Source organism: Python bivittatus, unplaced genomic scaffold (assembly GCF_059951505.1).
Source record: "Python bivittatus isolate LINGU-HERP-01145 unplaced genomic scaffold, Pbiv_v1 ctg000020_np1212, whole genome shotgun sequence".
NCBI lineage: Eukaryota > Metazoa > Chordata > Lepidosauria > Squamata > Pythonidae > Python > Python bivittatus.
In genome coordinates this window covers 87608768-87680856 of record NW_028277030.1, presented here as the reverse complement: position 1 = coordinate 87680856, position 72089 = coordinate 87608768, and the positions used below count along the sequence as shown (strand labels likewise).

The 72089-nt window shown below is 38.4% G+C and overlaps 2 protein-coding genes across 5 annotated transcripts; one reads left to right on the top strand and one right to left on the bottom strand.

Annotated features, from left to right (window-relative positions):
- The first annotated feature begins 38362 nt into the window (after window positions 1-38362).
- RAB4A (RAB4A, member RAS oncogene family) lies at window positions 38363-53298 on the top strand. Of its 2 annotated transcripts, none has more exons than XM_007424825.3 (8): window positions 38363-38547; window positions 42693-42773; window positions 44382-44496; window positions 44986-45048; window positions 45828-45982; window positions 47561-47656; window positions 48502-48660; window positions 51513-53298. In XM_007424825.3, exons 1-7 carry the CDS (start codon window positions 38517-38519, stop codon window positions 48615-48617), a joined length of 657 nt encoding a protein of 218 aa, XP_007424887.1. In that variant the 5' UTR covers window positions 38363-38516; the 3' UTR covers window positions 48618-48660; window positions 51513-53298. The 2 variants fall into 2 exon arrangements, with proteins under 2 accessions (XP_007424887.1, XP_025020296.1); XM_025164528.2 differs by lacking the exon at window positions 38363-38547 and adding an exon at window positions 38784-38895.
- Window positions 53299-59123: 5825 nt separating this feature from the next.
- Window positions 59124-68866, bottom strand: CCSAP (centriole, cilia and spindle associated protein). Of its 3 annotated transcripts, XR_455970.4 has the most exons (4): window positions 68398-68866; window positions 64897-65183; window positions 63542-63726; window positions 60762-60900 (listed from the first exon to the last, which is right to left on the bottom strand). XR_455970.4 is itself a non-coding variant. In XM_007424826.4 (3 exons), exons 1-3 carry the CDS (start codon window positions 68762-68764, stop codon window positions 60727-60729), a joined length of 828 nt encoding a protein of 275 aa, XP_007424888.1. In that variant the 5' UTR covers window positions 68765-68856; the 3' UTR covers window positions 59124-60726. The 3 variants fall into 3 exon arrangements, 2 of the variants coding, with proteins under 2 accessions (XP_007424888.1, XP_087999588.1); XM_007424826.4 differs by lacking the exon at window positions 63542-63726 and having other exon boundaries at window positions 59124-60900; window positions 68398-68856; XM_088143462.1 differs by having other exon boundaries at window positions 60766-63726.
- Between the last annotated feature and the right edge of the window lie 3223 nt (window positions 68867-72089).

The window sequence follows — 72089 nt, the reverse complement described above, 5'->3', positions numbered from 1 at the left end:
CTCCCTTTTGCCATTTTACTGTTGCAATTGTATAATATTTGGTACTGTACTTCATTATACTGTATATGAAACAGGATTATAAGCCTTTTTTGAACAACAAAGAAAGTCAGTTGTCTACCCAATTAGCAAATGCTCCGGTATAATGTTTAAGTCATTTTAGCACTCTGAATGCTACAGATCATTACTGTTGTTGCTGCTGCTAAGAGGAGTTGGGGGAGATCAATTGGCAAGAAAGTGGTAGTTAACCATGTTATTCTCACACACTTGGATTTTCTGCCCCAGCAATTCATTATTTATCCCAGTAAGTGAAATTACAGCATATTCTTGCATACTTCTGGAGTCACCTTACTTTTCTACATTCTGTCACATTCCTACCCAAAGCCTTAGCATGAGAGAGAAAACCATCAAAGAAAAAAAGAGAGACGTATCCATCCTCTTGTTTCCTTTTAGTTTTCTCATTCCCTGAGTTCCTTTTTGCTAACCTGCTCTGAACAACACTAACACTGTCTTATTACCCTGTAAGCCTCTGTTTAAATTACCAGGATGCTCTGGGGGGAAAAAATCCAGAAATCTCTGTATCCTCCTGCCAGTCTCTAATACACAATAGAAGAAACTCCCTCTCCCCACCCATATAACCCCAAAGCATGGAAGGACTTGAATAACTTTTAACATTTATCATTGCCCTTATAAGAATATTTGTACTAAGCCACCCATTTCTCCCCTAAAACGTTCCTGTCCATACAAACTGAGGTCCAACTGACAAAATGAGTGTCTTAACCCTCGTCTCTCGACCTCCCAGAAAACAGGCAGAATTTTTGTGCCCTGCCCATTCCCCTGAGGACCTTGGTCACCTGCTGTAAGAAACTTGTACATGTCTATACTAAGCTATGGTTTGCTTAAACAAAGTTTAGGGCATAACCCTAATTGTCTGGGTTCACATAACACATAATCAAGAAATCCAGGGTTACATTTCCAAAGCTTAGTAACACACTGAGCTGGAGCGAAACAAATCTGTGCTACAAAGACTGTGGCTGAGCAACAGAAGTCAACCCAACCAGAATTTATGGGGGTGGACCAAGATAGTTATAAATTGAGTACTATACTGTAATGTGATGATGCTCATCAGAAAAGAAAAACAACAATTTACTTTTTAAATGGTAAACTTGTCCTGTTTTTCCTTTGTTGTGTTGGTATGAACTCTGTTATTTGTTCTGAATCTGCAGTGTGTGTATAGCTTCAGCCTGACCTTTCAGAATTATTTGGTGTAAACTGAACAGCAGGGACAGTAAAGGCTGCAGGAAATATCATGCTGGGATGTCAAACCTCTTGGATTCCAATCAGTCTCCCACCTAGGAGAAAGGCCTAAGGCAAAAGACCGCTCCTAATTATAACAACAGATCTGAAGTCCTTCTCAATCACATCAATTCTTTAGCAAAGAGGAAAACTCACTGAACCAGATTACCCAATCTCACTCTTTAGTATAATGTTGCGACTGTGAATGTTTCAGTTTATATTATGTCAAAGTAATATTAAGATTAAACATTTGGCTCTAAAAAAACAAATTAAAAAATTGACAAGTTATCTCACATAGGTCCTCATTTAACTTTCACTTCAGATAACATCCAAATGTTTTTCTTTTTTGGTTTTGTGCTAGTGTGACTGACTATAAAATTGGATAGATCTAAAATTTACTCCAAATTATCACTGTTAGCCTACTGCAGAAAAATAAACAAGGCCTCCTGTTGTGTCTTCAAAAATTAGTTGCTACAGGTTTCATAGGCAAATCTACTTCATGAAAAGCTTGATGCTGATGAGGAAAATAAGGCTATGTAGTATACAAAACTATGCTGAGAAACAGTAAATTCAAAAATATCTTTCACTCCACTTTTTCAAACTTCAGACAAGATGTATCAGTACAAAAGTGTAATGAAGATACAGGACATATTCTTAATCACTTTAGGAAGCTGAAATATTGCTGAAGACATCTAGGAACAACCATGAACAATAGTATTCATATTTAAATGAAAGAGTTATATGTATGAATATGCTTGGATTGCTACTTATTTTGCTTCTTAAACTTTTAATTACTCAAACTAGTTTAATTTCTTCATCTTAAAGGATTTGTAAATATACAAATCAAAAGCTGCTGAACATTATTGTATGGAGGATGAGGACACTTTCATAAATAAATGATTTGCTGCAGCAACAGCACTACAATTCCCCAATTATCCTGGTACTGAAAGAAAAATTAAATCTGATAGTAGTGAAGATATAGATGGGCTGGAAAGGAGCGTTTGAGACAAATGGATCAATCTGAGACATTTTGCTATTCCTTGTTCAGTCATGTGTTTTATTTCCTACAGGATGATTCTCTATTTTTTTTGTTTGAAAGGCTCTCCAGATTGATTAAAGATACAGAACCATCAGAAGGAAGAGTAGGTTCTTTAAGATGCCGGTCAACAAGAAGGTGAGACAGCAATCTAAGCCTGCACACAGCACATCTTCATGCAAACTTTTCTGCTTTGGTGAAAAGTATTATGTTTTATTTAAATTACACTTCTCACTTCTAAATGTGTCTCCTGTCATATAAATTTGCATATGCAAATTTGTCCTCTTTCTCAGTGATACGTTTTCTCTGTGTTGGTGATACACAAACAGCCATCCTATTTTCCTATTTCCCGCTGTGTCATACAAGAACAAGAACTTGCTTGAGTGTTGAGGTCAGAGTTCAACTCAGAAAGGAAGTTGAGCATGGCAGTGATTTTCCAAACTTTCTAGTGAAAAACCTCTTCACTAGGAATTCTTGAAAAAAGAGTTTTCCATTCATCGAACTATTTGCTACCAAAATTGCTGAAGATGATGCAAAAATGGATGGGTCAAATGCTATGACCTGTGAGATGTAACAACTCAGACTAGATAATTATAAATTGCTCCTTACAGCACTACATCTTTTGGATCTAGCTAGCAAAGAAAGGACCTCAACCCTAATAACATATCTGAAGGCCCTTTACAAACCTTGTTGACAGCGCCTAGTTCTGTCCGCATCTGTATGGACCCCAGCAATTAAATCACATGCTAATTACACTGGCATGTGAAATTATTTTTGTCATTAAACTAAACACAAAAATAATATCTGCAGCATAATGCTTTATAGATATAAAAATGCAGAGAGGCCTGCCTGGTGGCTTACAAAGCAATTCATAATCATACACAATGGCTGGCAATTTACATGGATATTTTCTTTGTGCATAGATAAATGGGCAGGTATAAAATACATTGTAGTACTGGACTGCATTGCAAAGGGTGACCTGCTCTAAACTACCATATACTATATGACAGCTGTCATTAGGGTAATAATGCAAAATCTAAGACAACTGACATTCTAAAAGGTGTGGCTGTAAGAAAAACCCTTATATAACCCAAAGAAAAAGCACTTACATTTTTTTCTGCTATTCTGAAAAACCAGCTCTTTAAAAAAATAGAAAACCACCTAGAGACAAAGATCCAAATTGTTGGAAGGGAGCTTGGGCATTTGTTAACCAAATAAAACAAATGGAAAGTGATTATAAAGGAAATCTTTATGTGAACTGAGGGACTGGGAATAAAAGTTGCATCATGACTTCAAAGGAATAGACAAAAAATGAACTCTGAATTATCAGTAAAATTATTTTGTCTTTTTAATTCCAATACTGATTTCTAGATGAAAAGATTAAGTGTGCCTGTTCGTGTTTTTTTTTCTTTGCATTTTTCATTCTGACCTTTTGACAGCATTTCACAAAATAATAGAGAGGACCAGTTAGGGAGTATCTCAAAGAACATTTTACCTGATATCAATTCTTTTAATTAGTTTAAATTAAAGATAAGGACATACCATTTTATTTGTATGGGCTATTTTAGTTTTGGTGTATTACTGTAATGGGGAAAGCTAGAGGAAAAGAATACTAAAGAATGACCCTCCTTTTCAGTTGTGGTGGTTTGGACCTTATTTACTTTTACATTTCTTTCAGTATTTTTGAAATTAGGGCTAAGCAAATCAGCCTTGACTATATTTGTATGTGGAGTGTATGATGAAGCCCTCCAACAGAGGCTCTGGTCGGAACCAAAATTGACATTTGCCATAGATCAAGAAAAGGCATTTGCCAGTGAAATCATATCACTACATATCACAGAAATCAAGTAGACAGTAACTAATGTAAATGCTATTCACACCCAAACAGAATGAAAAACTCAAGGCAACAAGATCAACTGAATATTTATGTATGTATGTATGTATGTACGTACGTATGTATGTAATTTGATTTTGGCACTGCCTGATTCTAAAATGGTGTATAGAAAATACAGTATAGGAAATGCACTTTCTACAATAACTGTACATAGGGCCAAGAATGCCAGTACCTGTTTAGGCTGCCAAGGTTTGTATCAGCATTCCATTTGAAGATTCAAGGATGGGGAATGCAGGTTTTGGAAGAAAAAGGACCACATTGAATGAGTATGCTGCTTAAAGTCCATTAGTACAAAGACTGATTCAAAGAAGATCAAAGAAAGATGGAAGAACTATACTGAAATATTGTACAGTTGAGATGTCAACATCCAAGATACCTTAGAAGATATTTCCTACTTACTAGAACCTCTACTACTAGAAAGTGTGAAGGGTACAGGAACTGGTGGAATACCCAGGGAAATATGGCTAGCAACAGAAATTGAATCAGTCAAGGCTCTAACCAAGCTATGCCAGCAAATCTGGAGAACAACATAGTGGCCAATCGATTAGAAGGGGTCAATCTACATTCCAATACCAAAAAAAAGAGACTTTACAGAGTGTGCAAACTATCGTACAATATCCTTAATGTCACATGCCAGCAAAATAATGCTTAAGATTATCCAGTGCAGATTAGGGCGCTACAGGGAAGGAGATGCCAGATGTTCAAGCTGGCTTTAGAAAAGGCCAAAGAACATGAGACATGAAAGGAAAGTCTTTCAAAACTGATACTCTCCAAATGTATCATCTCATCATAGCTAGATAGCATGGCTTTTGTGAGTAATAGAAATTGTAGTCCAGCAATCAACAGAAATTATTGAAACAGAAGGATTCTCCTAAGTTTAGGTATGTTTCTTACTTGTCCATATACAGTATCCTAACTTCTGGCTTGCTCATCAATTCTTATTTCTTATTTACTTCTGACTACTGACCATGGTGCATCCACCCTCCCCAATATGCCTCAAAGATGCCTAAATTCATACCGCAGGAGTTAAGGCCATGACACACATCCAGCCCAACCTGTGGGTCTCCTTTGATTAAGAGACTGGATTTCAAGTTGGTGGATTGTGTAAGCCAAGTCTGGCCTAAGAAAATGCTTTATCTGGACACCTTTCTACAGTTTCATCTAACAGAAGATGGGTATGTTTGATCTGAGAGCAGATGTAATTATACTGTTGCTGAACTTGCAAGAAAAATATATTCTTGTACAAAGGAGGCTGAGGTGTATTTGAATATCTCATAGCTGGGCTCAGGAATCAAGTGCCCATAGACATTAAGGTGACTACTAGATCTCCCAATAGTCTCTGCAACCACTGCCTCAGTTGTTATTGTTGTTTCTGTTCCTAGAATCAACTTTGGAAGGAGCCATATACTTATTTACTTATGTGTTCCCTTTTGTCACCTTGTTTTTTATTTATATCTGTTTTAATTGGTTTTTGTATACTGTTTCAACTGTTGGTTTTATTGTACACTGCCCAAGGTCATCCTGTGTGAGATGGGCAGCCATATAAATTTGATAAATAAATAAAATAATTAAATACTTGATATACTTTGACTTTCTACTCAGTAAAGTACTTAAAGTGGCTAATACTTAAAAAGAAACCCCGCCCAGAATCTAGAATGTTGAAGTCATAAAAATGAAGTTGAATTAACCACCAATTGCCTTGTTGTTGTTTTTTTAAAGAAGATCTTTACAGATTTTCTGAATGCTGAATGCTGAGAAAGTGGAGGCCAAATCCAACTCCCAAAGAAGTACATGGCACAACCTGGGAGCAGCCACGTAGATGAGCACCTGACAGTGGGGGCATCATCAAAAGGGCTTCCTCTTCAGATTTTATTAGCCAAAATTTATAATGTGAGAGGCATCCGCATGTAATCTGGCCCTAAGATTTTTAGGGGTTTAAAGGTTAGTATCAGTACAGATAGACCTTGCTTAATGATAGCTCTGTTTAGTGACCATTTGAAGTTACAACAGCACTGAAAAAGTAACTTTATGACCGGTCCTTGCACTTACAACCATCATAGCATCCCCACAGTCACATGATTGAGATTCGGGCACTTGGCAACTGGTGGGTGTTTACGACCATCGCAGCGTCCCATGGTCTCATGATCATCATTTGTGCGTTTCACAGCTGGCTTCTGACAGCCAGAGTCAATGGAGAAGCCAGCAGTAAAATCACAAGTCACTGTCATGTGATGTCTTGCTTAATAACCATGGGTGACTTGCTTAACAACTGCGGCAGAAGTGTGGTTGTAAGTCCGTTGTGGTCACATGATGCTTAGCTTAACGACAGCAGGTGATTCACTTAACAACCACGGTGGAAGTGAGGTCATAAGTCTGTCGCGGTCATGTGATGTTTTGCCTAATGACCACATCATTTAGGAATGGAGTTGCCACTCCCAATTATGGTCATTAAGCAACTTGTATCTCTGATAGCAGCTAATATAGAATTGGTAACTAATGCAATTATTTTGGAACAGGCATCAAGTGATTCCTGTGTTTGCATAAGCCACATTGTGTTCCAAACAGTTTTCAAGGAATGCCCTACATAAAATACATTGCAATAGCCAAGACAGGAAGCAACCAAGGCATGGATTTCTGTTACCAAACCAAACTGGCTCAAAAAAGAGTCACAGCTGGCACACTAGTTGTAATTGTGCAAATATGTTCCTTGCCGCAGCTGCCACTTGCATATAATGACAGCTGAGGTTCAATGAACATATCTGGATCTTTCAGTGGAAGTGCAGTTCCACCCAAAACAAGCTACATCGCAAGTCCTCAAATCTATTTAGGCCATTGAATCTGATGCTCAGCAAACTACTGTGATACAAATTAAAGAATACTTTATAGATATCTGCTCAGGATCTGCTTGAATTCACCCAGACAAGAGAAGCCTTCCACCTCTTTAAAGCTTTCTTTTGGTTTTACGTACAAGTATCAGTGAGCTTGCATGTCAATGAGACATACTGGGAGATACTGACAGAAAGTATTATATAACAGGAGCGTTCCTGAGTTCAGTAATATGGCAAAATAACCTGTAATCCCCAGATCACTATCTAGGGGAGAGCACAGTTGCCAAAAACATTAAAGTAGGTCACCTCCAGTTTGAAGTTAAAGTTCCAGTGATAAACAAGAGAGTTCTTCTGGTTATTTCATTCATATTAACTGGCAACCTTATGTAAACTTCCCCATATTTTTTGGAGAGTCACCATAGAAAATAAGCATCTGTCCAAGTGTTACCAATCATTTAGGTGATTAAACAGCAAGAGCTGAATTAAATCAATCCGTGCCACCAGAACCATGATTTCTTAAAGTATGTTAATCATGAAACAATTATTCTTCTGCTTTCTTCACTTTGTTGGTCTCTCATTTAAGAAATTCTTGCTAATACTCTATAGAAATATATTTAATCTCTTTTATGAGAAGGATTAAAGGCTCTCCAAAATGCCTCCATTCACGTCATGCACATATTCAAAGACCCTGTAAACAAAGACTGCAATTTAATCTAGAGGTAAACTTGGGAATTCAGAAATCAGAGTTCTCAGAAAATTATAAATGGATTTCCAGGAAAACCTTCTATTTCAGGACTGAGGGAGAAAAAGCCCTGGTAATTAAGGAATTCAAACGGACAAAATATTTAAAATTCTGCCAGGACAGATCTTAAATAAGAAAACCAATGGGTAAAATACAAAAGCTCCTGCCATTTTTAATGTTAATGTTTTAATGTTAAACAAATGACTGGTGATATTGGCAGAATAAATGAAAGGTAGTTGAAAACGCAAGACTATATGTCGACTTATGACTTACGTAAGAGTCTACTGTTTCTTTTAATTAATCAATTTCCTTATTGGTTTAAATTTGAAAAAATCAGTCGACTCTGCTATTCTCATTACAAAAGCTGCTATTTGCCTAACAGTTACACGCAGGTGAATTTTTCATGTTCCTTCCTTGCTATTCTTTCAGGTGGGTTGGACTTCAATCCTCAGAATTCCCAACCAGCAGAAAAACATTTTGCTGGATCCAACAGGCCTTATTCCTCACCAAGTAAATGTGCTAATAAACACACTTCCAAAGGAGCAAATTTATCTGAAATCAGTATGATTAATGCCTGAATGGCATATATAAAACTTCTGGAGGGATAGCTGTTAACCTTTTCCAACAAAATCGATAGGTTTTGTGATACTGTAAAGGCTAATACATTTATTACCACATAGTCATAAATCACATGATTAGACCATGACGTTAGTTCATACCCAGTAAGACAGTGCAGTACTTCAGATTTGAAGGCAAAAGGTACTTTGGAACATGTGGGCTCACAAACATGCACCAAATGCACATTTCCCCATGATTGCACCACATCTGCCAAACAATCCCAGAAAAAGATTGGGTTTGAATGGCAGACAGTGCTATGTTCACATCCACATGCACTTTACCTTCAAACCCGAAGCACTGCACAGCCCTATTACTCTAGAAGTCCATCCCTGGAGATTAATTTTAATTCCCACAAGGGCATCTGGCAGTAGTCCTTCCAGTTACTGGCAACAGTTCCCAAGAAGGGAAAGGAAAACCCAATGCCAGCCTTAGAGGTTTGAAACATTCTGAGTGAAATATTGTCAGTTCTTGGAGCCAGCTGCCTCTCTTCACCACCAGTCCCATCTGTCCAAGCGGCACTGTGAGTCCCAATTGAGCATCCAAGTCCCTCCTATAAAATAAGATCAGATGTTCTCCCTCACATCTTTCAGTGAGCGCTAACCTCCCATGGTTCTAATAGATGCTGGCATTGTTTACCATGCAGACATCATTTAATTGGAAGGGAGCGAAACATCACTCCAGAATGCTACTAAATAGAGACATGCAGATCAGTAAAAATCTGGTCTGTTTTATTCCATGATGGTAAGGCACCTTTCCAGTCTACTGGCAGTTTTAAAAGTATTTATGTTTTAAATAAGATCCTTTAAAAGCCTGCATCTGTTTAGGACTATACGCAGTCCCTAATAAAATCGAGCTTTATAAAAACAAAAAGAAGAGAAAAAGCACTGAATATGCAATATAAGTGTGGGAGAAGCCAGACATATGGGGAGAGCATCCAGATGGGAGAAAAACAGAGCAGAGAGCTTTTACTCATACCTACGTTAAAGTGTCATCCACTAGTTTTTGAGCCAACAGAAAATGATACCAACATAAAATTTGCTGCCCCTTCTGGTGATCTCTATCCTGCCATATATACAGTGCCAGCAAATGATGCTGCCCTTATTTACAGCACACAGGGCAAATGATGATCTGTTCAAAGAGAATCTGACTACTAGCTGACAGTTGGATTTCTTTTAGACATTGGTTTAGCCCTGTTCTAGAAGAGCACCAAACTCCTGTTCATAAGGAACCAAATGCAGGGTTAGTGCTATTTCAGAAAAGTTCAAAAGTATCCAAAACAACCACTGACAAGTGTAGGGAGAGTTTCTCCATGGAGCAGCAAAGACCCAGCTCTCTCCTGCTTCACCACATTGGGCAGCTGCTGCTCAGGGTGATTCGATTCTCAGGCAGCTCAGAGAACTGGTTGGGACAAGGGGAGAATCCAGTTTGAAAGAACCATAATCTCCTACTGTCCAGAGCAGAAAGACTTTGGAAGACAGTACCCAAGGACTGGAAAGCTGGGATGTGCGCATACCAGCCTAAAGTGGCCAATGGATGCCAAGCTGATTCCACCCCTACTTATGGGTCATCTGAACACAATACTAACATAATGTTTTTAGCTTAATCTGTCATGCATACACAGCCTATCTATCTTTGAAATAGTCCAACAGCCCAGAGTAATAGAGGAAAACAGACTCTTCAGTAAAAAGCATTGTCAGGAATTTTGTATCTGGTCCCTAAGGAAAGCATATCTGGTCTGCACATCATGTTAAGTCAAAATGTGATGGTATGTTTTTGGTTTAGCATGATGTGAACCCATTCCAAGAAAAAACAAAACAAAACATAGTTTACAAACTGCAACAAATGGATTTGCTCATCACATAAGCCAAAACCCTAACCAACGACATTGTGATTTCTGGTTATATGTGAACCAGGCTTCTTGAACCCCAGGGATGTATTAGCCTTTCCTCACTTGCAGTGCTCACAGCACAAAGATGTCCCAGTCACATCTTCCTCTGCAATGTGCCCATAACACTGTCTTCGTCTCATCCCCAGCCCATGAAGTCATCTTAGCTATTTCAGTATTACAGCAGTACTTACCCACTTATTCCAACCCATCCAAGGGGGCTTCAAGTTATGTAAAATCTGTTAGGCTTTGTCCCCTGTTACCTTGTAGGGAAATCAGATGACTGGCAGTAACTGGGCAACAGGAGCAGGATGGGAATTGGCAATGAGGAAAACAAATGTAATACTGTTTTTTTCTTGAAGGTTGGGTGGAGAACTCATCAACTTCAAGGAGGAAAGGCTATGAATATATCCAAATGAGCCCACAGTCTCTCCCCTTTAACTGGAGTAGGAGCCCTAAGGTATATTACATTTCAGAGACTGGAGCGAGGTGTGCATTTTCAAGTTACAGAAATATTGTAATACTAAAAAAATCCTAGTTACTCATTGAGTAATGCTTTAGTCAGTCTAAAGTAATGAACACATTCATAATTATGGCTCTAGTCAAAATCACAAATCTATTGTGGGGCTAAACAAGAGAGGACTAATGGATCCAGACATACTACTTGAAGCTGCCTTAACATCTTTGGCAAACTTGGAAAGTATTTCTTCTAGTAGGAGGATTGCCTGATTGTTATCAGCAGTTGTCAATGGTTGGGAAATACCAACCATTTAACCAGGATAGCTGTCTTCTCATCTTGATCTAAGTACCTGCCTATGAAGACAAATTGCAGTTTGAAACAGACAAAGCTACAAGCTATGTTTGCATTACATGCTTCCCCATGGCTGACCTTCTCATGATCTACTCCAATGTATTTTGGGGTTAGTGCTACCCACTGAAGCATAAACTCACCACATAGATTTCCTATAGAATGCTAGATTAAACTGTTGCTGATTCATTTGTGACATGAGAACAGAACCACAGAAAAGCCTAGGGAGGTAGAACCAAGTTTTGGGCGTAAGTTGCTTCCTAAGAGTTCTGATGTAGGAATAATAGTTAGTGTGTTTCAGTGCCTTCACCCTTCTCAGTAACTATGGGAGAACATAAGGTGAGTGTAGTGTTGAGATGAGCACCAAGATGGAAGAGTAAATATAAGGACAAAGGGCTCTTTATGAAAGCTAAATGAAATTGCCATCTACCAGGCCTTGGGCAGGCAGAAAACTACACCAGCATACAATTTGCTGCCTCCACTCTCAATCCCTATTCTATCACAAGTTCAATGCTAGCAAATGGTGTTGACTTTATGTAAGATATACAGAGCACATTAAGGACATGGATTGAGAGAGTGCCTGGCTTTGTTTCCCTCACCAGCTGGAGGGAAAACATCCACCAACTCCTTAACGTGGGCTGGTGCTGGAGATGGGGAGGAGGTGAGTTTTGAAAGATGTCTAGATCAGCGGGTTTAGACATCTGCCAAAACTCATTCTGGTTTTGTGCAAGTGTTTATGCCTAGTTCAAAGGTTCATGTCAGTTCAGCTGACAGTCAGACTGCTTTTGCTCATGGGTTGACGACTGTTCCAGAACAGCACCAAAAGCTCTTACGAAACTAGCTTGAATAACAGCTAACAGATATGGGAAAGTTAACCAATAAAGTGGCAACAAGAAAACTAGCTCTTTTTCTCCTGCTTCCCTGCACAGCCCCCAGTGGCCACTGCTATTCAGTGCTGCTGTTCACACTGTTACAGGCCAAATCTGGGTCAGCTCCAGGGGTCAGCTTGGAGACCCGAAAGTACTGAAGAAGAACCTGATGTGAAAGAAACAGGCTCTCCTAACATCTACATTGGACTGTCTCTAGAGGGCAGTTCCTGGGGACTGAAGTGGAGGGATCCTGCCCACTAGGAGCTTGGCTTATCACAACCCTCTTGGAGTTTCCTTGTGTCACCAACAGAATGGTCTGTGACATGTGCCAGATTATATCCATGACAAAAATTGGGTCAGAGAGAGTGGGGAAAACAGTATTTGAGAACCAGAATAGCTAAGAAGAATTTAAGCCTGCCTCTGGTATGATGGATTAGGGACCAGATGAAGGTGATGCCATGAGGCAAAAGGGATTGCTAGAGCATGTCACTCCTTAGGTGCACATGTGGGAAGGCTCCTAGCCTATGATTTTGAACTATGCTACCCTGTGTTTCTGTGTGCATAAGGGGTGTGTGTGTGTATTTAAACAGATTCAAACCGCTAGCTGGTGGCAGTTGATTTTTTAAATGTAAATATATAAATATCCAATCTTTTTCCTGGATTTGCTGTCACAAGACCCACTCTACATTATGACTAAAATCCACAGATAACACAATGTTAGCAGCTGTAAATTGAGCTGACTATGCAGATCTGAAATGGGACTCCAGTTGGAATGTTTTTATGTGTCTGCTGCACCAGTCCAGTATGCTAAACACTGGCAAGTCTTAGGGAGATTGTTCCAAAATCTCCTTTATTTATACTGAAGTCAAATGGCAGCATGTATATAGGCTAGCAGTACATGGATATGGATGGGCTCATCAGAAAAGTACCTGATTTGTCTGCAGAAGGTCTTAGATTCCAGCTTTCCTTTCCTTTAGAAAAATAGAAACCTGATGATGGGGAAGGATGTTGTCTTGCCTGAAACCATGCAGAGCAATGAGCAATAAACTGGGTTGGTATGAGGCAGTTTCTTATATGAATAAACTCATTTCCCTTAAGCAGGAGAATCTATAGATTCTAAAAAAATTGCAAACATCTGTGAAGTTCATTCCCTCCCTCTCCCTCTTTTTAAAGTACGGTTCAAACCTGAAGAACAACATCTGTGTGGTCACTGTTTTTATTTAACATCCAGTGATTTCCCCTCCTGGTTTCCTCCCTTCCTCATCCCCCTCTCTCCCCCACATGCAGCCTTGTGTGATGAAGTCATTGCAAACCAGAGCTTCCCACTGCCTGATACCGGCTGAAACAGGATGATGTATCGGAGAACAGTCCTATTGAAAAAGAAACATCTAAAGGCAGCAAGGGCAACAAATAAGGGTAAAAAAGAGCAAGCTGGCCACAGATCGATTATTCCTTTCTATTAAAATAAATTTTAGAAGTTTCCCTTGAATTTGAACTATTATTTTCCCAGGACTGTTGTTTGAGCACAAGAAGGAAAATATTGTGCTGCTGTTGCTAATTTTTAGGCTGAAGTGTAGCAGAGTGGTAAGCTTAGCTCCTGTTCTCAGTACTAGCCTTATCCTACTTCCCAGCTCTTGAGTGCTTTCCCCTCCACTCTGAAGTCAGGGCACAGTGGCACTCTGCCAACATATCCCACGCTCCCCTACCCACCCAGCCCGCTGCTTTCTGGGTGCTGTAGAGGTGGCTTAGTCACACCTCCATCTAGTGGCTGGTTTGTTTGTTGGCTTTTAAAAAAAATCTCTTTTCCCTCATCAGGAAAAAAAAATATGATGAAAATAATAACAAGGAAGGGATCAGGCTAGTGGCCACTTCTAGTGCCCTCTCTAGCTGGAAGGAGAGCAGGGAAGCTCATAAAAGTGAGAATATTCAAAAAAAAGTGGCCCAAAAAGGCTCTTGTAGGTTTGGATGGCAAAGTCACATGGAAAGAGTCTTTGTTAAGTTTAGGCTTAAGTTTTGGAAGCTGAACCCAAAATTCAACCCAGGACAAGCTCCTACAGATAGTCCCATGGTCTGAGATAGCCCAGGTAGCAATTAGAGCAGTGTTTCTCAGCCTTGGCAGCTTGAAGATGTGTGGACTCCAACTCCCAGAATCCCCCAGCCAGCATGAATTAGAGCAACAACATTCTATGTGGATGCTACTAGAACTGGAACTCAGTTACAGTTTGGTGTAGTGGTTAAAGCATCAAGCAAAAACCCAGGAGACTGGGAGTTCTAGTCCTGCCTTAAGCACAAAGCCAGCTGGGTGATCTTGGATCAGTCACTCTCTCTCTCAGCTCTAGGAAGAAGGAACTGGCAAGCCACTTCCAAAATATGCTGCCAAGAAAAATGAAGGGGGCAATTGCCAGGAATCAAAACTTTGAAGGCACACATTTTTTACAGGGACTGTATCCCAGACCTATCACCCACATTCCAAGAAACTTCATTCCCCCACTCTAAATGAACAGTAAACTCATTATCTGCAGTTAGAATAATATTTTTTTTAAAACTTACAAAGATGTTACATCACTACTAGGGCAAAAATAAACAGCAGAAATTCCCTTAGAAAGAAATGAAAAAACATTTTCTCCAAATCACAAAATCCAGTCCCAGCAAAGTTCATAGACAGAAAACTGACAAAACTTTGAGTAACTTTGAAGTTACTCATCAAACTTTGAACTGTTTTTTTTAAATCTCTTCCTTCCTACTGCAATACAGTCCAGAGCCATCCCAATTTATCTCTCATTTCAAGTTTCAGATCAGTCCATAAACTGTAGCAATCCACTCAACCTACCTCATTATTTGTTATTACGGAATGCAATTCATCTACCTTTAACACCTGCACAAGGTAATTCATTATTTATTACATTTATATCCCATCTTTCTTGGGATGCAGTTGGGGGGAAAAAAAGGATGAGTTTTTCTACATTTAATCATAGCTCTGTTAGATTTTGCCATCTAGTGGCAAAGATAGAGAACGTCATCTCTACTCTATGCATGCTCATCTTTTTATTTGCACAATCACTTTAGCAGCTTGGGGAGAAACTGAGCACATCTGTTTTGTAACCCTTCAATAGTTGTGACTGTTGCAGAAGATCTGAGATGGGTAGCCTAAAATGCCAGGCTATGACAGGCAATGCTTCTCTTGCCCTTAAAGACACCAAAGACCTCAGCTGTCAACAGGATTAAAGTTAAATTAAATTAAAGTTAAACTAAATTAAAGTTAAAGCATTAAAGCATTAACATGGGAGGCAGATCCAGGCACTATCCTGAAAGCAGAGCAAGATATATGACGGTATAGGCTAATGTATATCCTTTCCTTTATACTTTGGTGAGGAGGAGGAAGAGAAAAATAAAACATTTGTGTAAAAGGTGTTCATTTTTACAAAGAGATACTTGCTAGGTTCATGTAACATGCTAAACCATAAGCCATGTTTACAAACAATGGTGGCTGGATTCACAGAGATCACTAAGCTAAAACCAAACAAGCCAGCCACATTAAGGTTGAGTGTGATGTATGAACTGGTGCATGTTAAATATACACAGCTCCACCATTTGGCTTTCAGTGCAGAAAACAGAAAAAGCGAGATCATCCTTCAAAGCCATGGTAATTTTTCCATGAACAGCATAATGGTCTATATCACTGAAACAGAATGAAGAAGGCATTCACAACTGAAGAACACTTGAAATTTTGGGGAACAGAAATCATATAAGTTTCAACTACAAAAACAAAGATATGCTGGAAACAAAGTACTGAGTAATGTGAGGGATATATACAGTATATAATTATCAAGAACCTTGGGGTTTGAGAGTAAATACTCAAACCCCACAAAATCTTTCCAAAACAAGCTAAATGAATTTTGAGCTCTTGAAACTGTTTTCATGACACCCACTGATGTTGAATGTTGAGTCCCCATCCCTTTTCTCCTGTTACCATGTAATTAATCCCTTAGCCTCCTCCTTACCAGGAATAAGCCAGCTTAGTTTAGGTGCCAGGCCAGGAGTGGAGAAACCTGAGTTCTAGTCCTGCCTTAGGCCCAGAAGCCACTCAGTAATCCTGGGCCAGTCACTTTCTCTCAGCCCTAGGAAGAAGGCAATGGCAAATCACTTCCAAAAAAGTTCCCAAGAAAACTGCATGGGCTTGTCCACACAGTTGCAAGGAGACCAGGCTGTCTTGAAGGCAAAACCCAAGTTTGCTTGGATTTCCATCTGTGCTAAGGCATGAAACTCACATAGCAACTGTCTTCCCTTAAACTAGCAGAAAGCCAGAATGATAGACATTCATGAATGAGTTAATCTTTAAACTAACTTGATTACAGGTAGTCCTCATTTAGGGACCACAATTGGGACAAGGAACTCAGTTGTTAAGCAAAGTGGTCACTAAGTGAAACCGTGACTGTGCTTATGATCTTACTTCAGCTTTACTTTGCTTTAAAGATCTGCAAAGGTTGTAAATGTGAGGATTGGTCATAAAGTTACTTTTTCATCATTGTCGTAACTGCAAAAGGGGCTAAATGAGGCAGTCGCTAAACAAGGACTATCTGTATTTAGACACAGGACCTGCTTGATTTATCTACCAAAATTATGATTGGCTCTTTCAAGAAAACTATAGAGGAAAACTTCAAAAGTTGCCTAATATCATTATGGGATGTAGAAAGTTTTCTGTGGCATTAATAAAGCATCATCTCATTATTTTGGTGTGATTTATATTAGGATATTTTATACCACATTTTAAAACAATCAGAATATTATTTCTTCAACCAAAAGCAATTTGTACAACTAGTAATATCTATGGAAATTGAGCTGATACTTGTTCAACATTCTCAAGAGTCTCTGATTATATCAGCATACAACTACCATAAAATAACAGTTAAATAACTTTTAATTGGGTAGTTACATGCAAAGATTCAGAGCATTCATTTACAGTTAGGTTTTAAGCAAAGATTTCAACTGAAAACCATATGCTCAGCCTCAATGATAAAGCAAAAGTTGTACACATGGTTTCTGAGGAACTCTAGAGATCTTGATAAAAGATTACTCTATATTTATTAAATGATGAAAAACAATGGCTGACATTATCTCGGAACTGTTACCATCTTGGGGTTGCCATCCTAAATCAGTCTTCTCAAACATCCTATATTCTACTTTCAAATCAATAGGCACATTTGCCCTCTGAATATAAATCATGTTCATTTTCAAGGTTTCTCAAATGGGAGCTGGTTTATCATCCTGACCTGTTCTGTTTTTGCTTGTTCTCTGAAATAATTCATTCACACTCGTTTTCCTTCAAGCCATCAGGCTATTTTTCCTGACCATTATTTCAAATCTTTCCCACAAATCAATCCACCTCGTTCATTATGTTCCTGCTTCACTTCAACATGCTGCAATTTAAGTCCATATAGCTCCATTTGCTTTGGCATGCTCATTCCTTCAAACACTTGTCTAAGGACTGATCCACATGGCCAGCTTGGTTCAGCATGAGTACAAGCCTCTGCTCATTTCTCAAAGGCAGGAATGCACATCCTCTCCTGGCTCTCAGCTCACTGGGAAGGCACCCCCCATCTGTCTTTTTCTGCTATGGGTTAAAACTTGTGTTTTCTGACTTGGGGTGACTCAAGCAGTGCTGTTCAGGTTGCCTGCTGCATTTCATTCATTATATACAAACACCACCATTCCATTTGATTATGGCACTCCCCAACTGCAAGAATGCCCTCTTCTCTTTGGTCACTGCCTTTCTAGCGCCCCCCCCTTTTTTTTTAATAAATTCACCAATTAAATCATGAAAAACTTTTTTTAACAAGTTCACTGATGAAACAATAAAATGGTGGGCCTGTATTTTGTTTTTTACATGTTCTCTAATGAAGCCACAGTAGTGAAACACTATTTTTCATTGTTGCTGTTCTTTACCCAGATTAAACTGACTAGTGTTCTGCCGCTTTCCTCTTAGTCCATGTTACAGAAAAATCAATAAAACTGATGTCTTTCTCCTTCTCCTTCTTGATTTAGCAGGACCAAAGAAGCAGGGGAATCCAATAATCAGGGACCACCACAAATGCAGTTGGGCAGAACATCAGGCCACCATGACCAAAGCAGAGGAAAAAGCTAAACTGGGCAAGGTAGTTCTTAAGCTGCCTTCATTTCCAGCCAAGTTTCTCATTGGAGTCCAGCAGTTTAAAGCTGCAGTACAGAAAACCTAATGTCCTCTGCAACCTCTATTTTTTCCTCCCAGACACCTTTATTATTATTATCGCAAAGTGACATACTGCTTCTTCTTGTCCCTCTATGATACTGCTTATAGCTAAAATTTGGCACTATATAAATAGCTCTAAATATATGATGTTATTAATATATGATTATTATGACTAATTAGTAGTCCTCATTTGTTTCTTAGAGGCCAGAAAGTACCACTGGATATATATATGGATCTTTCCCCCCGCCCCTTGGGTATTAAATTTGACTAAACTTTTCCATTATTAATGTTAAAAAAAATGGAAGCACTCAATGATTTCAACGAGGCCTACTCCTTCCAACGTCCTAGCTTTTAGTCTGGCAGTTCCAATGATTAGTTCCTGTGGGTATTACTTGGCATGGTTTTTCAAGTAGAATCAGGAAGCCCACTGAAAGTAATCCTATAAATATTACTCAGACATTAATCCTTTTGGATCAATGTCACTTATTGCTCTGTATGTGTATATAGTTTTCATCCTAAATAGCTATCTCCTGAGAACCACTTATTTCCAGATCATTTTTGTTTTAAATTATATATCGTAATAATAAACACACATTAAAATTGCATGCTTTCTAGGCTCCATTAAGTGCCAGAATATGCTACACTGCAGCATACTGCTAAAGATATTTACCCAGGGTTAAATTAGCCTTAGTCTTGAGTAGCATGCTTAGATTAGGGGGCTAATAAAAATGCAACTGTCAGATAATGAGACAAAGTTAGGCTTAGCCAATTAGCCCCAGAGATCATATAAAAATACTACACTGGTAAACACAACTTTTTTTTTTTTTTGCTAAAGTTCAGCTGAGACTCCTTTATATATTTTTCAAACTTCCTCTAAACAGCAAATTAGCAGCTTTCCTTATGGTGTTTAACACAGGGAAGGACTTTTACAATGTGACATTCATTTTACAAAGTTTAAAATGGTGCAGATGTTGAAGTTGATCGTTTCCCATGTCTTTTTTTTTTTTTCCTTAGGTGGCCACACATGTAGACATGGTTTTGATGTGACTGTACAGTACAAATATGCTGCCTGTAGGTCCTGCTTCCCATGTAGCCTGTGGGAAGGTTACAGTCCTTTTTCCTTCCATTTCCAGCTGATTTGCCTTTACTGGAGGGAGGAAAAATAGCTGTGTATAACAGGACTACATATAGGGGCTTTTTCTGTGTAACTGGTGTAACTGGGAGGCACCAGCTTTGTAAAACATACATATGTTGTATCATTTAAATACTGCTCTTGGCAGAAAGAAGTGGGTCTACACTGCTGAAACTGCACATAAATGGGGTTTTCATTTCATTGTGTTCACTAATATTTAATTAGAGCAGCAAAAATCCAAGCAATCGCTAAATTGCAGCAAAGCATTAAAGTTTTCTGTTTCTTTTGGCTGCCATCTTGTGGCTCTCTGGACTTTTGCAACTCAGAACTGGTAACTCTAATTGTATTGGTTAGTTAGTTGGTTGGTTGGTTGGTAATTTATGTACAGTATTCATTTATTGGTCAACTTTATAAGGCCAGTGAATTCCCAGTGATTCAGGGTGGTGTACAAATTAAAAAAAAACAAACAGAACCAAATACTGGTTCTGCAACCATCATCACTTCTTACTCAAGAAATGTTTGCATTATTAATAAGTTGGAGGACAGCAAAAAATAATGGTAACAAATGATAAGAAGGTGCATGCAAGGTCCTGCTGATAATCATCAAACATTTCCTGGGAAAACCTTTTGCAAGGGTTTTCCTAGCTGCATACTCCACCTGATTCATACCATGCCCCAAATGAAAGTCTCTCCTTATCATCTCTTCTTTCACTGTTCCCAAGTAGAAAAGTTTCCTCTCAAAGTTGAAAGTTAATTCCTATTTTTAAAAAAAGATCTGGATCACTAGCAATCCATGCAGACACTTAAGAATTATACTCTTGATTTAATATGCTTTTACTTGAAAGAGAGGACTTTCAAAAGGAATTTTGAATATTCTTTTAATGTATATATCTCACATCTCAGAAACTAATCTCTCCCCTGCACACCCCCATCCATTTTAGCTATATGTCTAACCCTTGCCCTAGGATATATTGATGCATCCTGATACTGCTGTCATCTACTGAAAAAGTGGAGAAATTTCATTTTTCCTTGGGAACTTGAGTTTTCTGTATTTCTTCTGCAAAAGTGGGTTAGGCACCAATAGTATAAAACTTTGCCTATATATGACATGTTAATATATATTTTTATTAATATATATTAATGCCTTGTTTTTAATTTGTAAGACTATTTTCATAATTATTGTTAAGACATTTGGGGATTTTAACAATGAGAGGCAGTATATAAATAATTTTAATAAATAAATATGTCATCATTTGTTGAGTTCCTTATTTTTTTTTCTTATTATTACTCTTTCTTAAAAATAATAAACCACACCTTTCCACTGCCATTACTTTTAGAATGGAAATCAAGACCAAGCTAGAAATGACCATAAACCATAAAATCTCTTGCATTTGGACCAATGATGTTTGTTAAGGATGTTTATATTGAAATAGGCAAGATGGTGGTCACATTGTTATCATTAAGCTTTGCCCCTTAGTATATACAATGCCAGTGCACTTACAAAAGGGATGGGCTTCAATCACAATGCCAGAACATTATCTTGCCTGTTTTCACTCCTGTACCCCACCTACTATGGACTCTGCTTAATAGGGTAGATCCTACACTGATGCAGAATCAGTTAAGGAAGTATTTAGAAAGTCCTCTTATATGGCTAGACTGAGAGACTGTATAGTGCGGGCTAAAGGTGCTTGAGAGAATATAAATATAATAATACATACATAATATTATAACATACAAGAATATGGAAAACTACTTGGAGCAGTCCTGTCTTTTGATCCTTGGTTTCTTTTATCCAGGAGATTGTTATTTCTTGGCCTGTCATCAGCTTGCAAACCACCCTTCTGAATTATCATACAGATTTGGGAATGGAGAAACTACTTTGTAGTGGTTTCATTCCCATTGTTCAGCTAGATTTCAAAGGGTGTCACTTGGAGACAGTTGCTGTATAGTAACCTTAAGGGCTCCATTCGGTCTCCAAAGTTTTTCAGTGTCTATATGGATGTCACCAAATATTTGGAACTGGTGCTATCAATGTGGTGGTGACACCAAAATCTATTACAGTATGACATCTTCTGGTACTGATGGGCAATCCTGATTACTTCACAGCGGTAAGTAATAAATGTAATGAGGAGTAATAAATTGAATCTGAATCAGACAAAATGAACTGAGGAGTTATAGAGTTAAGAGATTTGAGAGATTTTGTTTTGAATGGGGCTTCACTACCCCAGGAAGATGATTCTAGATTCAGATCCCTAGACTGAAATTTGAAGATGGTTCTAGATTCAGACTTCCTAGACTGAGACAATGTTCGACCACCTTTTATCATTTTCAGCTGATACTATAACGCTTCATAGAGAAAAATGTCAGTAACACTGTAGTGCACACATTGGCAACATCCAGGTTACTACAATACACTCTATATAAGGTTGTCTTTATATTTAGCCTAGAAACTTCATTTTTTACAGAGTTCAGCAGCCACGCTGATCTCTGAAACAACTCAAAGAACCTACATTAGACCTGTGCTAAAATCATCAAACTGGCTGTCAGTTTCTTTCCGGTGAAATAGAAAGTGTTAATTATTACCTTAAAGGCCTATAGGGTTTGAGGCTAGGCTACTTAAGAAAATACCCTTTTCTAAATGATTTCTTCTCCCCTTTTCACTGAGTTTATCTGAGTAAGTTTTTCACAGTTCTTGCAGGCTCTGCTTGTAAAGACTTGGAGTTGAGCCGTTGCTACAGATGCCCCATTTCTTTCTAATGCAATCTCTGTTGAGGGGATTTACTTCATATTGGTTTTTGAAAAGTGCCTAAAGCTACACTGTTAATAGCACTGGTGAAAACTTCTCACTCCCTTACCCACTAGTACAATGGAAAAAAAAGTCAGGAAAGTGTCTTTTGATGCCACTGAACTTCCTTTGGCTGTCTAGTTGTGCTTGGATGTTATATATATTTAGGGTTTTGTGATATCTTACAATAATACAGTGGGGCAAAAAAGTATTTAGTCAGCCACCAATTGTGCAAGTTCTCCCACTTAAAAAGATGAGAGAGGCCTGTAATTTTCATCATAGGTATACCTCAACTATGAGAGACAAAATGGGAGAAAAAATCCAGAAAATCACATTGTCTGATTTTTAAAGAATTTATTTGCAAAGCATGGTGGAAAATAAGTATTTGGTCAATATCAAAAGTTCATCTCAATACTTTGTTATATATCCTTTGTTGGCAATGACAGAGGTCAAATGTTTTCTGTAAGTCTTCACAAGGTTTTCACACACTGTTGCTGGTATTTTGGCCCATTCCTCCATGCAGATCTTCTCTAGAGCAGTGATGTTTTGGGGCTGTCGCTGGGCAACACGGACTTTCAACTCCCTCCAAAGGTTTTCCATGGGGTTGAGATCTGGAGACTGGCTAGGCCACTCCAGGACCTTGAAATGCTTCTTACGAAGCCACTCCTTCGTTGCCTGGGCGGTGTGTTTGGGATCATTGCCATGCTGAAAGACCCAGCCACATTTCATCTTCAATGCCCTTGCTGATGGAAGGAGGTGTTCACTCAAAATCTCACGATACATGGCCCCATTCATTCTTTCCTTTACACGGATCAGTCGTCCTGGTCCCTTTGCAGAAAAACAGCCCCAAAGCATGATGTTTCCACCCCCCATGCTTCACAGTAGGTATGGTGTTCTTTGGATGCAACTCAGCATTCTCTCTCCTCTAAACACAAGTTGAGCTTAGACCAAAACGTTCTACTTTGGTTTCATCTGACCATATGACATTCTCCCAATCCTCTTCTGGATCATCCAAATGCTCTCTAGAAAACTTCAGATGGGCCCGGACATGTACTGGCTTAAGCAGGGGGACACGTCTGGCACTGCAGGATTTGAGTCCCTGGCGGCGTAGTGTGTTACTGATGGTAGCCTTTGTTACTTTGGTCCCAGCTCTCTGCAGGTCATTCACTAGGTCCCCCCATGTGGATCTGGGATTTTTGCTCACCGTTCTTGTGATCATTTTGACCCCACGGGTGAGATCTTGCATGGAGCCCCAGATCGAGGGAGATTATCAGTGGTCTTGTATGTCTTCCATTTTCTAATTATTGCTCTCACAGTTGATTTCTTCACACCAAGCTGCTTGCCTATTGCAGATTCAGTCTTCCCAGCCTGGTGCAGGTCTACAATTTTGTTTCTGGTGTCCTTCAACAGCTCTTTGGTCTTGGCCATAGTGGAGTTTGGAGTGTGACTGTTTGAGGTTGTGGACAGGTGTCTTTTATACTGATAACAAGGTCAAACAGGTGCCATTACTACAGGTAACGAGTGGAGGACAGAGGAGCCTCTTAAAGAAGTAGTTACAGGTCTGTGAGAGCCAGACAACTTGCTTGTTTGTAGTGACCAAATACTTATTTTCCACCATGATTTGCAAATAAATTCTTTAAAAATCAGACAATGTGATTTTCTGGATTTTTCCCCCATTTCGTCTCTCATAGTTAAGGTATACCTATGATGAAAATTACAGGCCTCTCTCATCTTTTTAAGTGGGAGAACTTGCACAATTGGTGGCTGACTAAATACTTTTTTGCCCCACTGTATCTTGTATTGTTCATATTATAGCAGTTAATTCATTATTAAACCAGTGACTACTGATACGTATAAAATAAAAAGTAGATTTTTTCTTTTTTCTTTTTTTACTTCCAAGTTTGTACAGTGGTACCTCTAGTTACAAATGCCCCTCCTTATGAGTTTTTCAAGATACGACCAGTTCCGTCCCCAAAAATTCACCTCTACTTGCGAACTCCGCCTCTACTTATGAACCGGATCCACGGCCATTTTCCCTGCTGCCATGCGGTCGCGGCTTCCTGTGGGCGAGATCGCGATAGCAAGGAGACGTTCGGTGAGGCTTGTGGTGTGTTTTGTGGCGTTTGGAAGGTTTTTGTGGCGTTTGGAAGGTTTTTGAGGTTTAAAAATAAAATGCATATGTTTCAGAACTGTTTAGCCGTATTTAGATTGAACCTTATGGGGGAAATTTACCTTGGGGTGTGACCAAATTCGGAGGGCGGATTATCTGTATTTACATTGAACCTTATGGGAAAATTTGCCTCGTGGTGCGACCAAATTCGGAGGGCGGAACGGATTAACCGTATTTACATTGAACCTTATGGGAAACTTTACCTCGACTTGAGACCAACTCGAGTTGCAACCAGAGTCACAGAATGGATTAAGTTCGTAACTAGAGGTACCACTGTATTTTTAGTTTGTACTATTATTTTTTATTTTCTTTTTCTTTAAGATTAAAGATTGTTTTGTTAACTGCATGTATAAACTAAACCCACACACACAGACACACACACACACATATATATACATGGAGCGCAGGTGCATCAGACATCCACTCTCATAAATTCTGAGACAATCCCTGTGTATCTATGCTTAGGGGGCTTTTCCTATGCAACTGGGAGCCCTGCAAAAGCAAAAAAAAAAAAAATCTGTTTATATCCTGTTTGCTTGATTATAAAAGCACTCAGTTGCTCAAGCTGTTCAAACACATTTGAACATTCATTTGTTGCATTTTCCTTTTCAGACGTTGAATGATTACATTACAATTATTTTCAAAAGAGAACCTAAACGAATTATATTAGGATACTGAAAGGAAAAAAGAGTTCAACGTAAGCTGTTTGGCAATAATAATAGTTATTCAGCGTTAGTCTGAGCTATTAATTTGTGTTGTCTTGTTTTGTTTCATGCCAAGGACAAATGAAGCCTTTTAGTTACTTGAAATACCTCTGATTTTCTAAAACCCCATTGCGTATCTAATAGTAAAGCCATTGGCAGATCGATCCAGATCAAAACATGGTTTTTAAATGTATGCACTTTTGTGCACACACACACAAAGGAAGAGACATATTAAAACCAAACAAGCTATACCTTTTTTGGGTCAATGAGCACAGCAATGAAAGGCAATACCTCTACCTGTATTTTGGTAACCATAAAAAAGCTATAAATGGACATTTACATAGTGGCAACGTTCCTTTAACTGGGACTTTTAGCAATCATTTATCACAGTACTGATTATGGAAACATCACCCGGCTGTCCATTGAATAAATTGTCATGTTCCCCCCACTCCCGCATGCAAAAGCTGCGTGTCCCTTGTTCTAGATCAAATTCTTAAAGTTCAAATGTGCAAGCATAAACCCCAAAGGTGTATTCAAAATTGTATTTGATATCTCAAGAGGGACAACAATTATGAAACAGACTGTGAAGATCAAATAGTGCAGGCTACTTTGCTATTGAAATCCTGCAAGCCATCTGTTATTGGCACTGCATATTAAGACATACTCAATTTGCAATTCTACACACTGTCTATTTCGCCAAAACAGATGCATAATCACAAACATAATAGTAATGGCACAGCTGCAGCATTTTGCAGGAAAAAAGAAGTGCCATTTCCAAAAGAGAAGATGCTGACATTATTATGCCCAGGGGGAAGGGTGACCCCTCCTGACCTAGATGTCCTTTTTAAAACACTAATTTCATTTGGCTCTCATTCCCAGAAGTGATCAGCTACTATCTTTCTCTAGCTTATTCATTATCCTACTGCAATGGTATAACTTGTTTTATCATCACCAATTTGCTTTATTATCAAAGTTTCTTTGTCTCTCACTGCTGCACTAGACAAGAGACATGTAGAAGATAAGCATTAAAAAAGTACTTAGAATAAACAAATATTTTTGGTTTTTTAATTAACTCCCTTTCAACTAATTAAGGATTAGAATAGGCATTTAAAATAATTGCCTATTCTATCAACACTTCAGAAAAATACTTTGTGGATCTATTGAAGGAGATATGTGATAACTTAACAATTTTAAAAACAAAAATAAATATTACTGTATATACTTGGATATAAGCCCATCTGCGGATGAGTTGACCTTCAAATTTTTAACCAAAATACCATGAAAAATACACTATCCACAGATAAGCCAACCTGCATTTTTCATGTTATTTTAGCTAAAAAGTTGAGGTTCTGCTTATCGTAGATGGGCTTATGCATGAGTTTGTATGTGAAATGTGAGTACCTTTAAAAAGTATTACCATATATACTCATGGGTAAGCCCATCCGCAAATAAGCCAAGCCTGATTTTGGGGTGTATTTTGGCACCTAAAATTCTTGGCTTATCTGTGAATATATATGGTAATAGCCAATGTTCTGAACACCCACCTACACTTTCCCATCCTTGCCACAACACACATTAAGAAAAGCAATTGGTGGCCATTTTTCTGGTTGGGAATGGAAATGAAAATAAAGCCAGGTGAATCCACCAGTTGTTTTCCTTAACTTGTCCTGCATTATAATGATAAGGACAGCACCATTCACCGGCTTTGTTGTTAAGACAAAACAGTGATCAGCTGTAATGGCAGCAGAACTTATGCTGGCATACTTTTCTGCTAGCCTATGGACTGAAGAAAAGGACTTTAGTGCAGCCACCTGTCTGTGACCCATGTCTTTTTGCAAGGTACAGTTGGATCTTTTCTGGACTGACAGCTATTCCTGAATTCTGGCGGTGCCAAATATCTTATATGCCTCAAAAGAGATAGATCAATATCTTTGATCACACACTAGACGAACAGCCTATTGTGATCCTTATATTAAACAACATATTTCATGTGCAGACAGAACCCAAATATTATACATAACACAGCTCTTTATCTGAACAAAACAGTACAACTGAGAACTGCATATGTGGATCTGACTGGGGTAAATTGCAAGGGTGACATGGAAATATGAATTGCATTTCCTTTTAGTTCTGCCTTTTACTCTATTTTGTAACACATAGTCTTATTATTGTTCTGTGTTTGGTTATTTCAGCAAGACAAGAATCTGAAATGTACCACTAAATCAACCAAGAAGTATTTAAAGATAAGAAAAAAAATCCTTCACAGTCCCTAAAATTGAATATTTTTGAAAATCTGTGGGGAGTTCTCAAACATAAAGTGCATGCAACAAGACTATTTCTGAGCTATAATATTTTTTGTACCTGTCATAGTCACTGTTTTATTATTTCAATATATAAACAACCACACATAGTAAATAGTAAATATGCATTTAAATTTGCAAAAAGACTTTCTATCATATAGAGGTAGTTCTGTTCACTTACAGATTCATTAAAATGTTCAGTTTGACCAGGGTTGCCAAAATATTTGCATACATCTGTATAGACAACAGATATGGTCATTTGGCCATCCAATATTAAGGATGTGATATACATCTGAGTCACACCAAACATGAAAGAAAGAAAATATTATATCATAACTGCTATTAAACATGCACTGAAAATAAGCCCAATATTCACCTGTCAGAAGATTTCATTTTGAGATTACGTAATAATCCACAGTAATTAAAAAAAACTTTAGCTAATGACTGTTTATATTTGTTCATTCTGCAACACTTGAAGATGTTCGGATTAAATCAATGTTATCTATCCTTGAAACCTAATGATAGGGTTTTTTCCTCTAACTGTGACTTTCCCATTTGAGCTATGCTCCAGATTCATAACATGAACCCTCCAAAAGAATTGACATGTGAATTTTTTTGACTCCTGTGCAAAAACTTGAGGAAACTTTTCATTATTTATTGACTAAAATATATTAAATGCTGTATGAATCCTTTGGGAGCTGTATCCAGCTCACCAGAAATAATTTCACCATCTGTGCCATAAGTTGTATCACTGCCTCTCCCTGAAAGTCACTCCCTGTCATTGCCAGTTGGGGCAGGTTTTATAACGGAACCAGTTTAAACTTTCATTTATTGCTCTCACTGTCCTCCTGTCCATTAAAGATAATGATCTGGTCATTCATTCATGCTTTAAGTTTAGACGATGTTATCAGTGCTCGGCTATCAAACACACTCCTTAATGTAAATAAACCATTAAGATAGAATTTGGCTCAAAATGGGGAAGATATATACATACAATATGTATGGAGAAAAGAAAATAGATCTTCCAGCAGAGCATCCCCAAAACTAAGACCTTCTCCCTTCCTTCCCATAAAACAAAGCAGTGTTTGATGTTTACAAAACTGATAACAGCCTGAAGTCTGTCAAGGTTGAAATTTAGCCAACAACTTGCACTCTGTTTCCCTAGCCTGGATAAACAAGCTGATGTCAGTGTAAAGGTCAGAAGACTGTTTTATCTAAATCTACAAAAGAGTCTTGGGACACCTTAAAGACTAACACATTTATTACAGAAGAAGTTTGGATGGACTACAGTCCACTTCATTTGATGCATGGAGTGTTATCCTGAAACAGGCATGTTACTATATACAACATGATTGCTGGGAAAGGAAGGAGAAGGGGGAATAGTAAATGTAAAGGTCAGAAAGGAAAAAAAAATAGCTGTACCTTTTACATTTCATTTTCATCTGGCTTCTTCTTTTACTATTTCCCTTTCCCTTTCTCTTCCCCCACCTACCTACCAACCATGGAACTTTTCCTTTTACTATTCCCTCACTATCCCCAAGACCACTGCAAATTTTCTTAAACCCACATTATCCAACAATGCAGACATTACTTAATAAAAGCCATACAGTGGGGCAAAAAAGTATTTAGTCAGCCACCAATTGTGCAAGTTCTCCCACTTAAAAAGATGAGAGAGGCCTGTAATTTTCATCATAGGTATACCTCAACTATGAGAGACAAAATGGGAGAAAAAATCCAGAAAATCACATTGTCTGATTTTTAAAGAATTTATTTGCAAAGCATGGTGGAAAATAAGTATTTGGTCAATATCAAAAGTTCATCTCAATACTTTGTTATATATCCTTTGTTGGCAATGACAGAGGTCAAATGTTTTCTGTAAGTCTTCACAAGGTTTTCACACACTGTTGCTGGTATTTTGGCCCATTCCTCCATTTGCACATCTCCTCTAGAGCAGTGATGTTTTGGGGCTGTCGCTGGGCAACACGGACTTTCAACTCCCTCCAAAGGTTTTCCATGGGGTTGAGATCTGGAGACTGGCTAGGCCACTCCAGGACCTTGAAATGCTTCTTACGAAGCCACTCCTTCGTTGCCAGGGTGGTGTGTTTGGGATCATTGTCATGCTGAAAGACCCAGCCACGTTTCATCTTCAATGCCCTTGCTGATGGAAGGAGGTGTTCACTCAAAATCTCACGATACATGGCCCCATTCATTCTTTCCTTTACACGGATCAGTCGTCCTGGTCCCTTTGCAGAAAAACAGCCCCAAAGCATGATGTTTCCACCCCCATGCTTCACAGTAGGTATGGTGTTCTTTGGATGCAACTCAGCATTCTCTCTCCTCCAAACACGACGAGTTGAGTTTAGGCCAAAATGTTCTACTTTGGTTTCATCTGACCATATGACATTCTCCCAATCCTCTTCTGGATCATCCAAATGCTCTCTAGAAAACTTCAGACGGGCCCGGACATGTACTGGCTTAAGCAGGGGGACACATCTGGCACTGCAGGATTTGAGTCCCTGGCAGCATAGTATGTTACTGATGGTAGCCTTTGTTACTTTGGTCCCAGCTCTCTGCAGGTCATTCACTAGGTCCCCCCGTGTGGTTCTGGGATTTTTGCTCACCATTCTTGTGATCATTTTGACCCCACGGGGTGAGATCTTACGTGGAGCCCCAGATCGAGGGAGATTATCAGTGGTCTTGTATGTCTTCCATTTTCTAATTATTGCTCCCACAGTTGATTTCTTCACACCAAGCTGCTTGCCTATTGCAGATTCAGTCTTCCCAGCCTGGTGCAGGTCTACAATTTTGTTTCTGGTGTCCTTCAACAGCTCTTTGGTCTTGGCCATAGTGGAGTTTGGAATGTGAGTGTTTGAGGTTGTGGACAGGTGTCTTTTATACTGATAACAAGGTCAAACAGGTGCCATTACTACAGGTAATGAGTGGAGGACAGAGGAGCCTCTTGAAGAAGTAGTTACAGGTCTGTGAGAGCCAGACATCTTGCTTGTTTGTAGGTGACCAAATACTTATTTTCCACCATGATTTGCAAATAAATTCTTTAAAAATCAGACAATGTGATTTTCTGGATTTTTTTTCTCATTTTGTCTCTCATAGTTGAGGTATACCTATGATGAAAATTACAGGCCTCTCTCATCTTTTTAAGTGGGAGAACTTGCACAATTGGTGGCTGACTAAATACTTTTTTGCCCCACTGTACCTGGTAGGGGTTGTGATGGGTTCTCTATACAAGAGTCAGTGTTGTCTTTGAAGGACTGTCCAGTCCTTATCTAGTTTAGATAAAAAATCATTAGTAGGGAGAGGGAAAGCTTGGATATGCTCAATAATTAAGATTTGAAAAACAGACAGATGAGCAGGAACACCAATTACCTGATCACAATCTCTTGCCCGCTATGGAAAAATATATTTTATTTCTATTTAGATAATACCTATTATTTCTAACCTCATACCAAGCCTATGCAAATTTCATACAAATATGTTCCCGTTTAGCCTTTTTTCTTATCAGCAAATCATTTATTCTCTTTTGGTCATATAAAAGTGGCCATTACAATCCCTACTATATATGCTAGAGCTATGTAGTTCTAATTGCACAATCCTTTGCTTTAGGAAAGGCTAAGGGTGGTCACAAAAGGCCTTGTATGGGGAAAAATAGGCTGAGGCAAACTATATGGAAAATAGCCACATTTTGTCAAAGTGTCATGTCAGATATCTTTTAGTCTACAAGCAGAATACCTTACCTATTGGTAATTTCCATAATATAAAAGCCTTCCTGTGTGTATTTTCCTCTCCTCACATTTTTTAAACGATGAGAAACTAGATTTTTCTTCGAAATTTGCTTGGAAGCAATCTTTGTATTATGATAGGGATTTTTCACCAATTCTCCTTCTTGCCCTCTATTTCAGAGCAGAAGCATCTGTAGTCAGTCTTCTCTTTCCCCTTTCCCATCAAGAGGTTTAGCATCTCTTTCATTCAAGAATGCATCAGAATGGTATATACAATCCACTTCAGAGCAGAGAGATACAGATGTTATATGTCATGCTCCATGTATTGGGTTTTCCATGACTTCCATCTCCTTTAGTAGTTTATTTTTGCACAATGTATATCTTGTGTGTTTTCAGTTACAGTGACCACCAGGAGGCACCACATTAGCAGTTTCATCTTTACTGGAAATCGTCAGCCAGATATTATTCTTTGGGATTCAAATTCTCTACTGGGAATTGAACTCATGGACCCTCACTCTTTAGATGACTATATACAGTACATTAGGAGCTATCCAGGTTCTGGTGCTCAGCAGTCATAGTTTCCAGTAGAAGATTTGAACCCCAAAGAATAACATCTGGCTACTCACGTCTGATGATTATCAATAAGAATGCAACTGGTAGCATAAATATGGCTAAAAATGATCATAATCTAAAAATCAGACTATGTATCATTGGCAGCCATGAGCAATGAAAAGGGAAAATTCATTTTTAAAATTAACAACACATTACATTTATATCATGATTTTAGAGTGTTTATAATCTTCACCATAATACAACACTCTGCAAAACAGGTCACTAAACTTTAAGAAGAGGAATTCTGATGAAGAGGTAGCAGTATAATGACAAAGGACACAGAGAATTGAAAGTTCAGCTCAGATTTGAAACAGGGATTCTCCAGATCATGCACTTAATCTAAGTCTATTCCATTATTCTGTATACTTAGAGAGCACTTCAATGAAGTTCACTTCCTGAAATCTAACAAGGGATAAGACAATAGGTTCAAATTAGATACAAGTCAATGAATAAACTATTCAAATTACAAGGGTTGTTAAAAGAAAGATCAGTGAGTAAGGTGAGACAGGATTGCTTCTTTTGAGTTCACCGATTCTTCCCAGCAAATGCAGAATACAGCTCCCATTTCATAGATCTTTTCCTTTGCAAATAATGCCGCAGTTTCAAGATAAATAAAAAAACAGGATGCACAATCTCATTTACTTTTGTGACTTCTAGTTTAACCCTGATACCTATACAAGTTCCATTTGACCACCTTTCAGAAGAAGCCCTATGGTGCCACCTGCAGGATTACTCAAAATATAGTATGTACTGTGCAGTATGTGCTTTTTCTTGAGAAATATCCTACTACTGGGGAAAGGTATAAAACATGGAGTGTGTTGGCGATATGGATCCAGATGTAATTACACAAATAATGTCTGATGCTGTTATTACTCCAGATTGATACTGTGAGTGGCAAGCAGATTTTGAGGATGATTAAATGTTGGAGCTCAGCCCTGATGTGGAGAACTTCTTTGAAGCAATTTTTTTTTCCTCCTGAAATGAAACAAGATAGAGTCCTGCTTGGCCATACACCAACAACAAAATTACTACATGAATTCTCACTATGATCACCCATCTCAACATATTTCTTTCATACTTACTGAACTAATTTGAAGTAGACATTTTTTGGAAAAAAAAAATCCCCATAACTCTCAGTGCAGTTTTCAGCTTATATTTAAAAAAAAAAAAAAACCTCAGCCAAATAACGCAATGTTGGACAATTTTTTGAATGTGGGCTTATCTTTTTGGGCTAGGGACACATTTGAAATTTTGAAATTATGTAATAACCACTCATAGTATTACTGCCCTGAGACTTGCCGACTCACACAATTGCTGTCATCCACAGTAAGCATGGCCAGTTACAAACAACAGTTTACCAGAATATGAATTAGCCTTCAGGAAGCTTTCTTCTATCCCAGCAGAAACTTTATGTGGTCTCCAAGCATCCTAAAAATGACTACTAGAGGAATCATGCCAACTTCCAGTGTATTTTTCTTAGTAACAGAATCTTTTTGAAATGTCAGGTGGGACAGACAGCCTGGTCTAGGAATGGTCTAGGGGCACATTGCTGTACATAGGCAACCACACTGCATACTGCTGATTTACCTTAGTATTCCCCTCACACTGGGTTTCAGTTCTGACTGCATGATGAAGTAAAGGAAGATCTGTAGTTGCTCAATTATTTCCAGATTGTATTATTAGCCAACGATTGTAGCAAAATATTTTACTAAGTAGGCAGTCAGAGTCTAGAGACAGCAAAAGTCCCCTTTTGTAGTTAATTCCCCTTCCTAAAGCCACTCATTGAGAAACTGAAGAAAAAGCAGCAGCTTTTCCTGAATTCCCTAGGGAAGTGGGGCCAGTAATGGAGCAATCTTTCACCTAAATCCAATGTACTTTTGTGAGGATCCACTGTTTGTAATAATTAATCTATGTTATAGTAATTTTATTAAAAATTACAATTGCAAAGATAAAAACTAATACAAACTAAAAAGAAAAAAAGGAAAAAATAGAAGGTACAGAAAATAGAAAGAAAAAGAAAAAAGAAAGAAAAAATAAGAATATAGTAAAGAAAAAGAAAAGAAATATATAAAGAAATGACTTCCCCCCCACACCCCCCCCCCCAGATCTCTATAAATACCCACAGAAGGGTCACTTCACCCTGGGCACAGAGAGAACTGCTCCTGTCTGTGCTCCTGCACTCTGAAGATGCCGGTCACAGGTGCTGGCGAAACGTTAGGAACAAGACTTCAAGACCACGGCCACACAGCCCGGAAGACCCACACCAGCCATCGTATGCCGGCCGTGAAAGCCTTCGACAATACAAATGACTTCCCCGTTCATCACAACAAGTATAAGCAATTTTAGTAACTTATCACCTTCTCTTAAAATACAACAAATGATCTCTTCTTCCCATATCTCATCACTTATCTATAAACAAATCCTTAAAGCCTTGTTGTTTCAGTCCTGACCAGCTAAAGTCATTAAGTGTTACCAGAGATAAAAACATATCTATTTGAACCTTGATCAAACAAACCAACTTTGTATTCCTTCCTTTTACTTTTAACAATCTTGATCTTTAGTCCCTTCAAGTAATGTTCTAGCACTTGATTTCTTTTCATTTTTTCTTTGTTCCTTCTCACAAAATATTTCAAAGCTTTAACAAGCCTCTTATAGGAAAATTATCCAGGTCACTCTCTTGGTTTCTTATTTGTATATCCCTTTTAAGACATCAGCCGGTTACTTTCATATGTCCAGTATAGCATCTTTTTCCATATCATTCTTGTAATCTGTCATTTTTAAATCCACTTTCAGTTCAGTCTCAATCTTTACTTGCAGACAAAAATCCTAAAATTACAGAGGTAACAGCCAAATTTTTAACTATGACTATAAAAACAAGGTTTTTAGTAATAAATCAATGAGTTGGGGGCTTGAAGTGTATTATGTAATATTTATGAAACATTTTACTTGTTAAATCATTTTAGATTGCATTTGTAACTTGCTATTTGGGCCTTTTGGCTATAAATAACGATTGACTGATTGATAGATCAGCCTCAATCTTGTCAGGTAAAACTTGTTCATCTTCCATAACATCTTTTAAACAGAGAAGATACATTAAACCATTAACAACATCTTCAAAGGAATAAAATTCACCAGAGAGGAAGAAAACAACAACACGCTACCCTTCTTGGATATCCTCATCAGCAGAGGAAACAACAGTAAATTAGAAACCCAAGTTTATCGGAAGACAACCCACACCAATCAAGTGCTCCATTACCAAAGTAACAACCCAACCTTCCACAAGAGGAGCTGTGTAAGAACATTATTCAAGCGAGCACAAACACATTGCAGCAACCCAGAACCACAGAAAAAGGAAAAAGACCACCTATACAACATCTTCCAACAAAATGGATATCCATGCAACTTTATCAAAAAGTGCCTGACCACTCAACTGACTACAACACAACCTACACAAGCTATGAAAAGGATCACACTGCCATACATCAGAAATGTCTCAAAAACCACGAACAGACTATTACAACCACATGGCATCTCTGTAGCACACAAACCAACAAAATCACTCCAAAATATCTTAAGTAAACCAAAAGACCCAGTAGCACAAGAAGAAAAAACAGGAGTCATCTACAACATACAGTGTAAGGACTGTAACAAACACTATGTAGGACAGACAGGCAGAAGACTAGCAGAGCGCATCCACGAGCACTAACTAGCAGTCAGAAGACATGATGAAAACTCCTTAATCTCACAACACATGGACACCCAGATAAGCAAAGGTTACTACCAGGCACACAGTCAAGCAGTAAACATATGCTAATCAAGGAACTACCAAAGGAGTAAAACAAAACCCCAATCCCCACCAGCACTGGCAAAGCATGCCACAGTATATAAATAGAGAGCAAACCCCATCCCATTTTAGCACTGAAGGTGTTACCTAGCCGGGTAATGAAATGTCTGCAAGAAAAGAACCAAACTCAGAGAACCCCAAGGACTCCACATCTTTTAAACTTTCTATCTATAGAGGCAGACACTTTTAAAATTAACTTCTGGGTCCATTGTTCAAAAATGTCCCTCAATATACCTAATGTTAAAATATTTTGCTTCATTCTGTATTAGTAAATCAAATTTAAGTGTTTGTTTTTTTGCTTTAATTGTAATCTTTAGTTCCTTCTGGTTCCCTTTACTGTCTAACCTTCAAAGTCTTATCCTATCATTTTTTAAAAAAAGAATTCAAAAACACTTTCTCATGTGAAGGATTCTTATAATTAATTCCAAAATCTTATTTCAAATCCATCTGAACTCTTAGTCCATTTATAACTTTCCAAATCAAAGTTCTAATCACCCTTTTGCTGTTTATTCCAAAAAAAAAAAATTTTTTTTTTAAGTCCTTAAACTTGCATTTAAAACTTCTTTCACTAAGGATTGAAGGAAACTCACCCGGTGTTTTCAGACTTGCTGATCCAAAGGTTCCTAATAGCTGAAAAGCAATTAACAAGCAATTTCTGAAAGTGATTAGAAAAGGAAGTATGCGAATCCAGTGTCCTTAACGGCACTGACCATGATTTGAGCAAGATGGTTATTCCTTTGTCTCCCAGAGCTCTAAATCTGCCGGAGACCACTGTTTTAAAATCTCGCAAGGAGCAACTGTCTGGAGCACTTGTTGGTGATCTCAAGTCCTCTCCTTGTCTGGAGAGGAATTATGAAGAGCCTGTCTACTTGCTGAAGAATCACGTCAAATAATGAAATAAACAGTTATGCATTTGGGACCACAACTCCTTGACTCATCTAAATGTATCCTCTATATGACTCACAACTGAAATAATTAATCTCTGTGTGTAGTAGTTTATGCCAAAAGTGGATTGAAAAAGGTAAGCAGATTGCTTATTGGAGGATATCTATAGCATATGGGCTCTCCTAGAAATTTGATGGAAACAGTAATCTCTTAGAGTGTTAATGCTATGAATGCACAAAATTCTATTTTTTTAAGAATAAATTAGAACCATGGAAATTTTTCATCTCTTGGAAAAGGGATTCATAGCTGTAGCATTATATTATCCTTGTTATGGTTCATTTTATGTTGCTAAATATTATGATGAATGAGAATGCAAAAACAGTTGTGATGGATCAAATAGGAAAAACATTTAACTGAACATGTTTCTCATGGTGACCGAGCCAGATGCCATTGGAAAGCCCTAAGCTGAACAAGATATCAACCCCTTTCTCCTGTTGTCATTCCTCAACAATTAGTAAATAATCTTTCAAGGCCAAGTATTACTTAATCATTTTCTTTATTCTACTTAGTCTTGTTTCTGTTATAATTCTTACTTTATGCATATCACTATGCATAGAATTAAAAGCAGCAGCAACAGTGGAAGGCTACTATGGTTGCAGCTATGGTATCAGAAATCAGCAGGCAACATAGTGTCCACAGGGGGTGCAAAGAGGGAGCAGGTGTCATCATGTGTGACATGTTGTTATGCAAATGAGACAAAGGTATGTTGTATATCATTCACATCATGCCATGACTGACACAAATAACATAGTTTGTGTTATTCGTGTAGTAAAGTCATAACACATGTGAAGTCATCTCAACATCTACTGAGTGTCCATGGTGGCCAGGAAAGTGATATATATTTATTATAATTATTATATTCATACAACACAATAAGTCATATGCAGTTATTTATTTGCTTGCAGTTCAATATGCTGTATGAAATCAGCCATATTACATTACTTAATCTTGATTAAGCAATTCATGCTTTACAAAATACAGAAGCAGAATGAGATGAGAAAGTAGGCAATAGTGGATAGGTGCAGTTGGCGATTCCAAACTGTGTTGGAGAGGCAGGATACCTCTGAGATTTTATTTAACTATCAAGAGGTATGGTAGCAATGGCCACCTTGTTTAAAAGTAACTGTCTTGGTATTCTCCTGTTAATGACATCCAACTTGGTGGCTAACAATAAATATTTGGATATAACATTCTTTTGCTGAAATACACACTATATGTAGTATTTTTCCTTGATTTTTATATATATTTCATAGTTATATGTAAATTAACTTATAATATAAAACAGAGAGGATGGTAAAATGCAACAAGCATGAAGGAGGCACTAATCATATTATGACGCTACTGTTAAAAAGGGGAATTAAAACTGCACTTAGTATCATTCTCCATCATTGCTTAAAGGGGAACATGCCCCATACATGTGTTCCTACAAGAAATTGCCTGTGCGGTGAAGGGGAAAAAAGTCCACTAATAAGAATCCCTAATGGTCTTACTTAATAAGCACAATGTCTTCAACCTTGGCAATGCTGGGGAATTCTGGGAGTTGAAGTCCGCACATCTTAACGTTGCCAAAGTTGAAACACACTGATTTAGCATATCGAATCTATGAATGCCTGCTTTTCCAAAGACAATCTGAGCTTCAGCCGTTGTACCCTTTACCCTCCGACTCCATTCGTCCCAGAGCAGCAGCCAACATCTGCCTGTTCGAGCCCCAGAAAAGATGCGCGCGCCAATCCTCACGTGCCAACCTACCCCTCCCTTCCACCAGTGGCGCTCTCCGATTTCAAAGTCGCCGCGCACGTGCGCTTTGTTTTGGTGACCGCGAGAGACAGAGAGAGAAAAAGAGAGCCGTTGGTAGGGCAGCGCGCCTGCGCGCACGGCCAGGCCGCGCCCCGAAGGGCGGAGCGAAAGGGGCGGGGCTACATGCGCAGGCGTAGAGAGGCACGTTTTCGTGCGGGAGGTTGAAGTCCTCGCCCCCGTCCTCTCCCCCGGGTGCCTGGTTAGAGGGGGAAGGGCTAGAGGTGGAGCCTCCGGCTGGGGCCTGACTGGGACGCGGGCAGGCGCTGTTTCGCGGGCGGCGGCGCTCCCAAAATGTCGCAGACGGCCATGTCCGAGACCTACGGTAGGGAGCGGTCGCTTGGGGTTGGGCTGCGAGGGAGGGAGAGGGGCCGCGGCGGGTCTGCCTCTTTGCTACCGAGAGAGCTGTGGGGAGAAAGCTGGCTCGGAAAAACGGGGCTGGAGCACTACGCCGTCCGTAACAGCGGAAGATCCTTTCCATTGGCTCGCCGGGGATGTGCGGTGCGCAATAAAGCCGCCCTTCTGTTTTCTGACGAGTGTAAGGTGCTTCCTCTCTGTGAAAGGATCACGCCTGGAGACCTGAAAGCCTAGCGCATCTCTTCCCGTGCTCCTCCCCTTTGGGGTAGGATGGGGAAGGGTTTCAGCTCTTCGCTGTTAAGCAAGAAGGGAAAAGGTAGAGGGGTGCTTGTGGAGACCTTGACTGCTTATTTGAAACTGGGTTTTAGAAATAGGCGAGGCTGTGTGCTTCCTTACATTTTGGCCCGTCTGATTTATCACTTCTGCTTATCCCCACATTAGGGTCAGTTGCTTTCAACCTTTTCTGATAACCCATGATCCACCTTCAACCAAGCATGCATTTAGAGATGAAGCTTCACGTTGTATCCATTGTGGTGGCGTTTTGGTTGCAACCCACCTTAGGTTAGAGGTAGGCTGTGACCCAATAGCAGATCTCACCCAGTAGTTGAAATTGCTACTATCACCACTACTTTAAATTAAAATTGTAATGGTATTAGGCAGTGGTTTGGGCTTTGGGAAAAATCAGGTTGTGAGATATATTCTGTATTTCTGAATTTCCAGCTAGTGTAACTAGTTAAAGAGTTCTTTTTGCATATGGCTCCTTAAAAATGCTTAAGCCTGTGTGTATAGAAAATGTAGCAATGTAGTAAGCTCTATATTTGTAAAGGAATTTGGAGCTGACCTTGTGGAAGATGTGAGAAAGCTTTTAAGTGGAGGGGCCGAGAAAGGAGCTGGGCATTAAGGGGACTTGGGGAAGAGTTCACACAGTCCTGAGATAGTAGGAAGTGTGAAAAAGAAACTTAAAATAGTTTAGTAGAAGGTGGGTCAGAGAGAAAATTGGACAGGCTTTCAAGATATTGTTACTCTACCTTACTACAATAAAGAGCATTCCTGGAATCCCTGCCATACTTGTTCCTTGACCTGGCCTACCTCACAGAACTGACAGTATTGTAAAACCTCTACCCAGTGTCAGTTTATCTGTTCAAGGAAACCAAATTATCCCAGCTCACAACTTCTCTTATCATTGAGCAGTATTAGTTTATATTTCACCACTTGCTTTGTGTTATGTTATGTGATAGGATACAATGTCTGACCATTATATAAGACCCAAGTTGTTACATGTTTGTAAAGGAGTAAGTAATTTCTTAGCTCATACAAATGGAAAAATTGTTAAATTGTTAAAAAATAACAGCAGTTTTTAAATGCAGTGTATTATGACATTCTTGCAGCATAATAAGTTTCAAAATGAATGAATACTATGCCTATATAATCAAGAGAATAACAAAACAAGAATAGAGACTGAATATTATTCAACTTTATCAGGATACAAAAGCCTAACTGTCTCTATAAAATAGGTGCCACGTGTTCCAATTTTTCTTCATTCACTTTCTTGAACAAAGCAGTAGTGTAGTTTCATTACTAAGTGCCAGATATCTCAGTCCTCTCAGCAGTGAAAGTAAGTTTCTGGATGTGCTGTTTAGAGAGAATGTTTATTGCATTTTTCTTTTGCTATGTCAAAATTCTTTGTTAGTATTTGTTCTGTTTATGAGGTAGATAGGATTCTGGGAATTAATATCCTTTATTTTTTGTTTGCTTTCTCATCAGTGTGCATAACCCATGTTCTTAAAAAATGCATTGAAATTCTAGAGGATTGCATATTGAGAGAATCCATTGAAGGTGTTTGTGGATGTTATTATAGATTGAAGATTTGGAAGAACAAAACCAGTGTCACATAAGCAGACTTCAGTTCAAGCAAAATGATTTTTACCACTTCTGTTCTTTTTATACAGTGTCCCCTACCCAAATCTAGTTTCAGGTCTCCAGAGCATGTTTTAAGGTTATGTGGGGGCTAAAGTGGAACGGAGGCATTCTGTTGGTAAAAGGGGTTAATTTATTTTGGGAAAGAAACTTTGGGCAGCAACAAAGCACAGCTGATAACCTTAGAGCAAATGGCCATCAAAGAATGATAATCTATTCCATCCAAAGCTAGCAGAAAATTCTGTTTCATGGTTTTAAGTTTTATTATCTACAAATTTTCTAGAAATAGCATATACCATTTGTTTTGTTTCAGTTTTCTGCCCCTCCCCATCTGATTTCTTTCATGAGGCTGCAATCATGGTGTTTACATATACTTTTCTTCAAAAGTATAAAATATGTTTATAATTAGGAAAGATAAAACCATAAAATTTCTAAGTTTAAGAAAATTGATGACAGACTATATATGGTGTAAAATGATCTTGTTTGCTGATTTATGGTATGTGCCTGATTCAAAAACAGCTTTAGGTTTTTAATTAATTTGTGAAATTTAATTTTAATATTAGGCAGTTATATGTTTAATACTTCTTTCTCTATATTCCAAATATTAATATTCCAAATATTATGTAAAAGTTTGGTGGCTGTTTTTACAGACTTCATGTTCCTAAAACATGTTTGTCATGAACACTTGGGTTCTTGGGAATCTTTCAGCATTCAAAATCTTTCTTGTGAATTTTTTCCCAAGTCAACAATATCTTGGAACTCAAAGCTTTTTTGTCATTGAGGAAAAAGATAATAAGCTTTCTAATGAAATGCCTTTTAGATCTTTTTTTTCCCATCTGGGAAAATTTTTTTAGAGTTGAACCATTTAAACAGCTGAAGCAATAAGTTCTGTGAATTGATTGCTTTCTTTGTCAAGGAACCTATCTATTTTGGAAGAAAGTACTTTATTAGTGAATGAAATAATTTCATTAGTGGGAAATAGCTTTTGGTCATGCAGGCCAAATGAAATGCAAGAAAGGCTTCTGGCAAGAGTGACAACAAACATGACAGAAAGAAAGCACACATTCCTTTGCCTGGTGTCTAGTGGTTCCATGGCAGTAAACCCAGGAAGGATCATAAATTATGCTGCCAAAATAATTAATTCATTGGGTGTTTTTAAGATAACAGACTCCCAGAAAATTAAAGTCATGAAAAGGATACAAAACAAGGCACTGAGATTTCAAAATTTAGGGCTGTGATTTTGCCTGCATTAATTTGTCTTTTTTTAAAAAAAAGATAAAATGCTTGATACAAAAATACTTTGTGATATATAATCAGTCTTTCAGGTTAGTCCTCCATCACTATCTGGCAAAGATCAGTGAATCTAGAATTAAGAATTTTTTGAAAAGCAATACACAGATACATTCTACGTTAAATAGCCCTATAACAATCCATTTAAAATTTTCATACATCCTTCATTTTTCCAAGGCCTTCATGGCTGCTCTACCAAATGCTAGTTTGTGGCATCATCAGCATAGAACAGAATTCAAGGAAGCTGGATTGGAAGAAGATGCCTGTGGTTATACAGATAGTCCTCACTTAGTGACCACAATTGGGACTGGCAACTTGGCCGTTAAGCTCCAAATCATGTGACTGCAATTTATGATTTTATTTTCCTCTTCTCCATTCTCTGATTGTCACAAGCCTGTTACAAAGCACACAAATGGCAATTGTGGGACACTGCGACAGTTGTCAATGCGCACTGCTTGTGAAGCACCTGAATAGTGATCACATGACTGCAGGATGCTGCAACAGCCATAAAAGTGAGGATTGGTTGCAAAGTTGTCTTTGTCATAACTTTGAATGGTTGCTGCATGAGGCCCAATTCCAGTCCCAATTACTGTAGTTAATCAAGGACTACCTATATAGCTAAGTTTTTAGATTATATTGATTCTTATCAGAAATTGTACTTCAGGGATTTAAAATAAAAGTGATATATCCTCCAATTGCTTAATTTTGTACTAGAGTGCTGTGATATCTATTGGGTATAAATACTGATTATTTCTGTTACAGTGTCTTTATGAATGAGGTACTGAATTGCAACTAAACAGTTTTTCTGCTCTGCATTCTTGTGATATACTTTCAAGACAGATAAAATATCTGTTATAGAATGGTTCTGTATTTAAAGATACTAATTTGGGTACTCTTTGTTTACAGATTTCTTGTTTAAGTTTTTGGTAATTGGAAATGCTGGAACCGGCAAATCTTGTTTACTTCATCAATTCATTGAGAAGAAATGTAAGTAAAATTGCTTTTTGTTTTTTTGTTTTTGGCAGCAAAATCCTATCCATATTGGAATTTGTAGGTAGTAGCATTTTACTAATCTTCATATGATGACATTCCTTAAAAAGTGTTACTAATTAAGTATGCCAGAAATGTATGAACATGGTTGTAGAAGAGTATGATTTATTCCAGTTAGTTTCTTTTGAATTGTGTGAGGTCATCTAGAACTTGCTCTCATGTCTTCATTATGAGAGAGGATATATGACCTTACAAGTCAAAGCAATTTATGGAGATACATCCAAAGGAATGTAGGACAGTCCATACATTTGATTTGTGTATCATTGTGACTTGCAGTGAAAGCATGATAGAGGTGATTTTAATTATGGATTGGCTAAATTTAGAAATTCTGTAAAAATGTCTTTAAGACAAAAGAATTCAGATATTGAAGCTCCTCACCACCCAAGATAAGGCATAACATATAGTGGGGGACTTTAATCCCTCCAGTATTTGTTGAGAGAGAAACTGCCGAGCATGACCTTTCCAAGAATGTCCTCGCTTGTCTTGCTAACAGCTTTGTCCTTTAAAAGGTAGAGAGAGCCCCAAGAGCATCAGCCATTTTTGACTTGATGCTAAATAATAGGGAAGTCTTAGACAAGAAACAACAAGTGGCAGAAACATTTGAAGAAAGTGGCTGTGTTTTGTTGGAGTTTGTGATGTTAAGAGAAACTAAAACAGTTTGTAGTGAAGAAAGCAGATAGAAGAAAGAAAGACTTGAAGCAAGCAGGTAGATCAGGCAGAGAGAGAGTGACTACCCTTATGGCTAATGACAGATTTGAATTTGGTCTCTTGGACCACATCTTAACGCTACAACACACCAGCTTATTTCTGTGTTCAAAACTTGTTTCACGCTAAGCAAGTTTTCAGAATTCAGTATGATAAAATGGATTATAAGCAGCAGAAATGACTGATAGCACATGTGATAGCTCAGAAAGTAAAACTGATCGGTGTTTTTTTAATGAAATCATTTTTCAATTAATAGCTCAGAAGTTCAAAATACTGTTCTAAATTATATACTCTGTCCAGAATGCTTACAAACCTAATGTCTTATTATTTATGTTTTCTTCTGATTTTTAGCTTTTAATACATTGGCAAAACAAAGATGTTCTATTTTTTAGAGTTCATAGTGGCTTCTGGCTTAAGTTTAATTCAGTTTCCAAGCATCTAATTACTGTATAAATCAACAGATTACCATAGTGACTTTATGAGCATTCCAACCTTTATGTAATACATTATATATTCTGACAATAACACAATGAATTTAAATTTCTATACTTTTTAAAAGTATTTAAGGTTTTCTATTTATTTCTTTTTTCTGGCTTCTAAAGTTCCGTAATGTTTGCATTTCTACACTGAAGACAGTGAGCTGTAACATAACTTGTTTGGGTCTTTAAATTATATGTAATCTAAATATACCATAACTTTAATTCTTCATTAAATGATCAATTTTACTGTTTTGAATGAAATAAATAATGTTTTATAAATGTCCTTATTTATAATCATTTAAATTATGACCCTTGCCCTTTAACTGAAGTTGAGTACTAATTAAAACTTTTTCTGTTATAGTCAAAGATGACTCAAATCACACTATAGGAGTGGAGTTTGGTTCAAAGATAATAAATGTTGGAGGCAAATATGTAAAACTACAGATATGGGATACAGCTGGACAAGAACGATTCAGGTATAATTTCATGTTAATAAAGTAAGAAAAAACAATTCCAAGATATAGGTATTTTCAGTATTTCTGTTAAAGTGAAGGCTACTTTCCTTCTTGTGACCTTATAACATTTTTATAGTCAACCAAGTATAGTTGTGCTGATAAAACAGTAACAAGAATAGGCTTTATGTCACCTCAGCAGTGACTGTATAACACTAGAAGATGCCGTAACTTATCAAGTGGGGATCCTAATTGTGTTGCAATTATCTGAAAAATTCTGATAATTTCGGTCTGGCTAAAAAGAAACACATTTGGAAAGTTAGTATTTGGAAAGAAAGTATTGAAAATTTCAATACTCTCATTGAAATGGTGGAATACGTAGATGTTTAACACTAGTTTTGTCCTGCAAGTGCAAACCTAAGCAAGCACTGTAGTTTGTGCTTGCAATTTTAGCACTTCATAGAACTCAAATTACTGTCATTTTAAGTACTATGATTTTTTTTCTTTATATAGGTCTGTAACACGAAGCTATTACAGAGGTGCTGCAGGTGCTTTACTTGTTTATGACATCACCAGGTAAAAGAAAAATATTAGAGAAATCTTAGGTACAGATAAAATCTGGGTAATCCTTTCATATGCTTTGGGGGGATATGGCATTTTCTTACAGCTAATAAGTATTCTACACATAAACCAAGTTATCAAGGGAACAGCCACTGCCTCTATACCTTCTTTCTAAGTTAATTTCACAAATGCTTTTGACAATTAGCGATACAGGTCCTGGTCTATAATAGGGAAGTCTGTTTAAAACTTCCTATGTATCTGACTGCCTGCATGCATCTGTCTGGATGTGTTAGTCAAATAGATAAAAACTTGCACGGATTATGTTTTGTCTATTTCTGAGAATGTTTCTTTGATGTGACTCTTCACCAGAAACCTCCTCAGCTCTTTGATCCTAGTTTTACTACAAATGCATCTCAGAATGTTGACGTCCTCCTGGGAATTGAATACAAAATATACATCTTGGAATCATAGCTGAAAGCATTGGATCAACATTCAGTTACTTGCTTTCTGATCTAAGCTCTTCTGGCTATCTTGCTGTTGTCATAGTTTCAGCTCCCATAGTGCATTAATCTAGGTCTTGATGTAAGAGTAACACTGAATATTTTTGTGACATCTGCAAACGGCAGTCTACTCTTAGCTGTACCTGGAAATACTTGACAGCTTTGTATCTTGTTATTGTGTAATAGCTTCTTTGCAGACTTCTACCAGATACGTATGCAAGTACAGCAAAATATTTCTATAAGGGTGTTGTGGGTTGTAAATATTAATACAAAACAATTTCTCATTTGATTTAGTCGAGAAACCTACAATGCACTTACCAACTGGCTGACAGATGCAAGGATGTTAGCAAGTCAGAATATTGTAATAATATTATGTGGGAACAAAAAGGATCTTGATGGAGATAGGGAAGTCACTTTCCTAGAAGCATCCAGGTTTGCTCAAGAAAATGGTAAGTAGTTTTCATGATGTCTAATGTCTTCTTGATAAAGGACTGTAGTGAAAATTTCCCCCCGCAAAAATGCTCAGAATGAAATGGAGGCTTTAGGGAAGAAATTTTATAAGCCTTCCTTGTTTACTTTTTCCACACGTTGTCTGTTTTCAGGTGCTGTTTTGCAGTCTGCTTGAATGTGTCTTTTGTGTTTAAAACAACACAACCAGTCTAAGTGATCATATAGGAATATGTTGTCATGTAACTAATTAGATTTGGTTACATGATGACATTGTAAGAATAGACACCTTTGTCCTGTTGTTGGACTCCCTTAATGATCAAAGTCAGGGAGGGTAAAGGAGAAGGTAAAAGAAAGATCTTAATGAACATCCCTGAATTTTGGCTTATGCCTGGGTACATATACTGTACTAACTGATTAGTCATATGCTTGTTATATTGTTATATGCTGGTTACTCTATAATTGGACTCTTGATTCAAAGCTATAGCTGAAAGCCTCCAGGGTTAAGAATAGGAAATTAAATCTAGTTAGCAGCAGGGTTCTGCAGAGAGAACTGCGCTACTTAAAAACATTTGTATTCTTTGTGCTGTTGCTCCCCAACTCTTTACAGTGGAAACTTGGAATCAAAGCTGTTCCTGCTGTGCTCCAGCTGGTGTGCAGCAAATTCAGCTCTATTTTGACTATGTCATGCCTTCCCAGATAGAGAAATGAGCCATATCAAACCAAAGCCACACTTGAAAGGATTTTAGCTGCTTTATGCAATTCCTTCCTCAGTGAGGAAGAAGCAAGCATATCATAGCATAATCTGACCTTGTCTTTTCATAGCAATATTAATTTGTGTACTTTTTGAATGTTTTTAAAATTGTTTTTATGGTCTGTTTGTATGCCGAGAGTCACGTCACGTGAGATGGGTGGCCATATAAATATGATAAATAAGTAGCAAAGCAGAGCTGCATCTGAATGTTCTTCAGATATAATGCAAGCAAATGCAGCTATTGGCAATGTTGGATATATTTTCTCTGGGGAGAAAGTTGTGCTTGCAAGCAGTCCAATCTGAGAATGTGTAAATATGGTTCTTGGTCCCCTTGGCAGTGTTCCACTTGAAGATATTTCATGTAGGTTAGGATATTGGAATATCCAGTACATGTGAATCTTTCTGTTAGTGATAAGGAGAAGGTTTTGGATGGAGCTTTAGGGAAGGGTTCTTGCTCAAGGACTAACAGTTAGATTTTCCCTATCTGTGTTCTAGGATCCTCTTAGTTGGAGAAATGGAAGTTATTTTCCTGGTTAGAATTTTCTCCTAAATCTATTTTGTTTTCTCCAATGTAGGCTGCAGTATAGTATGTTCTTCTCTGGGAATCAGTCCTGTTGAATTCAGTGGGATTTACTGCTAAGTGGACATAGATAGAATTGTCTTAGAGATCTACAATAAGAGGAATTGGTAAAAATTGGTCAGGGAAACCTTGTATTGGGAGAATGTGATAATGCATATGGATATATTGCATTTAAAGCTGAAAGACCATTATTGAGTCATTTTGAACAATGATCAAATAAATTTTATCTATTTTTTACTGTTACAGAGCTGATGTTTTTGGAAACAAGTGCATTGACAGGGGAGAATGTTGAAGAAGCCTTTGTACAATGTGCAAGAAAGATACTTAATAAGATTGAGTCAGGTAATCATAATCCAAGTTTCAATTATTATTAAAATATTTTACCTAGGATTAAACAACTTAATGTTTCTGAAATGATAAAATGCCCCTGGATTAAGTGTGCTTTTCCTTTGTTGTAAAATTCTACCTGACCATAACCTGTGTCTTGTCAAAGATGTTAAGGATGATAAGTTTATCCAAACAATAAATTTAATACCTAACTGATCAAATTTAATGCTTTCTGTCAAAGCTATGCCGTCAGTTTTAGTTATTTTCCAGTGCAGAAAGTAAAGAGATTCATTATGAGACATTGTATATAAGGATTTGTCATAAGAAAGAAAAATCCTTTAGTCAGTATAAATCTTTTAACAGGTGACAGATGTGATGTATTTTTAATATATTGCTTGGAGGTTTTCTTTGTAACATCTGAAAACATTTAAAACACTATTTCTGAACTAACTGTTCTATGAAACATTAAGATGTGGTGCTAATGCAAGCAGTCTCAGATTCTGATCTCCAGCTTCTACCAACATGTGCTACCTGTTTTTATAAATCTCTCAACTAAGAGGAAGGAAATCCCTTTTGTTTTGTCTGACAGATCAGACCAGGGAATATTATTAAATAGTGGTTCACCAAAAAATGTCCTATGTCATTAACATAAACTACAATTATAGAGAAAAATGTGTGTGTTTTTATTTTAAAAGTAAAGTGCAAGATTTGTGTGTCTTTGCTTTATATAATATTATGGGGAAGTTCCTTAAGTGTGATGGATATCTTCTTATAATTTAAGTTAAATTCAAAATGTTTTTTAATCTTATATATGGTTTCTGTTTTATATAAGAAAAAGAAAATGTATTTTGTTTTATCAGGTGAACTGGATCCTGAAAGGATGGGCTCAGGAATTCAGTATGGAGATGCTGCTTTGAGACAGTTAAGATCTCCACGGAGAGCACAGGCTCAGAGTGTTCAAGAATGTGGCTGTTAAAAGCAAGCAACAAAGAAACTTCTTGTTTTATGGGGGGGAAAAGGTGTGTATTAACAAGTTAGTATCACTTTTGCTTCAGTTTAGTACAGTAAAAAATAGCTTTTCAAAGATTTTTAGCATAGATTATAGGCTATCTTAAAGCATTCACATACATTTGCTTGCAATGCAAGAATTAATTTCAGTGGCCACTTACTATTTCAGTTGAAACTGGTTCATAAGTTCTTCTAGAAATCTTAGGAAGAGCCATTCTTTCTGACAGTTTTGCAGTTAATACTTTCTTAGCAATTTCATATATCTGTGCATAACTGACTAAAAAGAGAAGAATCATCCTTACCTAAAAAGAGTTGAGACTGAAGTTTTCAAGCCTTTTACTTAGTATTTCTGTAGGCCCCAGAGTTGAGAACAGTCAGTTCCAAAGGAACTTGCTTTAAGGTTACCATTTTAATCTGGTTGATGTTTCAAGTTTGTCTTCTGTCTCTTATCTAACCTTCCATTCAGTTAGTATGTATCACTTTTGAACTTAATAACTGAAATAATAATGGAATAACCAAGTAGTAACTAGTCCAAAAGCTCTCTGTTAAAAACATCAATAAGTGAGATAATAAGTGACTCATTAATATAAAAATTCTGTAACTTTATTCCCTATTCTGTCTGGACATTTTGAATATAGCCTTGCTATGAATATAGAATGCTGGTAAGAGTGCTTTATATTTGTGTTAAAAATGACTTCAGCATTGCAGTTACAATCTGCATTAAACTATAATCTCTAAAATTCTTAACTGAGAAACTTCATTTTATAAAAAGTTTGTTTTTTATTATTTATTTATCATATTTATATAACTGCCCATCTCACACAAAGTCCCCACTTTATTTTATAAAATAGTATAACATAAATAACTACATAAAACATACAAGAATATAATACAATGTAAAATAGATAACAAAACGTACTACAATTTAAAAACAGTGGTTAACCAACATAAAAAAAACTTGAAGATTCAGTAACATCTCAATACATGTTCTTTTCCACAAGAAAGAGTGTACCCTTTGTCGCTTGAAGTATCCATTACATTTCTGTGTCACCTTTTCCCTATCATGCTATCTTCCTGAAAGCCTATTTTGATGGATTGGGTATTAGGTGAAGAAATAATAACTAGTCCAAAATCATTCAGTGAACTTCATTATTTTCTGAATTTTTCTCTATTGATTAATGAGCTACACAGCTGATATAATTCCTGATATATTTTTCAATAATGCTAAAGGATTATCACCTTGAACTAAAATGTGCTGTTCTTGAAATAATTATTATTCCTAGAATATTTATGTAATCACCTACAATGATTTTAGGTACACCTACACATAGTATATACATACAAACACTTGACAGTGACTCACATGGAAACATGGAGAATGGCGTAAGTGTCAAAACATAGCACAGCCCGCCTCCATTTTTCTAATTTTAAAGACAAGTCTTTCAAAACTTCCCTTTTTGCAACAATAAGAGAGGGTCACATTTTTTAATATATTTCAACTTTTGGAGGTGATGTGATGAGAAGAGGCAAGGCTCACATTTTTTGGCTTTTGAGGTATAAATATTTGGTGGTTTGGAGTTTTTGTTTGTTTTTAAATGAAACGTAGGTGCTTTAAGGCTAGTATGAGAGCCAGTTTGGTCCTGTGGTTATGATGTTGGATTAGGAGCAGGGAAACCTGAGTCTTGCCTTAAGCATGAAAGACAGCTGAATGATTTTGGGCCAGTCGCTCCCTCTTAACCCTAGGAAGAAAGCAATGGCAGACCACTTCTGAAAATACTGCCTTAAAAACTACAGGTAGTCCTTGCTTAATGTCCATTCATTCAGTGACCATTCGAAGTTATGACAGTGCTGAAAAAATGGACTTGTGACCAGTCCTTGAAAATTACTGTTGCAGTGCTCCTGTGGTCATATGATGAAAATTTGAGCCAGCCTGCATTTATGACCACCATCCCCGCTATCCCCCCAGCTGACCATTATCTTTGCCAGACTCCCCTCTTCTGGGCTCACCATCCCAGCCACATGCAGGGAGGTGCTGCGCCTTGGGGGTTTCTTCCCGTGGCTCTGGTGCTTCTTGCAGCCTCGTGTACCTTCCCCCACCTGGCAGCAGCCACCCCCAACCCTGCCATGCCTTGACAGCCACCCACACAGCCAATCACACCTTCCCCAGACCTTCTGTGCTTGCACCTCACCGGCCCCCTGTGCACACCTCCCCTAGCTCTGCTACACTCACGTCTCACCGGCCATCCACGCACCCTCCCCCAGCTCTTCTGCACTCACGCCTTGACAGTCACTTGTGTGCTCTCCCCCACCTGGCAGCAACCACTTCCCTGCCTGCCGGCCTGCTTGCAAGCTGCCTGGGATTTGCATCTTCCTACCGGCTTCCCCACTGACTTTGGTTTTTGGAAGCTGTCAGGAAGTTGCGAGATCTTCTCTTAATGATGGCAATGGGGACTGCAGAGATTGCTGTCACAAAGCGATGCGGTCACATGATGTCACACTTTCTGACCGCATCTCTTAGTGATGGAAACTCCAGTCCCATTTACCATCGTTAACCGAGGATTACCTACTTGGATTTGTCCATGTAATTACCAAAAGGCAAAGGCAAAAAAAAAAAACCCTCCCTAAAATGCAATTTACTGCTTAATTTTAGTAGTGTAATCTAGGGGATCTGTGGGTGTTGCAAAAATGTGGCTTGAACAATCACATGAGGCTCCAGATTGCCCACTCTACTTAGGTGATAAAGATATCTGCAAATGTATACATTAGTTATCTTAACCTTGATTACCCTTGCCAGCCTTTCCCTTTTCCGAAGTATATCTCTAAATTTAAATCTTTTAACACTGAAATACTATTTATTTTTCAGCTCTCCTTTCAGATGTTTAATGAAAAACTGCCATTGCTGCAAGGCTCTGCATTTTTAGAACTCCTTTTTGATTCAGCAAAACAGAACATATGGTATTTTTTAAAAAAAAAGTACAGTGGAATGGCAGAATGAGACTGCAAAAAAGAACATTTGGTAATACAATGGACAATACTGAGATTTAAAATACCTGTACGTAAATATTTTCTGTTACATATTTGTGTTTCTTATTGTTACTTAAAAACACTGGTGTATCACATGTATATACAATGTTGTCATTAAATTTCCAAAGCATGATATACTGACATGATATTGCACTAACACTGTTTTTTTTTAATTAACTAAAATTTTAACTCTGGTAGGCATTATCATGTTTCAGGGTTTGTTTGTTTTTTTTTACAAAAGCTTCTATTTATGAGTTGACATTGAAAGCTACTGGCATTGACTGTCAGTGTTTTATTTGCCACTTTCTACAGGGGCTTACCTGAACTATTTTTTGAAAATTGTTAGGTCATATGTTTACTAATCTGCATACTGAAAAAAAAAATTTTTTTTACTGACGCATAGTTGTTCTTGTTTCTTGAAATTCTTAAATGCGTTACCAGTTTGTCAAATGTAAGCTATAAATACAGTTGTGAACTCAGAGCTTGCTGCTGTCTGAACTTGACTGGGGAAATTATTTTTTTCTACATTTTAGACTGTAACTAAGAATTGTAGTTTCAAGTAAAAAGATAATGCCTACTTGTTTGCCACTCCAGAGAAGTGTTTGAAGTTGTCAATCACCATTATCTGATTTAAAAAAAAGTAATTTCTATCTGTAAGTCTGTTCAGGTTATCCTCAGTTAAAAAATAATTTTTAACGAAAGGTAGGATAGTTACACCTGAGAGAGAATTGCTTCAATACTTACGCCTCTTACAAACTGTAGGTTTGTGGAAGTTTAATCTAGAAATGCAACATGGACTAGACAAAGTTATACTTTTATGTAGTAAATCTGCACAAAGCTCCATCTTCTCATGCAAATCTTTCTGTGCCACTGTGAAAGAAAAACATTTTGCTTTCATAGTAGAGAAATGGACACTTCTTAGAATCACCTTGGAATATGAAATTTTGACTTTGCTGAAGGGGCTGTAAAATAGTCTCTTTGACTATTCCTGGCATATCTGAAAAGCAACATTTCTGATTTTGGAAACTGAAACAGCATATGAGGTTTCTGGGTAATTGAAGGTTTTGGTATGGCTGAGTGAGGAAGAAAGTTCTTTTGATTCTGTATCATCAACTAAAAAAGCAGCTTTTCAGCTGCCTCATACCTGAATGAGTGTAATTGTTAATATTGATGTTAACTAAAAATCTTACTGCCTTAGAGCCAAAATAGATGAATCCACATGGGCGTTATTGTATGTATATTTGAAATGCAGCCACAATGAGGTGGTGAGTGTGACTAATGCTGTGGGTCATTTTCAATGGTCACTGGTTAGCAACAAGGAAAGACCTAAGCACTTTCCCCTTATCAGCTGTTTTGTTTGAAATTTATTTAATAGAAATATTGGTATGTTGCTTTCCCATCCTAATATCATCCAGGGCATTTTTATAACAAAAAACAATTTGAAAAAAACTCTTAGTGAAAGTCCTAAAAACTCCATACCATTGCCTATAAAATATTTCAAGAGGTGCAGAGTCCAACAGCCAGATGTTAAGACTAAAGTTGATATTAAATACTTCAATAATCATTACTGTTATCATTACAAAACAGCACAGGAAAATTAAACTGAGTACCAAAAAAAAAAAAAAGGCATAATTAGGCTGATTTTGCCTGGTACCTGAATTAAAACGAAGCTAGCATTAAATTGATCACTTTTATGAATGAGTTCCATAACCAGTATGCATCCACAGCATAAATCACCAAGTAACCTGCAGTTTATAATTAATGGGAGCATCCAGATGAAATGTTCTAATATACATTTTAGAGAGATTTCTACCTGTCCATCAAATTTATAGTCCCTTCGTGGTTGCATTTCAGTAAAACATGGCTTACGAGAGCTCATGACTTTTTAATGGGCATCTGGGTGAATTTGGTTTGGGTCTTTCTTTGTGGTCAAGGTGAATTGATTATACAGGTTACAAACAAATTAGTCATTAGAGTATAAAATGGCTATTATAATGCTTTGAGATAAATGGGAATCTTCCTTTGTAGCAATTTGTTTTTCAAAAAGTTAATGTGAACAAGAATAACGTGTACTGATGTAAGCAAAATGATTCACATCACAAGAGTATGTTCCTCTGGAACACAATCTGAATTCTGGTACTTACAATTTAAAGAAATGAAAGCAAAATTTACTAGCATGCAGTATCTGTATTGATGTGTATTTAGTTCATCGCATGAGTTTATACAGCATGGATGTTTAAATGGCTTTTAAGAAGCACTTTTTGTCTCCTCTTTTTATTGTGGATTTGCTAATGCTATAGTTCCTAATGTAAATGAAGAATCCAAAGAAGCTAGGCAGATCTCCTGATCAATCTGTTATGTATCATTGGAAGTCCTCTCTTTCCCTCTTCAGAACTATCGTAAAGCAACATTGTGTCTTTAAATTTCAGGGAAGAGCAGAGCCAGATCTTTGCCATTCTGTAGTTGTTATGGGCATTCTTGTAGTCTTCCTACGCACTGCTCTTACTTTTTTTCCTGCATATTCATGTGCAGTAATATCTGCTTTAAAACATTACGTGGAATAAGTACAATAATGTGTTCTTTCAGTCTTAACACAGGGTACCTAGGAAATGAAACTGTTGCAAAGAGTGGGAGAAGACAGTGAAAATAGGACAAAAAAGGGTTGAGGGTTCCTGTCATTATTATGCAGAAATGAATGTCCTTTTCTGTTGCTAGCAGTGTTTGTAATGGAGAACTTGAAGCATCATGGCTTATGCTTATGTAGGGATACTGTGGGTAAGTGTTCCCTTCTTTCCTTTTCTCCTCCCTCCCCCACTTGTGAGTGCAAAAGCAGTTGTGATGAGCTCTAATTCTTTTTTTCCTCAGTTAATTTAATAAATGGCATTTCACAAACTCTAACTTCGCTCGCTTAGATAAGAACTTTAGTTCGTTTGGGGCTAAAGTTAGCTTGGTACCAATAGATGGATATTGTGGCTGCAGTTCTGAAAGCATTGTTTCTTTCAGTATTGTATGCTGCAGGCCTGCTTATATTGAGATCAGCTATATATCTGCAAGTTAATCTAAATGCAGAGTTGAGAGGAAGCTCTAGGGGAAGACAAGAAAAGATCCATTCTTTTTCATGCCCACAAATTCTCCCTAAATCCTTCTTATTCTCCCCTCCATAACAAGAAGTTTTTTTCTGTTTTAGACAGAGGAAGAAACCATCTGGATAAGGATTAAAACTTCCATGCTACCAGCTTTCCATTGCATATGCTTTTCTTCCTTTACAAATTTTATTTATTACTTTAGTTATTAAAAACATTTATATAGCCACCCATCATGAGCCACTCTGGGCGACTCACAGCCCAAAAATAAACCAGTATCTGTCTACAATAAAATAAAAACGTTAAAGACCTGGCACCACAGCTAAACTTTCTCATGCAGTCCATAAGAAGTTCATCCCACTAATCTCACCCTATCCCAGCACTTGGGGGGAAAGCCAAGTCTGAAGTGCTTTTTGAGAGGTTAAAAGGATGGGGGCCTGCCAGACCTCAGGGGAAATGGTGTTCCATAGGGCAGGGGCTGTTATGGAAAAGGCACACTTCCTAGATCCCAAAAGATGGCAACATTTAAGGGAAGGGTCCAGGAGCATGCCTACCCTATCCATTCTGATAGGATGGGCAGATGTTCTTAGGGAGAGGTGGTCCCACAAATACCTGGTCCCGTGCCATATAGGGCTTTAAAGGTAATAACCAGCACTTTGAATTGCACCCAGAAGGAAACTGAGAGCCAGCCAATAAAGTACGCCATGGAAAATCCTGTGCTTCCCTTGTAATATGTAATTCCCCATTCAAGAGTTTAAAAATGGCAGTTGAATTCAGCACTGAGTTTCACATATTGGAATACTGTAGGTTTTTAATGCAATTCAAGGGTGCTGAATTGCTGTCTCTTTTAGTTTAATTCCAGAAATAGGAACTCCAGGAGTTTCAGCATTGTTATATTTGAGCTCAAGACAGGATGTACTTGGCATTTGTGTCTAAAAATAAAAGTGCATTTACATAGTATTAGTATACATAAAAAATGCATGGTTCCTGAATTGTAAAGATTTTACAGTGCTGCTTAATGTCATTAGAGAATGTTATTCAACAAAGGAATACAACGTTTTGTTTAAATCTATTAATGCAGGCTTCTTTTGGGGGAGGGTATGGATGAAGAATTCTGTTTCCAGCTAATCAGGCTTTTCATGCAAATCACCGTAGTCAAATAAGTAACGTCTCCATTGTGCAACCCATGCGTTTACTTCCTGTAATTGAACACCCAGTTCAATTTTCCTAAATTTAATTCATGTGAAGAGTACTTTCTCAATATGTAAAAAATGACATGCTTTACTATATTTATTGAACAGCCCCATATAGCAAATGCAGATTTCAAACCATGACTTAAGTCAAAGGGCTTTGGCAAAACCTGACTACGAAGACAAGTGCAATACTGTAGACCATGACTGTGTGTCATTTGCTATAATTACAGTAGAATGGATCTGTTTTACCAAAGGTTTGTCCTTACTCATGTGACTTCTAGATACCGATATTTCATCTTTCTTTTTGTTAATTCAGAATACAATCTTAGAGGGGTTTTTTCCCCCTTAGTACAAGAGTCACTTCAGTTCCCTTGGGGAATGCAAGAAAAAGATCAAGTGTTCTTTGGCACCATAGCATGTTCCTGAAAACTGAAGAGGGCAGTTTCTTTAAAAACTTTCATATGACTTACTGTATGTCTTGTAATTGGTCAACCCAGCCACATGAAATGTGAATTGATGAATAAATACAGTTTTAAAGGACTTTTTTTCTGTCATGTAGGAAGAGAAACAATGCTAAATAATAAATAGTACATTCCTGTTTTATTTTAGAAGACAAAAAAGGTAACATGAGAAGAAATGGTACAAATACTGAATTCTAACCAATATAATTTTCTCTTGGAAAGTATTAGCAATTTTGATAAACTGCATATTGTCTATTAAGTATAAACTTTCTGAATATTAGATTACTATTGAATTCAGCATATAGTGAAAACTCAATACAATGGACTTTGCATGCAGTGGACCCCTTTCCTTGGCAATTTGTGTAATGTCATCATGCAGATGATGCAATATGCATCATTTGCATGTTATGCAAATGTCATTTGCATTATGACAATTGATACAAAATAACATATATTGCAATAATATGCTTTGTGGGACAAGCAAAATCATCTGCTAACATCTTGAATCATGCATGCAGCCTATTGTCATTTGAATGTGGATCACTGTTCCTAGTCTGGAAATAAACATGGAACCATTTGATGAAGGTTTATTTGGTCTAATTTACCCCTTAATAGTAGAATAACTTTTCTAATAAAATTGTGAAGAGCCTACTACTAAAAAGTGGGTGAAGAAAGAGAGGTGTCTGATCTCTAAAATTTCTGAAGTCTTGCACATTTTTTCTCAGCTGTGTAGTCTAATAGTTGACTTCATATATGTAATTTAAATGCAGTCATGTGATTTTATTAAGAGACTGTCAGAATTAATTTTTCAAGTCAGTTTTATTCACATATTCAAAGTCATGGCAAATACAGTTAAATTTAAAGAACACAAAAATATTAGAAAAACATACCATTTAGAAACATATTCTAAGTCACATATTGCTTCAAGCTTAATTTTTTCAGGCTTTAAAGTGATTTCAGTGCTCCTAATTGAGAAAACTTTTACCTCTGATTTCTAACCTCCCCCCCCTTTTTAAATTGATTGCACATGGGAACAGTGACTGTCAAGTTTATGGCTTTGCAGCCAAGAACCCTCCCTTTGCTCACCAATTCCTAGGGCTCAGCAACCAGCCCCTAGCCACAAACTGTAGTTTGACTTTGAGCTATGCTTCTTGAAGAATTATGCTATTACCTTGGTTCAGTTAACCCTAAGTCACAACTGATACAGCCAATATATCATTCCTCCCAATGTTGATATTATTTGGAAAGGAGTTGATAGTATATGCTCTAGTTCCATAAGCCAGTACATAATGCTATATCTCAGACAAGATTACTTTCTCTGTGCACCTAGAGAAAAAATGTACAGGTCATCTTTAATGCCATTCTGGAATGAACAAAGGTTCCAGTAGATGTCTAGATTTCACTTTAAATGCATTTGTTGTTTAAGATTAGTGGTTTCCAACTGAAGTAGGCACCTCTACTGGGGGTGAGGAGGACGTACCTAGCAAGGAAGATTTTGTAGCAGTTTTGAGCAGAATGGCTGTATTTCAAACACCAAAGATACTGTGGTACATCCATTGTTATTTTTCTGCTGGTACTAAAGTTGGCACAAGAGGAAACTTCTAGGCACCTAAAACCTGCATAATCTACTACTGAATTTTAACCCTCCAACACTAATGTTAGTGCTCTGGTCTATATGTACATATGTATGTATATATTACGGCTTACCAGAGCACAAATGGTAAATGTAAAAGATTTCATGCAAGAAGCTTGAGGGAAAATTTTTTTTTAATCATTTGTTAAAGAAGTTCACTGGTTACCATGGTAAAGAAAGAGAGAAAGAAAAAGAATCAGAGCATTCATTAGTGGTCAGTTGCTCCAGTTAGGGAAGACTTCACTCTTCAAGTGACTAAGAAATGCATTTTAAAAAACGATAATTGTTCAACTGAGATATGGGAAAATATTTTGACACTACATATAAAGGCAATATCTACACTGCACATTACCTTAAAGTATATGTCAAATTAGAATACACTTCTGGAAATACTAAAGTGGTGTTTGCAAGTTTCATGCATTTGTCAGCCGAAAGCTGCAGACCCACTGTTCGGAAGAACCACAGTTGCATAAGAGAAAGAGTTACACACTTTATTTTATGACTCTATTCCCATACTAAAGCTTATTAAACAAACAATCCATCTAATCAGGAGATTGAAGCAGTGTCCCAGCCGGGCCCCTGATATTCTATTTCTCCAGATATTTTTTCCTTCCGTTCCCATTTCTCCCCTCCCTATGAGCAATGCATAGTTACAGAACATACTCTGTTCTCAAAGAGCTGGTGTCGAAGATGCTCTTTGGGGTGTGGTTTTTGTGGTGCTTTTGCAAGCCCTAGGATTCTCTCATCATTTCCTAGCCATGCGAACTTGAACATTGGTCCCAGTCATTTTATGTTGAAGCCACATAACAGTTCAAATTCATTAATTTGGTTCACTGAAGGAATACTACACAGACTGAGGAAACAAATTACCATTCCAACAAAAAGCCCAACTAAATCTACCTATAGCTGGAAATAAAGCCACATACATACAACTATAGAAGAGGTAAAATGACACTAGTGGTATAATGGTTGAAGTGTTCGACTAGAAATCAGTTTCAATTCCAGCATCACTGGAAACTCACTGGATTACTTTGGGCCTGTCAGGGTCTCTCAGCCCCTTACCCACAGGGTAATTTGTGGGGGAAAAAAGGGAAAGACAATGCTATGAATGCAGGCTTTTTCTTAGATCCTGGAGAAAAGGCAGGATCTAAATAACGAAATAATATACCTGTCCTAGTTTTCAGAACAAAGGATTCATTCTGAGCAAAAGTGAGTTGAAAAATGAGCTATTAAAAATCTTACTGTTGGTGATTAATGTCAGTTGTACAAAGATCTGCCCTTGCTGTATCTCTAAAGCCAAAATATATCAAGATCTGAGGAAATAGTAACTGTGACTGAAAAAACTTTTATTTCAAAGTTAAAAATCACAGGTAGTCTCACTCTATGTGGTACAATCTCTCAAGTTTGTTGCACTCTCACGATTGCCAATGGCTTCTTCCTCTAAATTATAGAAAATCACTTTTAAAAAACCAGAAATATGTGATACGTTTGAGTGCAGCAAAATTTGCAATGTCACCTGAGTCTTGACGTGGAATATACCCTAGCTTGATTAGACAGGCAAATGAAACAAATTCAGAATTCTAATGTTATAAAAGTCACTATGCAGAAACCTTATCTAACAGAACTGTCCACTGCATGTATTTAAGTCCACCCAAAAGGAAGCATTTTACTACAAAAAAAAAGTTTAATAACAAAACCATGTAGCTTTCTACAAACTACTCATTGGCCCATCATAGTTAATGATTGTCTTTATCTGTCATTTGGTACAATGGGTTCATGATAGCAAATGTTTCAAAACACAGTCACAGGATATTACTAATCTATTGCACCAAAATGTCCAATTTTGTATGGTCACAACATCTACAACAGGAATGTAAACCCCAAAAGTCACTATATATCAAAAGGGGAGAATTTTCTATACTATAAAAACACTCCTAGCATTACCAGGTCTAGATCACTGACAGATATCTCTGCAAGAGCTTTTAGTCGTCCTTGTGATTTATTAAGTTGGGTAAATGACCACCTCATTTTTGCAGTTCCAGAGAGAAAACAATAGGTTGTCTAAGGAATCCAGTGGTCAGCCTCCACAAAGCACTGTTCTTTACTTACTAGTTTGTAAAGTGTGCAGTCCTTATATAAATTATTGCCAATCAGCTCATGTCATAATTTAATGCGACCTTCATTTGTCCAGAAAGAATCTTTACAAATCAGTTGCTGTCAAGTTTTCATGATTTTTTTATAATAAATTGCATTGAAAGTTGGATGCTTTCAATGTAACTCTAGTGCAACCACTTTTCTATTGGCACAAGATTGGTATATTCAGTAACTAGAGAAAAAAGCATTTTCAAGAAAATATTGAGTTACTTTATTTAAAAGTTTATTGTTCAATTTTAGTTTTTCAGCTGAAGGTCAGTTCTTGACACTTTCCTTAAAAAATAAATAAAGCTAGTAAGGGAGCTATATTGGTAAACATAGTTCCCATCAATATGGATCCTTTCTTTCTTTTCTACTGCAAAGGTTAAGTAGTCAAAATATAAATAAATGTAACAAACTGCGGGGAAAAAACCCTTTTGTAAAAAATGAAAAACCATTGCATAATAGTTTGGAGTTTTCTACTGGTGTCCCAGTTGTTTTCCAATGCGCTCTGAATTTTAAAAAAGTAGAAGTCCAATTATGGTTTGAATCATCGAGCTCGTGCTGAGTAACACCTCATGTATTCTGTCATCCATGGATTGTCTGGACCTGAAGATTTGGTTCTCCATGTTCTTTCTACTTCTACTGTGTGTATCCGTCTCTGTGATAGCTTCCTTTTTTCCACTTGTCTTCTGTTCTTGGCTCTTAATGCAGATTCATGTATCTGCAGAGATAGTTTAAAAGTTAGTTTTTTGCAGAAAATGCAGCTCTGAAACCACTTAATGAAAGTCACCCCCAGAATAGCCTTTCCAAACACTAATTTGGAATTCCATTACATCAGTGTTTTTTAAACTTGGCAACTTTAAGATGTGTGGACTTCAACTCCCAGAATTCCCCAGCTAGCATGTCCACACATCTTAAAGTTGCCAAGTTTGAAAAACCCTGCATTATATAGATTCTTTTTATGATCATTTCACCCAGTAAGAGGTAGCTTATAAAATTCAACTGTTACTCCTACTTAATATCATCCACACAGAATAAAGAAATTATCAATATATGCAGAGTATAATGTATCCCTATTCTGCTTTTGAACTTTGTGAATGATTATCCCTGGGGTTACCAATATATCTTTTATGCTAGGATTTCTTTTTATATTTACAAGTATTGCCATGTTGCTCTATCTCATGCACATACAATACAATTAAGACTATCAAAAGTGCTTGCAATAGGATTATTTTATCATAACTGATAAATTTAGCTACATTGAGAAGATCTAACCAGATAAATAAAAGAACTGTTTATTCCAGAAGCCCAGGAATCATAGAAATAAACAAGCTGAATAGATACTTTCCTAAGATAAAGCTAAATTAAAAAAAAACATGATATTAATAAACAGTGCCTATAAATTAGCATTGGAATATACAGACAGAAAGCTGGACAGAAGTACGTAATATAAAAGTGCACAGAATTTATGGTTTAATTTTGTATAGAATACATATGACGTCATGAAATAACAGAACAATACCATTAAAAAATATATGCTATGGTGCTTGTTTTAATACCCTTGCCTTAACAGAGGTTACTTCTCACTGGGAGCAAAAATAACCCCAGGAGAGACCTTCCTTCTGTCTTAAATCCAAAAATTTTCTTCCTTGACCAAAATAAACAAAAAGAATTAGCATCTTGCACTTGCCAAACAATTCAGCTGTGTTATCAATTTCCATGAGAAAATGTTGCTTTTACTTGTTTTAAAAAAAACAGTCTTGTAGGAGATAGATGCACTTCAAAGTGCAATACCTTTGCTGCTGAACTCAGTATTAACTATTTCTATTTTTAAAACTCTACAGAAAATAATGCTGTACTCCAAGGTATTCAAAAACATAATCCAGTTACCTTGTGCATGTTCCAACTATTTTCATATTCTGGATTCTACTTGAATTGTAAATTATATTAGTTAATATTTTAATACAGGAGATGCTGAAGTCCTTTACTAGAATGCCAGAGCTATTTTTGGATCTACATACAAGCAAGGAATATAATTTTCACAATGATCAATATTTTCACATGGCCAAAGCTGGTTCCTAAAATCACAGCGTGTCTAAAACTAATAACCAATTTGCTGAATCCCCTTTTATCAATATGAGTTGACTTTTCACCAGCTTGGATTTCAGTCACCTGCTGACAAATCAAGAGTTGTAACATTCTTGACAACAGAAAGCATACATAAGATGTTAGCTGGGTGTAAGAAAACTCAATCCACCCTGAAGTTCAGATATTATTCTCTGGATGCTTGGCTTTCACAGGTTAGGAAGTGGGGAGGTGGCTTTCCTGCCTTGTATTCAAGTTACAGCTTCCTTGGTAGACTATTTCCCTTGTATTTCTCTTACTTAAAGTTGTGCCCTGGATCAAAAACATATACAATGCTTGTTTGTCAGTTTTTCACATAGTTATGAACACATGGCACAGGCAATCTATGAGACATTACTCAAATAAGATCAACTGATATTCTAAGGGTGTGCAAAAGATCTTAGTTGTGGATAGCTCTGCTTCTATTTAGGCAGTAAGGTATTTTAGAGAAGAATATTATATTGTGCGTGCTTGGATAATCATATTTCAGCTTCGTTAAGTCAAAATATGAATGTCTTTTCATCCATATATCTGCTTCTTGGTATAAGCCAACTATCAACCAAGGAATTCTTCTGTTAACAGCAGTTATTGCCCTATTTTTTTCCAAATCAGAAAATTATGGTCAATGGCTAAAGAACAAGACACTATGGTCAACTAACTTCAAACTCATTTAACACTCCCTCTTGTTTCCAAGCTATTAATAGTTTCCTGATTTGGATAGAATGAAAAAATATAGTTATTAGAAGATGCCCTAGTTAGCAGGCTAGCTCATGTGAAAGGAAGAGCAAAGAGACAACAAGTTCCTTTACAGCAGAACCTATAAAGCTGAAATATGGTTGGCTGAATTCCTTCAGTTTTGTACAAATATCCTCTTATCTGTTCATAAGTATGAGAATACTCCTCTGTCAAACCCCACAATCTCTCACATCCTCAGAGCAAAAATGCCTACCTCCTGAACAATCCTTACCCTAGGTACCATTTCTTTTACTTGAGTAGAAATTGCCATTATGTCACATGGACTTTTGGAAATCCATTCAAGTTAATTTATACCTAATCGTTACCTACCTACCTAAGTTGCTGTCATTAATTTTTAGTTGATTAAGCTAGCCTAGACACAGAGGTTTAATCAGTATATAGTTGCTGTTAGTTTTTTCTTTCTTTCCTTCACAATGCTGTCAGAACTACAGTAACAAACTTCTTAACATTTCACAGATCAGCGTCATTTTGCAAGAACTTACAGCTTCTCAATGTCACTCAAGTTCCTATCCTGGTGGCGTCATCAGCACTTCAACCTTTTGTGCCATTCCTAAACTTGAGCTCATCCTGTCTTTGGACACTGACTGCTGTTTTATATATATCTTATGCTGATTTTGATAGGGGCTAAGTCATAATTCTAGCATCGAGAGTTCCTTCCACAGCAGCACTGAAATGGCAGCCAGAAATAAAAACAAAACAAAAATTTGCATTAAACCAGAATCAGCAGAACCCAATTAGCAAAAAACAAGGATTTAGACCCACTTTGTAACCACAATGTTATGATTAACCCAGAAATGTAATAGCCCAAGAAAACAATCACATCCACAGAGTGAATCCTCTAGGACAAGACAGTGCCTGCTGTATCTGGCGCCTGTTAAAGACAGGCTTCCTGATACCGCTTGCAGGCTTCCCATGGGCATTGACTTGCCACTGTAGGAAGTGGAATTAGATAGGCTTGGATGTGACCAGCAAGGCTGTTATTTCCAAACTACCCTGGGGAAGCTTTTTTAAAAGGCACCATAATTTAAAAATAAGGACAGATTTAGGTGAAGAAAACCTTTTGGCTCCAAAATAAAGTTGGAGGAATGCCGCCATTGTACCATCCACTTTAAATTCTACCCTACCCCTTTACAGGAAAGCAAGCTTGGCACAGGAAATTCTTGCCCCATAACCAAAGCAATAGTTTCCCAGTCCTATACCAACTCAAAACATTGCTATGGGCCACAGAACTTCAAATTGTGGACACTTCAAAAATGGGGGCAGTCTTAACCACAAAAAAAGACGGGCAGCCTGGAATAACAGGCCAGCAGAAAGATAACGTGGGCCTTGCTACTCTCGTGCAAGTGCAGAGGCAGCGAACAAGTAACCGCGTCTGGGTCCAAGAGGCACGCAAAACCACATCCCAAAGTGGCTTCCATCTCCCAGTGTGAGTGTCTTTGACAAAGGTGGGCCTGCTTCTGTAGAGCAGATGCACAGAAGTAGCTTCATACATGGAGTCCTCAATAAGAGGGACACAATCCAAAATCTGTCCATATTTTAGGGCACAATAAGTAGCACAATAATTAAAAAATAAAAGCCACGTCTACTCTCAACTGTTTAGGATGCTCAGCATCCCATCACAAAGGCAGGGAAGCAGCAGAATGTTACTTCATCTAGGACCACACACACACTCTGCCTAACACAAGCCAAAGATTTAGACCAGTGTTTTTCAAACTTGGCAGCTTTAAGACGTGTGGACCTCAACTCCCAGAATTCCCAGCCAGCATCTTAAAGTTGCCAATTTTGAAACACATGGATTTAGACAAACACTTCCTGAACATGTACGTCTTTAGCTTACTTCGTTTACTGAAGCAGATGCGCGGACATTGTGTGTCTTCTGACTGCCTGTGTCAGTCTGCTTTTCGCCCCATCCGTACAAAGCAAATGGGTGTTTTATTCCCAATGTTGTTTCTGTCCTTTGGGGGCTTTTTGCTCCTTTGCGGTCACCTTGCCCACCTGAGGCACTGCTCTGACTCAAAGGCTGTCTTTGTGGACAACTTGAATGGCTGATTCCTTTCCCTGCAGGTTTCTTTTCGTCTTTCTTGACCACAGCCTTCCCTTCAGACTTTTCTTGGCCATCTCCCTCTGGGTAGAAAAACACAAGTGAATTTTGCTTTAGCCTGTTAAAACTGCACACAATAAATTCAGCCTATTTTGCAGCATAATTCTTTGAATGTATTTGCAGTTGAAAGAATCAGCTCCCTCTTCATACAGCATTGTAGACTTAGAGCATAAGATGGACCTCTCGTTTTAGCTCTTTCTTGTGCCACAACTGCACCTTAGGAGAACTAGCCCTTTGCATCCTATTCATTCATTCATTTCATTTTCCTTTCCCAAGGAGGCAATAACATGGTCATGCCTCCCTTTCTTTTCTTCCCAACAATCCTGTGAGAGACGTTAGTCTGTTGCTGCCCCAACTTCATGGCTGAGTGGAGATGTGAACCACAGCTAGATCTGCTTCTAAACCAAACAGTAAGACTGTGCCAGCAAAGCAAGGGCACCAGGAAACAGCTGCACCACGTTCCAGTGCTTTCCCCAATCAGACAGCAGATCAGGAGGGGTCACAGAGTGTGCCTTGTGAAGAAAAAAAATAGTGCATCTTCCATCTTGCTGTCCTTTGGGGCTGTGCTATGATTCCTACAAAACTCTGCATAATTCCTGCTTATTTTTGGCTGGCATCTAAAAGCTTACACAACTTTTTAAATGCTTGCTACCGTGGCAATGACTTACATAAGCAGCTAGCTGTGTTTCAGTTAGAAAATCACCAACCCTATTCGAGAACCCACTGCACATGTTGAACGTACAAATGTGATTCTTATTCCTCAAAGACTATGGGGTAGCCTATACTTTCCCCATATAATCAGTAGTAACAAAGTTACTAAAATAATAGTTTTTACACTAGAAATGTCGGAATGCCCACAGTATCAGTTTGACATCAGCAAGATGGCTAAGGATCATCGAAGCCAGTATCATATTTGTGATTTTTTGTTTCTACCTCAAATAGGTAAGGGCCATCCCCATTAGACTTCTGCAGCTTTATTTAGGAACATCATCAACCTAAAATAATTAGCAAAACTGCATTGAAAATTTGCCCAATAATCAAGCTATCCTGCCACCTATCATTAATTATAACTATATATGGCATGTGTCAATTGTAGATGTGTCTTCCATTTGTTCTATTTGCAGACCCTACAGAAACAGAACCTATTTCATACCATTAGCATTTCAGTGCCAATTTGTAAAATTGGTTTCTATTTGCCAGCAAAGTGAGTGCCAGTCTCCCCAATGTATTTCACCGATGGTCTGAAGCTAGACTTCGAGTGGACCTGTTGCAATCAACACGATAGCTACTGTCAGTCCAAGTGACCCAGAAAATGTACCTGTGCCTCATCAAGGGGGCGGGATTTCTGTTTATAAGACCAATGAAAGATGTCTTTGAGAACATGGTAAACAATATTTTGGCAGCCAGAGGGCACACTGAATTATTTTAAGGGAAAGAGCTGAGGCATGCATGAGATAAAATTGGGATTTCTTAGGGGTGGGGGGGTTCCCTTATGTTTTGGGAGGCTGATTGAGGGATGTTTATTTGTTTAAGTTATGTTAAACATATTTAAGGGGTACAGTTCACTATGTTCTTCCCATCTCAAAAGCAGGAAATTGTGCTACCAATTTTGCAAACCATGGAGATGGTTTCAGAGGCCATAAATTCTCTAGTCGCAGACAGGCTATCATAGTCTGGCTTTGTCAGGAGCATGAGGTACATAAATTGATAAATACTCCCCCAGCTTTGCATCAGAACAGTCAGTCTGTTGTGTTAGTACGGTTAGTTTCATGGCTTAGAAAAAGCAAGGGGCTTACCTTTTGTTTACCTTTAAAGGGAGCTTGTTTTACCACTCAAATAAGGCCATTTGACAATGTTTAATCTACAAAGCATAGAGCAGTTATGCTGAAGAAAGATCTCAAATTCAGGAAGAAGCTGAAATACATAGCAACAAAGACAGGGCCAGAACTGATCTACCCACATATTCTCCGCCCACTCAGAGAAGAGAGACAAATGGATGCTAATTAGGCTTAAAGCTCATAAAATGAAGGGTGAAAGGAAATAAAGTTTAGCAGTTCACCCCTGAGTGATCAGATATCAAAACAAGCCGGTTGCCACCTTGCATAAAGGTCATCCAAGCGATACAGCATGGATTAAGCTTTCCCACACAATCTTGCAGGCAAAGCAGACTTTTCTTTCCACTCCTCCCACCAGTCGGGTTTCTGCAGGTGGGGTGTTGAAGCAATGTCTTGATGCTGCTCCGAAAGAAAGGCAGATCCGCCTTCGCCTGTTCCCTGCCAGATGGGTTCATTTGGAGACTCGGCCATAATCCGTGCCCACTAGCACGAGAGAAGAGACGTCAAGGCTGCAGGAGCGCCTGCTGGGTCCTTGCGCCTTCCGGTTTCCTATCAGCAGCGAGGCATGGAAAGATTAAAGCGGTAAATCAAGCCAAAGCCTCGGTGCTCCTCGCAATTCGGCTGACTTAAAAGCTCAGCAGCTGCACGCGCGCTCTTGCTTCAGAGACAGAGCTCGGCTGCACCAAGGTGGCTACTCAGAGCGAGCCCTCGGGCCAACTGGCCCCCAGCGCCCCCATTCACAGGCAAACTGACGGCCGCCGCCCGTCTTCCCGAGGCAAACGGCCTAGCGACCCGCTCAAGGTCATTGCACAGCCTTAAGGAGGGCTCCCTGGGCCCCCCTCAGCCCCGCCCGTCACAGAGCTAGAGGCTACATCCGAGGGAGCAGAGCTGCTCTGGTGCCCGTGCCGTGCACACGCAGGCTGCTCTCAGGGAGCAGGAGTAGCGACGGCGGCGGCAGGGTATTCTGCAGGAGCGCGGCGACGGCGGCAAGAGGTTGCATCAAGGCTGCAAAAATCCGGACAAATTCCGGCCGGAAGCGAAGAGCCAGGGTTTTTTTGTATCTCTCTCCTGTCACATACAGTACTTGTTTTCCAAGTCAGTTCGCGCCGAGCCTGTCCGCAGCTCGCTTCCACCTGCCGCTGCGCTCCGACCCACCGCACTGGTTGCCCTACGCAAATACTGGCTTCCTCAAGGGGCACAGGTCGACTCTGCGGTGGATCACGGCTTTGCTCTTTGTCCTGGTTCTGTTAATGGCTGAAGGCCTGGCAGGGACTCCTGGCCTGCGGAGCCCAAGGCTCAGCCCACTGCCTCGACTGTGTTAACGCCACTGAGCCACTTCAGGGGACTGTTACTCTACCCGCCCCCCGCCCATCCTTCTCTCCCCAGGCACTAAAGCACATACCGGCTCCGCTGGGGGCCTCCGCCGGCGTCGAACTGGAAGCCTCACCCTCTCCCGGCGCGCTGATCCTGTCGAGACCAAGGTCGCCGCTGGGTACTTCCACTTCCCCCGCAGGACCTGCCGCTTCCTCTTCTCGCTGTGGGACCACTGGAGGGCTGGAAGTGCCCAGGGACGACGGGGAACTGCCGCTGCCGCTCAGACTGCTGTCCTGTTCCCAGTCATCCCAAAACCAAGGCCGATGCGCCTGTTCTAAGAGACGCCGGCTCAGGCGGTAGCGCAATAACTCCTGGTAGCAGGGGCCGCATGCCTCCCATTTCGGTTCCTTAAAGCGCTTCATGTATTCGCTCTTCACGCACCGCGACGGCACCATCGCGAATCGTCCTTCAATCCAACCGAGGAACTGATCACCACCCGCAAAAGGACTCCTATTTCACGCTCCTCACCCCACCCTCCCGCTGGAACGTTTAAACACAAACAGCAACGTCCTGTATCCGCCTCCGCTCCCTTTAGCCAATCGGCATACGAGTTGGAGGTTCTGTGATACGTCACAAGCAGGTTCTTTGAAAACATCAAAGGCGGTAACGTGCTGCTTCTTGGCAGTTTAATCGAGGGGGTGGAGGAAGAGACGGTCTAATTAAAGAGAAAGGTAGCAACAGCAGGTCTCTTCGATTTCATTCCGGAAAGAGAGCATACTCTCTTCTTCATCCCCAGATTTGAACCACTTTCCAGCGCAAGTGCTCCTATAAAAGGTGCCTCCGGTATCTGTATCGCACGTGATCAAGGCACGTAATGCAGTCTGTTGTTACCGCCATTTCTACACTAGTGGCTTAAAGCATCACCACGGATTGTTGGGTCAGCCCCAAAGTATTGTTGTCATCAGTGGTTGCCTAGGTATTTGATTGCATCTTACCATTATAGTAGGTTCGTCCTTAATTCTGTCGTTTTTACTTGGGATGCTAATACACCTCCCTCCTCTTCTCTGGTATTTTCCCCCTTGCCCACTGTAAACATGCATCGGCTAGCCAGAAATAGTCACAAATCAGGATGCCAAAACAAGCAATAGCAGGGCTGCAGTTTACTCGGGCACCATTTCACCTTTGCATCAGATTAGCTTTGTGCAAATATTTGTCTACGATCTGACAAATATATTTTCTGCTCATAATTTACCCTGAAAGTCATTTGGAATGTCTCTTTTTTTTTTGAGGGGGGAGGGGGATGTCAGGAGACTTTAGGCTGGGCCACAAGACTTGAACAATCAGCTGGAAGGATAATCGATTTGATCACATTAAGGAAGCCTTTTGCCACTGACAAGGCATCTTTAGGAATTTGGAAATACTTCCCTCTTTCTCAGTTCCTCAACTCTACACCTCATTCCTTTGTAAAGGTATCTCTCTTTCTGGAGCATGTGTGCAGAGAGTTAGTGGTTGGGTGGTTGGGGCGGAATAAAAGAAAGAAAAATAGATTGGGAAAAGAATGGGTCTTAAATACAGTTTCAGAAATACAAAACTAAACAACGATTATAAGCCAGGTAAGCCCATGCCAATTTCGATTTAAAATTTAGGGGCAGGAAAGGGTCTGGGAACCTGTTCTTAACTGTGAAGGCAAATGACAAAACCGTAGTGACAAAAGTGTAATCGTCAAGAATGAATTGGCCAACATTTGCTACTCCTCTAAATTGGCATGGCCAGATGCCCCACCTTTGGCACTCATAGCAATGCGAGCAACTTCCCTTATTGCTAACTTGTTAGTTGCCTCATAAAATCCTAATGGGGCACACTATGCTCACGGTAACCAGTTTCAAACCTCTCACCTCATCTCTGGCTTTAACCAACAACTCTCTCATTTCATAGGTAGGGCAGTTAACCAAGGTGCTCAAGGAGATCCAGAGGCAGCAGCGCCAGTCCTTCCCCTAACCCACTGATCTGTCAGTTCTGCTGAAAGAAAGTGATTATCTTTTAATCATGGTTCACCAACTGAAGAATTGCCTACAACCTCCAGTAGAAAGGACCCTTCCAGGTTTTGGCTTGTGGGCCCCTCAGTGGTGTTGCCTTCAAACTAGGAACTTCCCTCATTTTTTCAACACACCCGCACCCCTGTAATCACACTGAGACCAGGACCCAGAACAATCTCATCAGCACCCTCTTCTATACTATTTCGTGCTATAACACCAGTGCCTACTTCAGAAATTTCTCTTCCAATGCAGCCTGCATCTCTCAAACCTCCCCCTTCTTCTCATCTTCCAGGAGGGCTCACAAACTTTCCTTTTTCTCTTCTTTCCCCATCACCCCAAATAAGAGTAGGCAGTCAGTAATATTTTTAACAAGACCAGGTTTGTTCTGGCATAATGGGACAAAAGTTCACAAGTGTCTCCCAAGGAATGTTTGTGGTTCCTTCACACTTGGGTCCTTAGTTCCTGTGATAGCGGTCCACCAGGACCTGGGTAGACATGTCCTCCCCAGCAACGATTCAGGTGAGCTTCAAGCACAGCAGTGGACTCCCTTCCTTTGTAAGAGGAATTCTGGGCGTCTGGAAATTAGAAAAGGCCATTGTGAACATCTCAGTGGAAACGAACCAAGCTCTAATTGCAATGATTGAAGATATAGAGTAAAACAGTACAGCTAGGCATACAGTCAAGGAAAAAAAGTGTCTGGCCCTACATATGCTCCTAGCCATCCTGAGTGGCTCAGCCCAGCCCTTTGGCTATTCTTAAGGGTCACTGCTGAAAAATGAAAGGTGGGGAGGGGTTGTTATGGCAAAAATAAAATGGTTACTGCTAGGACATTCCCCCCAACCCGGCAAATGTGACAAGGATCAGGTCTAGTTTCCCATTTACAAAATTTTGTCATGTCTAAAGGAACTACTCCCATCTCTAAATAACCCCTTGTCCTTAATCATTTCTGGCAAAAAAGCAAGGGGCATTACTCACCTTAACAAAGAGGATTGAAATGACAACAGGCAGCAAAGACTCAGACCATGTAATCACCTAAAGGGAGACCTAATAAGCAAAAAGGCAGCAGTGTAACTAGGCAAAACTGCAAATATTCCATTCAGTACTGATTGAGGATATGCATCTAAGCTCAACAAGGTTTCATTGCTCCTTAATGAAGACACAATGGGCATTTCCAATGCTGCTGCCACTTCAGAAAAGTGCAGTTTTTCCTAACAATAAAATAGCTCTCTTTACATAAGCAAGAACAATCTGGTTTCCTTCCTATGGTCTCAAAAACCTGTCAGCACATCAAAGCCCTAGAATTTCCCACTCCACAGTTCATAATCCCTATAAAAGTTCTTACCTTTCTATTGTTCCTCTTTCTTGTTAAGTTGGAACCTCAACAATTGCTTCAATAAAGTGTGTAGTCTTCCTCTCGAGTCACGCTCCATTTTTTGCCATCCACAACAACCAGAATAATTAAAGAGTTCTGCCCCAAACATCAGTTATTCCCTGTATTGCTTCAGATCCTCTAATCTACCCTGCCTATCAGATTACTCCATTCATAGTAAAGGTTATGACCAGTCCACATCACAGCCACTTAAATCCTAAAATTCTCTGGTGTGCCTAGCCAAGCCTAGGTGGAGCCTCATTCAAAGTGGTCCCAAAATGCTCTGCTGCTACCAGATGTCCTGGGATCCTCAATTATTGAGATGTGATCACCACAGATCAAAGTTGTATATGTCTACTAGGCTACAGTCACTTT

Excerpts from the sequence above, each read along its gene's own strand:
- RAB4A (XM_025164528.2), top strand. The coding sequence starts at position 38,850 with ATGGGGAAGGGTTTCAGCTCTTCGCTGTTAAGCAAGAAGGGAAAAG. Across the intron at positions 42,774-44,381 it reads TCAATTCATTGAGAAGAAAT|TCAAAGATGACTCAAATCAC; the intron begins GTAAGTAAAATT and ends TTTCTGTTATAG. Across the intron at positions 47,657-48,501 it reads ACTTAATAAGATTGAGTCAG|GTGAACTGGATCCTGAAAGG; the intron begins GTAATCATAATC and ends TTGTTTTATCAG.
- CCSAP (XM_007424826.4), bottom strand. The coding sequence starts at position 68,764 with ATGGTGCCGTCGCGGTGCGTGAAGAGCGAATACATGAAGCGCTTTAAG. Across the intron at positions 65,184-68,397 it reads GGAGGCCCCCAGCGGAGCCG|AGGGAGATGGCCAAGAAAAG; the intron begins GTATGTGCTTTA and ends TTTTCTACCCAG. Across the intron at positions 60,901-64,896 it reads CATCTGCTTCAGTAAACGAA|ATACATGAATCTGCATTAAG; the intron begins GTAAGCTAAAGA and ends CTATCTCTGCAG.